The 61315-nt window shown below is 30.2% G+C and overlaps 4 protein-coding genes across 5 annotated transcripts; 1 reads left to right on the top strand and 3 right to left on the bottom strand.

Moving 5' to 3' along the window:
- Positions 1–10160: 10160 nt before the first annotated feature.
- On the bottom strand, positions 10161–11669 carry LOC118045452 (F-box/kelch-repeat protein At1g23390). The gene has a single exon (XM_035054096.2). It carries the CDS (start codon positions 11572–11574, stop codon positions 10351–10353), a length of 1224 nt encoding a protein of 407 aa, XP_034909987.1. The 5' UTR covers positions 11575–11669; the 3' UTR covers positions 10161–10350.
- A 22089-nt stretch (positions 11670–33758) lies between these two features.
- Positions 33759–40147, bottom strand: LOC118045451 (uncharacterized). 2 transcript variants are annotated; one of them, XM_035054094.2, is made up of 9 exons: positions 39851–40147; positions 39020–39382; positions 38592–38625; positions 38133–38363; positions 35889–35978; positions 35137–35202; positions 34941–35032; positions 34806–34853; positions 33759–34264 (listed from the first exon to the last, which is right to left on the bottom strand). In XM_035054094.2, exons 2-9 carry the CDS (start codon positions 39334–39336, stop codon positions 34147–34149), a joined length of 996 nt encoding a protein of 331 aa, XP_034909985.1. In that variant the 5' UTR covers positions 39337–39382; positions 39851–40147; the 3' UTR covers positions 33759–34146. The 2 variants fall into 2 exon arrangements, with proteins under 2 accessions (XP_034909985.1, XP_034909984.1); XM_035054093.2 differs by having other exon boundaries at positions 39020–39371; positions 39851–40140.
- A 507-nt stretch (positions 40148–40654) lies between these two features.
- On the bottom strand, positions 40655–46971 carry LOC118045450 (CRS2-associated factor 2, chloroplastic). Its single transcript, XM_035054092.2, has 6 exons — positions 46218–46971; positions 45997–46124; positions 45650–45875; positions 45002–45129; positions 43918–44065; positions 40655–41153 (listed from the first exon to the last, which is right to left on the bottom strand). The coding sequence occupies exons 1-6, from the start codon at positions 46861–46863 to the stop codon at positions 40753–40755; spliced, it is 1677 nt and encodes a 558-aa protein (XP_034909983.1). The 5' UTR covers positions 46864–46971; the 3' UTR covers positions 40655–40752.
- A 7474-nt stretch (positions 46972–54445) lies between these two features.
- LOC118045449 (axial regulator YABBY 4) lies at positions 54446–56110 on the top strand. Its single transcript, XM_035054091.1, has 7 exons — positions 54446–54526; positions 54626–54763; positions 54951–55086; positions 55188–55236; positions 55329–55404; positions 55587–55679; positions 56033–56110. The coding sequence occupies exons 1-7, from the start codon at positions 54446–54448 to the stop codon at positions 56108–56110; spliced, it is 651 nt and encodes a 216-aa protein (XP_034909982.1).
- The last annotated feature ends 5205 nt before the right edge of the window (positions 56111–61315 follow it).

Genomic DNA, 61315 nt, shown 5'->3' with positions numbered 1-61315 from the left:
TCGCACTTAACAGCTTAAATTTTTAGGTTAAATTAGTTTTTTAACATGATATCAGAGTCTTGATGACCAAGTGGTCACGGGTTTAAATCTTACCATCCCTATTTATTTAATAAAAATTAAATACAAAGTAATATAAGTTTGTGCAAGTTTCAAGTCCAAAGAGTTGTTATTTAAGAGGATGCATTAAAAACAAAATAAATTATATCATAAAATCTCATTTAATATTTTAAATTTTTAGATTAAATTAATTTTTTTAAAAAACACCTTTAAATTAAAAAAGTCACAAGTGTTTTGCAGTAGAGATGATCAGAAAAGGAGGATAATTTGTCTCCAAGAGGAGGACCTGGGGATTTGCAGATACATAGGACCTGCATTTGAAAAAAAAACAATTAATTATGTGGAGTGGAGACAAGATTGGGAAATTAAAGCATGCTTACTGTTAAAGCTGCTAGGAAGGATTTTTATTTTTTATTTTTATTTTTAAAGGAGAAGCAATGCCTTGATGTGCTCCAGTGAGGAACCCTAAGCCCAAGAGCATGTTTGTTTACGTTGTTGCGTCTGTGTTTTGCTTAAAACGCAGATGCAACAATGTTTGGTAACAAAAAAAAACATAAAATACTATTCATGGGTCCCACCAAAATTCACGGTTGAAACGCTAAAAAATAAAAGCAGGTTCTACCTGCTTCTTCTGCTGCACCAAGCAGCATTGCTCTGCACTGTTCACTAAAGTGAACAGTGTGGAGGGATGTTGTTCACTTTAGTGAAAAGTACACTCGCACTGTTCACTAAAGTGAATAGTGTTTTTTTTAAAATCTTTTTTTAAAAAAAAATCAGTTAATTTTTTTTTTCAAAAAATAATAATTTAAAAAAAAATTAATTTAAGGTGAATTAAATTTATTTGTACTGTAATCTTAATTTTATTTCTGATAATATTTTATCTAATTTTATTGCACGCTCAAAAAATCATGAAAACTATAGTTCTTGTCGGATGAATTTTATATGTAATAGAATTATAGAAAGTTTAATGGAACAATAATTTTTTATATATATAAAACATGATTTATTTCACGATGTAATAGCAATAGTTAAATCTACAATATTTAAATTAAAAATCATAAATATTAATATATATTTTTTAAAATTATTTTATAATCTCAATTTCACAAGCATTCTTAACCAAACACATTAAACTACTTTTTGTTCAACCTCAATTTCAACCACAGTTTTAACCAAACACCTATTTTTTCAAAATCAACCTCAACTAAAAGTACTTTTTATAAAATAACTTTTTTCAAACCACAATCACAACCGCTACCGCAATACCAAACACACTCCGTTAGGCACTGCAGCTGTGGCTGCGGCTGATAATAAAAGCAAGACTAAGGTGTTTGGTAATCTCAAATCACATTTTAATTTGGCATGGGACCCACTCAAAACTGAGGTTGGACCTCAGTTTGTGAAAAGTAATTCACACCTGCTTTTCACTCCATGCTCTCCTCTCACCGACAGTTTTTTCATGTAACAAAAAACAGCTAACAACTTTCCCCTCTGTTTGATTAAAGTAAAATCCATAAAGCCATCCTAGCACAAGCTGTGTTCAAGCACTTCTTGGGTGAAATGGACTGGCCTTTCATGGGAAAGATTGAACCTTGTGAAGTGGAATCAGCTCCAAAAATTCTGCTATCTGTAAGAATAAAAGAGGTGTTGGTGTTTGAATCACAGTTGATAAGGTAGTTGTCTGTAGAAGTGAAAGAGGTGGAGAAAGAGACGAGAGAGAGCAGTGTCAGGGAGAGCAAAAGAAGTGTTTTGGTTTCCATTGAAGCAGGTTTTTTGAGGTTTCATCAAGAGAGATTAATGAAATTGTAAATTTACCTGTGAATAATATTTTTTTTTTTTTTTTAAAATTAATTTAAAATGAATTAAATTTACTCGTACTGTAATCTCAATTTTATTCCTGATAATATTTAATTTTATTGCACGCTTAAAAAATCATGAAAACTATAGTTCTTGTTGAATGATTTTTGTACGTAATAAAATTGTAATTTGTTTTAAAAAAAATTGTGTTTTACTCGAAAAACTAGTATTTAATATTATTTAATAACACTACATAAATTAGAAAGATATCCCATGATGATGTAGTATTTGTGGAATTTGATCGCAATTCCAATAATAAAGATATTATAATTTTTATTATTAATAACACTACATAAATTTAGAAAATTCAGTTTTTGTTGTTGCGTGCTTAAGAAACCATAGAAAATATAGTCCTTGTTAGATATATTTCGTATATAATGACATTGCACATAGTTTAATGGAATAATAAAAAAATATTTGATATCAATATTATTTATTTCATGATGTAATAACAATAGTTAAATCTACAATATTTAAATTTAAAATAATTAATATTAATATATATATATATTTTTTAATTATTTTATAACCTCAATTTGAAAAAATATTTTTTTAACCAAACACATTAAACTACTTTTTGTTCAACCTCAATTTCAACCACAGTTTTAACCAAACATATATTTTTTCAAACCAACCTCAACTAAAAATACTTTTTATAAAATAATTTTTTTTAAAACCATAATCATAACAGCAACCGCAATACCAAACACACCAAATCATGGGGAATTTCAAGAACTATACCTGAGGTCTAAAGCCCTAACTCTTGACCCTAAGGCATTTTGCTCGCTTGGGAAAAGGAGCGGTAGCCATTATACCTTTGCGTGTTCTCTTCAACCATTTTATTCCATAAAATTATATATATATATAAAAAAAAAACTATTATTCTCTTCTCCATGCTGTCAAAGAATCATTTTTTTCTTTATTTAGATCTCTCAAAAACATTGTATTTCCTATAAAAAATTAAATTCACGCGCCTTTTTTTTTGTTCATCTGCTTTTAATAATCCAATAAATATAATAAAAAATATATAGATTGATAAAGCATTTAGTGCATTTTAATTTGCTCATGGGTTCAGAATAAGATCAAACCCATGGGCTCAAAATCACATAAAAACAAGGGCATAGCGTAAATTGAGTGAACCCCTCTGGACAAATTGTCAAGTGAGAATTGATTCACTGGCCCAACATGAGTCCTATCTAAAATGATTTGGGGCTTGCCTTTTGGGATTTTTCTTGCATAAAAGAGGAGTAAAACAAACTTTTATATATATATATATATATATATATATATATATATATATATATATATATATATATATATATATATATATATATATATCGGAGTGTTGAGGTCAGTTTACATATATTTTTACTAAATTTTCAAGTGTTTACATGTCAACTGAAATTTTCCATACAAAAATATGATAAATCACTGGTTTTTTACACTAAAAAACTTGACTCCAAGAAAATATAGCTAGTAATATTTGAATCCTAACTTAAAAATATATATATACATAGCCAGAGTGTTTTAGTTAGTTTACACATACCTCAATTAAATTTTCAAGTTCTTGTGCCTGCGTCAACCGAAATTTCCCACACAAGACCATGATAAATCATTGGGTTTTTACATTAGAAAACATGACTCTAAAAAAAATATAACTAGTCCTAAACTTAAAAAAACATATATTTTAAGTCCAATACTTTTACCACTTAATTTTGATCCAATTTAAATTGATCATTCAAATTATTAGAAATTTAATTGATAAAATGAATTTGATAAAATCAATATTTAACTTAATTGAAAACTCGGAAAGCTGTCAATTCTAGATTTTTTTTTTTTTTTTTAAATGAATCCATGAGTTCGGGCGGTTTAACAAACATGATTCAAAGTATCCAGCAGGCTATTCACAATTGGTGGTTGTAGGTTTACTGGTTTAGGTGGACCAAACAAATAGTAGAAAAAACCTTTTTGGTTTTGTGGGTCCGTTTCCAGGTCATAATTGCCATGGTAGACCACCACCCCACCTATGCTTTTGCTTCTCTCATTCGCTTACGCGGATCTTTTTTTTTTCTTTCAAATGCTATTCTCCTACCCAATCCAAGGATATGATTAGGTTAGCCACATTTTTTAAGGTTATCCTTTCGACATCTCCTAGTGATTTATTTATAGTTGAAAGTTAAGGAATTGTTTAGTATTATTTTCGATGCATTTTTTAAAAACCAAATAGAGATTTTTTTTTTTGCTTTTGCTTTAAAAAAAATGTTAGTTTTATTATCATTATTATTATTATTATTATTATTATTATTATTATTATTTGATAAAAAAAAATCAACCCATCTGTTTCTAAATATATAAACAAAATACATAAGGGTACAAAAAAGGAAGGAAGAAGGGCAGCAAAATTATCCTGAACCCAAGAAAGGAAGCCCATAAAGCCCACAAGGTAACAGCTCCTAGTTTGCATGTATTGACTTCCGATGACCCAACTATCGATGAAGGCTTCGTAAAATAACTAGCCTATTAGCCAGTGCAATGGCGTGGGGAGGAGAAAAGTTTTTTTTCAAGCACCAAAAAAAAGTATTGAATGATGTGTTCAAAATCAGTTGTGTATTGAACATGTTTTATCTAACTAGGTTTTTGATATGCATATCCTAACTAGGTTTTTTTTAAGTATTTGACTAATATTTTAATAACTTTAAAAATTTAAATTGCTGAAAAGTAATGATTAATATTCTAGTATATATATATTGAATCTATCAATAGACTAATATTTAGGTAGCAGGAGTTAACTAGAAATTCATAAAATTATTTTGGATATTCATCAATTTTAAATGAGAGTATTTTTCATCACAATATATAAGTTATTGAAAACACTTTCACCTATAATCAAGGCACAATATATAAGTATAAATCTTTGTTCTAAGTTATATATGGACCACTGGCTAGGAATTCATCAACATCTTTAATCTACATTCAAATCACATAATACATCTTACTTCATGTAATATGCACTAGCAGTAATAATATATTTCTAGTCACATCTAGTTTTCTATCCTAACATTTCATATAAAAACACTCCAGCTAAATCTTCTAATACCCTAAATTGAATGACTAGATAATGACTTCTTAACATTTCACCACACCGCACATGACACAACTAGATAATTATCCATCTCATTGTAACACAAATTAAAAATTAGATACTTGTGCATAATAAAATATTAAAAACAAATGTCAGGAAAGCGAATCATCCACATAATTCATGCAAAAATATATTATAATTATAACTCTATGAGTTTCATTTTAATTGAATTGTAAATATTTTCAAATGTTTCTTTGAGATTTGAGATTTAAATAAAGAATATAGTTCATATATTTTTATCAAAACTCTGATTTTTCATTTAAAATAAAAAGAACTTAATAAAATAAAAAATTGATGTGTCGATGCTATGGTAGCATCAAAATTAAAGTAAATCATTAAAATAAATAACTAAACATCCAAATAGTAAAATTTTAAAATTATTGAATAAAAACACACGAAGACGATTTAAATATCTAAATATATTCTTTTTTTTTTATTTGCAATGACCTTTAATGGAAGTATCTTTCAAATAATTTCTTAGATGTAGTAAACTAATTTTCATGAACATAATTACAAAAAAGCATAGTTTTATGAACAAAAGAAAAAATAAACGTGAAAAATACTATATCATTTGAAAAATGAATCCATGCTATCCTTGTCAGTTATTAACCTTGCACATTTTCCTTTATGTATTTAAAATTTAAAGATTTATTTTTGGACAATATAATATAGAGTTACATAATATTTTAGGTTTTTAAATAAAAATTATAACAACTTGAATAATTCACATTTTAACAAACTATTTTCTAGATAGCCATGGTAACAAGATTAAGATAACTCGACAAAATTACTTATTTAAAACCCGACCCAAATCGATAGTTTGATTTATGACCCAAGTGATATAGGGCCTGGGTCGGGCTGGATTCCAACAAAAATAGAGGAGGATTGACCTAGTAAAAAAATAAGATCGACTTGCAACCTTATCATCCTTGGAAAAACATACTCAAAACACTTTAACCTCTTTCTTCTTCTTCAAAACATTGTGATTCTTATATGTTTATAAAACAAAAATAGGTTGACTTTGGTCAACTAACTTTACCCGTTTCAACCATTTAACTCTTAACTTGAGACTTGTCCTGGATCGATCTCCAAATCATGTTTAAAAGCTATGCAATAGATAACTTTTAAAATTCATGACACGATTCATTTCATCAAAAGAACCATACATGAAAAAATTAAGAAGTCCAACCCTTAATAAATCAAATATTGAAGGATGAAATCAACAAAAAAAACTCAATTGCATGAAAGGATTTAAAATAAAAAATAGAAATTAAAAGAATGAGTATGAAAATCAAAACAAAAAATAAATTAGTAAGCAAGAACAATTATTTTTATTAGAAGTTTAAGTTGAAAAAAAAATAGCAATAGAAAAAAAAAACATAAAATATAAGGACCAAATTAGAAAAAAAAACATTATATACTTTGATTAAAGGATGAAATTGAAAACCAACAAAACCTTGACAAAAAGACCAAGGAGAAAATAAAAAATTAAAAGAAGACTGACCAAATTGAAAAAAAAATATCATATATATAACAAATTAGAATTAAGAACTAAATTGAAAATAAAAATTTCTTCACGAAAAGGCCAAAGAAAAAAAAAAAAAATCTAAACAATAAGGATCAAATTGGAAAAAATATAATATGCCAAATTGGAATTGAAGGATTAAACTGAAAATAAATAATAATTCTATATAAGGGTAAAAAAATTAAAAATCAAAAGAATAAGAACTAAAATTGGAAATAGCAGACAAAAAAAAAAACTTGCTTTTTTGTTTTTTATGATGAGGAGGGGGAAAAAAAATGGAATGGGAAAGCCAATCAATTACAAACCATCACACCGATGACATGCATCATAGTTGGTGGAAGAGAACATGGTGGTTCATCCAATGACACTGTTGAAGAAATTATTTGGTCATTGGAAGATGCTGCACATACTATTCAAAGGATACGGCGCTTCTCACGTGTTAACAATTTTATTAATTAAATTATTATTTTAAAACAAGAAAACAAATTACCCTCTATATATTTATGAGATTGACCATAAAACTTATTTGAAAGTATCAGAAAGCCTTGAGTCTATGGTTAATTTCTTCATTATTACAAGGGTAAAGTTGATCAATTTCTTCTTGATTGCAAGGGCAAAGTTGACCTTTTACTGTTCTTAAAAAACAAAAACACTATAATACCATTTATCATGAAATCAGGTGTAACTAGTGGCTGTGTAAAAAATCCAAAATATTTCTAACATAAGGCTTATGATTTTTTTTCATCATTTCATTGTGAATAATAATAAAAATATATAGTTATAAAGAGTTTTTGAGTTTTTTTTTTTATTTTGATTTTTTTATATATACGGAGGAGGCTGCATAATACCATCTTAGCTAGTTTAAATTATTAAAAGGATAAGAATAAAAAATTAAACTGTAATAAAATATTTTGAAATCGTTTTTGTTAAAACACCTGTGCATCGGGACATGCATAGAAGTTGACGAAGTCTTTTGTTCAAAGGATTCTTTATTATTATCATTATTATCGCTAGGATCTATCAAAAGGAGTGATGAAATTTTAAAGTCCTCGTCTCTATAGCAGTCAAGGGATTTAATGTAATTAATTGACAAATTAGTTCGACTAAAATTCGAATGCCACGTGTGAATATTTTTAATTTGATTTGGTTTTGAATTAAAAAATAATCAAATCAAGTTGATTTATTTTAAAATTCAAACATAAATAAAATAAAAATAAATTTAAATCAATCAATTTTAATCTAGTTTAATCTAATTAGAGTGGGAAGAAAATAAATTTTAGTAATTTTTTTAATTTGATTTGACTTTATTTTTTTGGTTTTGATATTGAGCTAAACTGATTTTTTTAATTGTTTTTAATTAATTTTTTTTATAATTTGGTTTTTTCGGTTAAGTTTTTTTTTAATTTAATCAGTTTTTTTTACTAGTCTCAATTCTAATTTGACTTGATTTATTTGGTTTTAATATTGAACCAAACTGATTTTTTAAATTGTTTTAATTATTTTTTTATAATTTGATTTTTTAGTTAAGTTTTTCTTTTAATTTTTTTAATTTAATATTTTTTTTTTTACTTGTCTTTGGTCACCAGTTTGAAAGCACGATGAAAAGTGTGTGTGATGGTATGGTAGTGGTTGTTTTTTAAAGTGTTTTTCATTTTAAAACACATTAAAATAATTTTTTTTTATTTTTTAAAAATTATTTTTAATATCAACACATCAAAATAATATAAAATATAAAAAATATTAATTTAAAATAAAAAAATCATAAAATATTTTAAATTTTTTCAACAACGTTTTCAAAATACAAAACCGAACACACCTGAAATTTTGAACAGTTAACAGAAAGGGCAAAATCGTTATTGAAATTAATGATGTCTCCTTCAAAAGGACCCATCACCAATGGATGTGGCTACCATGGACCACTGCTTGGCTTGGACATTTTTCTTCAGAACGGGCCTGGATTTATGGTGGGTGGGACATGGACACGTCGGAAAATGTTGGGAGCATCATGATGGTTTTAATTTAAATGGTAGGGTTCCAGGCCATATATACGGCCGATTTTATGTATGCGATCCATATAGCTCAAAGAAAAAGATTTAATATGAATTGATGTGTGAAAATGTTGGTAGCATCATGATGGTTTTAGTTTAAATGGTAGGGTTGCAGGCCATATATACAGCCGATTTTATGTATTCGATCCATATAGCTCAGAGAAAAAGATTTAATATGAATTGATGTGTGAATGTTTCTTTTATAAAAAAAGATATCACTCTTAGAAAAATATAAGATTAGAAAGTACAAGTAAAAATAAAAATAAAAATAAAAATAAAATTCCTTGACCATGATATCAATCCCATGGACTTGATACACAATGTAAGTTTAACAACATAAAATAATGAGATAACCATCTAATAGGTCATCTAGTGGTAAAAGTTTGTAACAAAAAGATTTTTTTTTTTTTTTTTTTTTGTGATTCTAAGTTTGAGCCATGTGATTGTTAATATGATGGTTACTGAAGGCTTACATGGTTATTAATTTTAAAGTTTGTGAAAATAATTGAGGTATGTATAAACTGACTCGGATATCCGAGTAAATTTTTTTTTGAAAAACATGAGAACGTGAGATTGTACAACTTGATTTGCACATCACATCCATATTCAGTATTTTTAACAACATATCTTGAAAAAAAAAATATAAGAAAATAATTGAATCTCTTTTAGCAATACACACACACCGGTATGCTACTACACACACCCCTGTATCGGGAATATTGTATTATTAAAATTAAAATACAACGACTTAAAGTTTACATCATTACCAAAAAAAAAAAATCATTGACTTGCAAGACATTTGAAGAGTTCTTAGTTTCAGCAAGACATTTGAAGAGTTCCTAGTTTCAGAAAATCATAATTTAGGGTATAAAAGTGCATTCTACTCATCAAATATTCTAAAATTCATTCCATGTAAAATATTTTAAACATATCCTTAATCTATTCTTAGCTTGACTAACCACAATACCGAACAAAAAAAAACAAGAGAAAGAGTTGCCAGTTCTTTTAATTGCGTTTTTTATTGTGATTTTAATTCATACTCTAATTAGAAAAAAGTCAAAATATAGTTGGTGGATGGATCATTGCTTGATTTTAGATTTCTAAAATATAATTAGACCCGTCGTTAGGGATATTGTCGGGTAAACTTCTTCGACTTGATTCTAGGAACCTAACAAACCACTTCCTGTATTTGCCAACCCACATAAAACCGCTCACCAACTGCTTCAACTTTACAAGGCTTGTAAATTAATTTAATTATCCAATAGCACTATCTATTATTATAATCTATGATATATAATGTTCGTAATAATACTATTGAACAACCTATTAAATTTCTCCACCACCAAAAGCAAAACAAATTGAAGGGTAAAAGTTTAGAACCAATATGTTTGGTTTTTATAGTTCTCAGGTTTAAGTAATGTGATTGCTAATATTGATGGCCATTAAAGATTTATTTAGTCGTTAACTTTAAGACTTGTAAAAATTAGTTGAAATGTGCACAAGCTGATTTAAACAATTCACATGAATAAAATAAAAAATAAATAAATTTAATTACATTAATTTTCAATTTAAAAATATTACACACTAAATTAGATAAAAGACATTTAATAAATAAAAAAAGAAGAGTATATTAAAGAAACACTACACCATAAAAAAAATGGAAATGACAAATCAATGACCCTACATCTTATCCAGATCGAATCCGTTACTCTCGTCAAGAATCACCCCGTCTCCTTCACCTGAAATTTTCTGCTCTCACGTAGAGCCTTATCCAGATCATCCAAACCCACCATTGAACAGCCCAACACTGTTCCCTGGGTTACCTTACATCTGTCAACATCAATCCCTGACATATTCTTCACGCTAGTCCAGCTACACGCGCCACTGGCATCTCCGCTAATCTCACACATGATGATAGCCCCTCCAACACTGCTTATGTATATGTATACAAGATCATCCATCAAACTCACACCTATAGAGGATGGCGTCGGAATACCAAAGCATGTCATAATCTCAGCATCATCTTCACTGCTAACAACCTTCATTCTCTCTACCAGCTGCTTTGGCATCTCTCCAATCTCTCTGAAAACCTCTAATGACTCCCCATCCACCTCCCACAGTTTTATGCTTTTGATATCATCTCCAATTATACCAACAAAAATCAGACGATCATGTTTGGCAAATCCAATGAAGCAGTGGGAAATAGTACTTGTTGTCTGAGGGCGCAGACGGTAGGGTCCTTGCCATGCCTTGATGCTGGGATCGAAGGAGTAAGCCACCCCCGTGCTTTTCTCCACAACATACATCTTGTTTTTGTTGGAGTTCACTGCAATGGAGAGCCAGGTGGAGGAAGCTGATTCCCTGAGTATCGTAGGCATGGACTCGCACATTTCCCACTTGCAAGTCTCCAGGTCATACATTTCGACTGCTAAAGGGTCGTCCTCGAAGTCGCAGGTTCCACCGGCGATGATGACACGTTTGCCAACCATGGCCACAATGGGGTCGATTCTCCATATGTGTGGGGCCTTGATGTGGTGCCAGGTTAGGTGGAGAGGGTCATAAGACAAAGAAAAGCTGGAAGGTGAAAGCATGTAGAGGAGAGTGGAGTGAGATGATCGGAGGGCTGAGATGAACTTGATAGATGGCTCATGGATTTCGATCCAAACGTGTGAACGTGGGTCGTAAGCGTGTGCTGTTGTTGAGTGAGGAAACCTCGTGTTCTGGGTGTAGATTAGGAGCCATGGTTTGATTCTGTTGGGGCAACGACGACGACCACCACCACCTCCCTGCAGAGAAGTGGAAACTGCAAGTTTCCAGGATTTGGACACGTAAGTGGCAGGGACGAGATCTACGAGAGGGACGTGATTGAATATTGACTCCAAGATGTCTCCATGGATTTGATTTGAATCTTCTGGTGTCAGTAAATTATCCCCGGTGACCGCCATCGATCTCTTTCGAGTATGATAATTAACTACCGATAATATTATATTATTGGTGGCGCCGGAGTGCTTGCGGAGTAACAAGTTTTTGGACTTGGAAACCGTGGTTTTTAGTGTTTATATAGGGGCGAAAAGGTGCGAATTGCAGTTGATATGGCATTAATTATTCTTCAATATAAAAATGAAAAACAAAATCCATCAATTCATATATTTTTTTTCAATTAAAAAAATTAAAACCTTAAGTCAATCCTAATTAATGGTTTAAGTTCCAAATAAAAGTGAAGTAGGGCAACAAACTCATAATTTGAAGCTATTTTTTTCTAAGTAATTTTTTATGGACTATATATTTTTTTAGAATTACTCTTTTTTTTTAGTCTTCTCCACATTTTTTTTGGAACAAAAAAATTATTAATAGTAAAAAAATTATCATTGATGATTTTAAAAAAATATATTGATAATTGAAAAATATTAAAAGTCCAAAAAAATTAAATTTATCAAACTTTTTCATTCAATCCTTTCAAAACTGATTTTATTATTAAAACTGAAGAAATATGTATATAATTTACAAAACTTTTTGAAACCATCAACTTTTTTTCCAAAAATTCTTACAAAAATATAAAGCCAAAAACTATAAATATATCGATGTTGGTCTTGTATAAGCAGGAATAAAGCCCAATATCAAAAAAAGTCTAAACATTTCTATCTTTGCAATCTTTAGAGATGTCATATTCCACAATTTTCAAAATTCATTATTAAGCTCTATATTATCTAGTTTATATAATGGTTATGTCTTAATTGACTGCTGCCTAAATCTTACAATCTCTCTAAAAAACAAAAAATATACTACAAAGTATAATCCTACAAATAAAAACTCATAATTACAATATGATTGAAGGATCAATTCTAGTAGCTTTGATCTTTAAAATTCATTACAAAGCTATGTTCTCTGTCTTTGCCATCAAACATAAATTTCAATCCCAGAAAAGTGAAACCTTACTTTTACAAACAAACATTTCAAAATCAAACACAGTTGTACTTAGAGTCATCCAATGAAAAGATATAACCTTACCAAAAGACTAGATCCTTGAATGAGCAACCTAACATGAACCTCAACTACCCTTACAACCAAATGTCTGACTTAAACAAATAACCTAATACAATGATGGCAAGGTTAAACTAACATTCCACAGACATTCAACCAGTTCTAGATTCTCAGATGAATTCTCTTTATTCAGTACTCTTAATTTAGGAAGAATCTTTAAGATCCTTTTTATCATAAATATACCTTACTATACAAACCCATCTAGAAAATCAACATATGATATTTTTAGTACCAGTTTCTAAAATGCAAATTGTACTATAAATATACCAAACTTTTATATACAAACTAGAAAATGATTGATACCAACCTTTCAAGCTTTCTCTGCTATAATATAGAATATCCAAAATAAACTAAATGCTTTTTTGAAAAGAATTTATCATCAATAAAAAAAATATTTTGTTGATGATTTTTATAGTAACCATAACTCTGAAAAGTGATTTTGTCTTTTTAAAATTTTTCTAAAACAAAGACAAGAAATACAAAAAAAGTTATTATAATTTTGTTATATTACATAAAATACAAATTATGTTTTTTTTTATTGGTTTGAATTATATTATACTTTTAAAAATCATATTGCATACCCTTTATAAAAGATGTATGTTATATTACAACAAAGAACAAAACGCTTATATGGAAACTAGTAAATGGTTCTCCCATTGAATTTGAACATTATCTTTTGAGAAACCTCAAAATCCCTCTTAAAAACCAAACAATTGAAGTTGTTCCTTACAAAGCTGCTCCACACCACCAATACCAAACACATTAAACAACAAAACAACTTCACCAACACAAACCTTAACATTATAAAAAAACAACTAACTATAATAAAAAAAACATATCAAGAAGTCTTTATTTTTTCTTGTTGAAACTACAAAACCTTTTAAAAAAGCTAAAAAACTAAGTTTTGAAATCATACCAAGTCACTAAAGCTAGTCGAATTCAAATTCAAAATAACAGAAAAGATTTCTTAAAACTATCAAAGACCATTTCAATCACTTTGAAGCTTCTTCTTCCATCTTAATTGCTCCTGACACATCCCAAATTAGTAACCACCCTCAGATCTCCATAAGCCATATAAACACAATTGAACATGATAAAAACTAAAGTTCTACTAAAGAAGAAGCCTTTCGAGAAGAAATTCCTAAAATAAACAAACTTGGTTAGAGAAATCTCACACCTAGAATAACTCATGTTGCACCACCAGACATAGGAATCTAAAATGAGCAAGGCATTATTAACCAACATAAGTTCAATTCCTTTTCTATTTATGAATAGAAAATAGATAGAATGATAGAATACAACATCCCAAAACACTTAAATGACCATGATTGGCAATGCTTACAAAACCTAGATTGAAACCTCATACAAAGCCGGAATTGAACTTTTAATTATAGGATTTTCTAGTCAATTAAAAGGATGGTAGGATTATCATCTCACTAATACTCAACAATAAAAAAATTCTATAATCCATTCAAATCTATGAAGACCAAACATCAATCCTTAACCCATCTAGTAGCATTATCTAAGATGCAGTATCAACCTTGATACTAACTATTTCTCTACATTTCATAGAAGATCCATCCTTTCTAAAGGATAAAAATGTCAAACTTCTTTCAAACATTAGGTGTAAAAACTTAGTGACTTGAAATGGTACAAAACACCTTTCTCACTCATGTTATGCTTTAAGAAGACTCTAATCAACCTTTCTAAAAAGAAAAGAAAATTCTTGTTAGATTACCTAACCTTTTAAGAGAGAGAGAGAGTTGAAAACAAAATTAAAGATATCTCTGGCAACAAAACTATCCCCTATAACCAACTAATATATAGAGAACTTTTTAGTTTTGCCTAAAAGAAAGGTCTCAAAATATGTCAAAATCTTAAACTCTAAAAACACCTTAAGTGGAAAATGAAACGAACCAGACAAGAGTTAAGAAGTTTTTGTCATCAGTTTGAGTTATCCATTAAAAAACCAACTTGTGGTGGTACCAGTACCAAACCTTACTTAAAACATTCTAAATCACTTCACAAACAATCCAAACCTTATTACAAAGTCTTTAATAAAAAAACCCATAAGAAATTCCAAATCCAAGCCTAGATTTTACCTCAAATCCATTACTTGTTACAATTATAGCCAAAGAGGTCATATTTTCAGATTTTACAGTGTAAATACCAAATTCCATGAACTTTAATTAGAAGAAGAAGTTATTTATCATATCCAATCTTTTTTAATTGAAGCCTCTGAAACTGAAACAACCCTTTTAAACACTTCTAAAGAACCCCTATAAACTAATGAGTTAGCAAACATCTAGTTTTGATTCAAAAGACTCTTTTGACCACATTTCAAGACAAATCAATGTCCTTACCAGAGACAAGAATTCTTGATTATATCAAAAAGAGTCTTTCAATGATTTTTCATATAAATACTATCATTTTATTTGATATAAGTGCATATTTAGATTCTATCAAAGAAATAATAGTTTCAAAATGATGTTTACAAAGTACTTGTTTTTCCATTCCTAGAAAAACTAAAAATTATAAATCTTAATTTAATCAAAGCATGTTCTATTTATACTCATCAAATAAACACTTTGATTTCTGAAAGAACACTCAGCTTATGCACAGTGGCGGAGCCAGAAAATTTTAAATGAGGGGACAAATTACTAACAAATACTTGATATTATATACTATATATACATGTGTTATATATAGAGAAATTAATTTGAAATACATGTACTAACTCATGTCAAGTAAAATTAATTTAAGAATATTTTTAAAATAAAAAAAACATATATTATAATTATTTTTTCGAGTTTTTATATTTTAAAACTGTTTGATAATGACTTTATTCTTATTTTTATTAAAGATATTCTTTCTAAATATATACAATTAAACTTTCATTTATCTATTTCTAAATCTTTCAGGGACTAGTGAAATTATTGGCAACAATTCTTTGTTGACTTGTTGTTTTATACAAGCGGGTTAAATATAAATATTAATATATTTTTTTAAATTTTTTTTATTGTGTCTCAAATTTTTTGAGTTGGTGAGTACATCATTTTTAATTACTAGTAAGTTGATCACCATCATTTTTCATGTGAAATTCATAACAAAATACATATTAATTTATCAAAACTCATTTCAATTCATATTCATATGCATATAATATTTATTCATGTACATATTAATTTAACAAATCTATAAATTATAATAAACTCTAACATTTTTAATAACTAATTATTAAGGAATAAAACTAAAATTAGACAATGGAATAAATAGAAAAAATGAAAGAAACTCACCTAAAACATAAACTTACTTAACTAATTAATAGTTTAGGATTTGAAGAAAAATTTTATAAAAAAAAAGAGAGAGGGAGGAACAATAATTAAAAAAAAAAAGCTTGGATCAATTAGTAATTAATAAAAAAAATTAAACTTGTTAAGTTATTATATATATAAAGACTAAGGGGGCAATTGTCCCCTTAATCCCTATTGTGGCTCTGCCACTGCTTATGCATCTCGACTAAGATGTTTTTTTTTTTTATATATAAAAAATAGAACAACAATTACAAAACCTTGTTTTACAAAAAAAAAAAATTTAGATTTCCAAACAAAAATAGAATAAAAATTTTGTTCTAATTTACCAAATGCTTTTTGAAAAAGAAAACAACATGTGGTTGATCTTCCATATGATAATAGTTTTAATGAAAAATAAATACCTATAAAAGCCAGACATATCATGTGCAACTTTTTATGTCAATAAAAATTTTGAAATAGAAAGAGGCACATCATGACTCATCATAAATTACAAATTTTTTGAATAAATCTTTGAAATGGATTAGGTATCTAATTCCAAACATGAAAGATTTATTGTAAAAAATACATTTTGCATTTATATTTTTAAATTTGATATGAAACTACATTTATAGTTCATCAAAGAGATCATTATAAAACTGCATTTATAGTTCTTTTTGGCCAATACTAATGGTATGTAATGTCATTTGGATTGAAAAATGCTCTCTCATAATTTCAAAGAATCATGAATGATATTTTTAATCCATATTCAAGATTTTGCATAATTTACATTGATGATCTTATTTTTTTCAAACTGTTTAGAACAACATTTTAAACATTTACAAACGTTCTTCTATCTTGCAAAGAAAAATGGATTAGTTGTTTAAAAAACTATGATTTCTCTTTTTTAAACTCGTATTTTTTTTTTGGTCACTATATTTTTCAAGGCATAATTAGAACTATAGAGAGATGCCTCACCTTTGCTAGTAAATTTCTTGACAAAAACTAGCTTTAAAGATTTTTAGAGAGTTTTAACTTTGTCTTAAATTTCTATCCAAACATTATCCATTAAGCAAAATCATCACATAATAGGTTAAGAAAAAAATCATGCAACATGGTCTGATGAACATTCTAAAATTGTTAAAAAAAATAATTAAAAAAAAGGTACAAAACCCCCCTACTTATACATAATAGTCCTTTAGCTCCCAAAATAGTTGAAACAAATGCTTTAGAGTTAGGTTATGGTAGTATCCTTGCATATTCTTCAATTTACATCTACATATTGGAATGATTGTCAAAAAAATTATTCAACCATAAAAAAAATTCTTTCGATTGTCATGTGCATTAAAAAATTTCAAAGTGATTTACTAAACTAAAAGTTTCTTTTGCGTATTGATTGTAAATCAGATAAAGAGGTTTTATAAAAATATGTTCAAAACATTGCATAAAAATAGATTTTTGCCTAATGGCAAGCTATACTTAGTATTCTTGATTTTGATATAGAATTTATAAAATGAGATATGATTAGTACTTAAAAGTGCATTTTTATCAAGGTTTTATATCATCATTTTGCACTTGAAGTATCAATAACTCCTTAACTAGAGCATATTTTATAATAACAAGTCTGATAATATAATATAGCTTTAATTTATAGTAAATGCTCATTTTAAATGTAGACATATTTCACAATTCAAAGGATTGATTGATGTGATTAACACTATTGAAAGTGAAAAGGCTAAGCTTAGAAAAGAGATGCTGATTCAATTCAAATTGGAAACACTATTCAGTCATTGGATCATATTTGGAGCTGTACATCTTGGATTTTAATTTTTTATATATATGGCTAGAAACCTAAGAAATAGGCCTACAATGTTCATGAAGAGTGAAAGGTCCAAATCTGTCGTTTTCAAATTCAAAGCTTGGCCATAAAAGAGAAGTCAGAATCTGTCCAGCAATCCAGCCCAAACACTTCTCAGAATGTTACCCATAGTTGGAGTTCTAAAAGCAAAAATGACATCAAATTACATAGGTGGAAAGATAAGACAATTTCCAAAAACTTTCATGAAGACCACCTGCTCAAATTCTGATGTTAGCAATGACATTTCATCCAGCCAAAAGCTTGAGGGTTATCCACCACGTCTACAAGAAGCACAACTTAGCCCAAATGCTTGAGTGTTGCTGTCCACCAAGTCCACTAAATCGATAGCTGACCACTACATCAATAATCAATTACCAAATGAATTGTTCTGAATTTTAGCCTATAAAAGGAGACATTTGCCATTCATTTAGGCATCTTGGTTCTTAGATCAAAATCTTGCTCTTGCTCTCTTTCTTTGTATTTTGTAATGTTAAAGTTTTATTCCATGTTATATATTTCTTAATCTCTTGTTTATGCTTTTTATTTCCTTTACTATACTTATATAATTATGTTTTTATCTTGTTTATTTATATTCTTCTTCTTCTTCTTTTTCATAAAGTTTAGCTAAGTTTATCATGTCAAGGTGAAAAGGTTTCACTAATGGTGTTAAAATAAGTATAATATAAACTCAATATGGACTTAAATGCTTATATTCAAAAAAATTTGATATTAACATATCTTATCTTTTTATTTTATCAATCTTTCATACCTTGCTTGTTAAATAATTAATCTAGATTTGTGTTGTATAACACTTGGTACATCAAATGCTTGATCTTTCATAGTCTTCGGTCGACATCATTGTTATGAGAGGAACTTGATTTGTTGTCAACATAAGTTAGCATGAATACCTGATAAAATTTATAAGTATGGTGTTACATAAATAAGATGATTAATATGATCATGTTGATAATTTATAAAGAGTTTATACTTTACTTATTTATAATACTATTAGTGAACCATCTAACCTTGACAACTGTTTTTATCATTGTTTAATTTTCACATTAATCTTACATCTCAAAGTCCTTTTTAACTCACCATCACCATCATCATCATCGTTGTTGTTGATGTTGTTGTTGTTGTTTTTGTTTTTGTTTTTATTAATATTTATAATTTATATAGTAAACCCCATTGTGGTTCAATCCTGGTATTGCTGGGTTATTTATTACTTTGACACTCATGCACTTGAGAGAAGACATCAACTCTTTAATCGTGTTAAGATACCAATTTTATACCTAATTTTCCAATCAGAGAATTTCTTCAAAATAGATTTTGATGCCATCAAAATCTAAAGACAAGGGCAAAGCCCCACAACAAAAACTAGAATCTCTAAAACACCTACATCCTTCAAAACTCTTTTATTTAGGAATTTATTCTACAAAACCAATCAAATCATGAATTGATATGATTACCAAAGAACAAGAAACAAATCATTCTTTTCAGGTACAAACTTGGGTAGATTCCATTTCAAATTCTTCAGAATTACTTATGGTTCTATATACTATACACCAAAAATCCTCTTAAGAAACAAAAAAAGGGAGGACCAGACTAAAAAAGGCATGAATAAATAAGGGATAGAAACAAAAGAATAAAGAATAGAGAGAGAGAGAGAGAGAGAGAGAGAGCGCTAAGCCCTTGAAGGACAAGCTAATAGTAGAAAATAAAGAAGAAGGGAGAAGAAAAGTCACTCACTACCTCTTCATTTTCTCTCAAGAAAAAAACAAGGAGAACCACATGCAATCCATCCACCATATAAGAGGAAACTAAGAAGCTAAGGGAAGATTTAGACATCAAAAGACAAGATAAGAGAAGAAGAAAGCTAATAAGGAGCTGGCAGCAGCAAGGGAACAGAAGAAGAAGAACCAAAACATTTGAGGGAGAACGGGTTCCAAGGAGTAGAAAACATAACTAGGACAAATCTAAGACCTTCTTAGAGAAATTTCAAACATTTTGTGTAAGTTGCATATAAGAAAACAACAGCCCTAGGTTAAGTTCTTGAGAAAATGTTTGGGTAAGTTAAGGTGAGGATAAGTGTGGGAGAGAGGTAGAGAAAGACTAAGTGATATTCTTGATCCAATTAAAGGACAAAGAAACTAGGGGAAGGTCTGCATACCTTTAACCAAATATGAATAAAGAGGGAGGATAAATATTTTGATCCTAATTAAGCATGCATATTGAGAGACAATGTTGAATTTCATAAAATTATGATATGTTGATACTTGAAAACATACGAACAATCTTGTTACATATATTCTTGTGAAGCTAAATCTGTAAATGAACTACGTGCTTATGTGTGAATGTTAATGTGAGAAAAGGATTAAATTCTGTGAGTAATAATGGATGCAGAAAGGAAAAGAAACGCATGAAAAATGATGGTTTGTTTGCCAAACTAAACACCCAAACCGAGAAAAATCTGGGTTGTCATGTTAATTAACTTGCGCCCAATAATTGATATAGATAGAGGCATAATTTAGAGTATCTCCCTTCATAGAAGTTGTAGTATGAGATATTAGCTTTCCAACGAGTCCAACCTTGCTTAATTTGGAGCTCTAAATCTCCATATATAGGTAACAATCTGAGGGGAGGTCGAGCTGCCACTCCTGCCGGCAGATTCAGCCAAATTGACAAAATAATGAAATTTAGCCATGTTAAGAATATAATTCATTTTCCCTCCCTTTGTAAATTGTGTAACATCATATCCTGACTTCCAAAAAGAAATAAACCACATTTGAAATTGAATTAGTTGTGTTTTTTATGACTGTTAATGAACCGAAATCCTAAAGGATAATAATGGGAAGGTAAATGGAAAAATAATGGAACTAGAGAATCAAATGTTTTCACCATTTATATTACTATGTTATGAAATGTGATTGAGAATAGAATAATGATGGGTACTTGTGGATTCAAGAGGAATCGCGGGAGGAATACAAAAACAATAAGGGAACGCAAGTCGAGCTTTTATAGCAAGTAGGTAATCTACACTTATATCTTTCTTAGTTAATACGATTCTAGTTATCTATTTAGATTAAAAATGTTGTGCCTATAAATGAGACAAAAAAGAGAAAAGATGAAATGACATGAATGAGAACCAAAAAACCAGATTTGATTTATGAGTTCATTCATAGAGAATGAACAAAAATAATGAGTTTTCATGGATAATTGGATAATCATCCCTTGAATTTGATTAGTCGATCTCAAATACAGGAGGCTATGATGTTAGCCATGTTGGCTAACATCGGCATGACCAATACGGAGGAGGAGAAATATTGGACTTGATTAACTATTTGGGTTAAGAATAGTGAATGATATTGATGATTGATGTCGGTATCTATAAACTCATGGAACTTGATTAGCTTTCCTAAGGTGAAAGCTAATGATGTCAAGAATTCTTGACATCGGCATACCCGATGATATCCCAAACTAATATGAAACACTAATTAACTATTTTGGTTCAGAAATAATTAACGACATCAATGGGTTACATTGGTGTCGACATTCCCACGAACTTGATTAGTCGATCCCGGAATGAACAACTAAAGATACTAATATGATTCATTAGTATCGACAATGATCTTTTCGGATTGGGAAGAAATGGGACGATGATGTGCTCCTAATGAAATTTAGGATATTTATGAAATGAAAAATGATGGGTGATACCCGAAAGAATAAATAAGGACATAATTATAGAAGACAAATTAATAATTCAAAGAGCCATTGTTGTGTATGGATTAGTATATGATTAAATATATATGCACGTATTGTGTAAATTTTCCTTTTTTATTTTATTATATTCTTATTTTATTTATTCTAAAAATTATATATTACATTTCCTTCTCACTCACGTCAGGAGTATTATTTAGGTCCTTTAGTTTTTCTTTTGCATGAATTAGGAATGTAAGAATTACCTAGGTATTTTGTTCTTTAGTTACCATGTAACTTGGAACGAAATAATGTCATCCTTGTAATTTTGTATTTGGAATTCAAATGTTTGTATGCTTCTCTTATTTGTTAAATTATGTATGTTAAATGTGAAAGAAATTGAGTAGATAAAATGTCATATTTATGTTCTTGAATATATTGTTGAGTTAGACTTGTTGTGATTGCGATATGATTGAGATGTGAGCATAAAATGTGTACAAGATGGTACACGATAGCTTGAGCCTTCCTAGTAAAGGGGAGACTCTGCTGAAATTTCGGTAAACCTTAAATAATGGGAAAAAAATTGCCCATAAATTCGGTAGTATAATTATGTTATTTAATCCTAGAAATGAGAATGTTACACCCTAAACCCACATATTTTATATGTATTATCCAAAAAATCCTTCACAATTTTAATTGGAATTAAACTCTTCACAAAGAAATTCCTTTTCAATCAGTTTCCAAGCCACATTACTTAACCTTTACCGCTCCTATACCTATTGGAATTACCAATAGGCATGGTTTAATACTTTTCTTCTCCAAAACTTTAAGGATAGTCATTCTTGGCTATTCTACTTCAACAACTGCATAAACACTTTAAAATTATCAAACTGGTTTCGCCAATGGTTGGACAATTTTGGTTCTTCATATGATATTTTTCAACCTCATCCTATGGTAAAAATAGTTCCACATTCTTCACACAAAATTACAAAGCCATAGAAAGAAAAAAAATATTTCCATCATTTCTCATTTTCTATTCAAAATTATTTGTTCCTTGGGTCTAATCATGATATCTTGATTACAACACTCAGCATAGATCCCCTATTCTCGTCAAAAGATTCAAAGTCAAATGGTGAGACCTTTTTCCAACAAAATTTAAGAGTTCTAAACTTGTAGTCTTATAATGGTTAACAGGAATTCAAAAGGCTGAGATTAAGGACTTAAACCCTTAATCTAAGTTCTTAGCCCAAAAATCTCATGCTTCAACCCTACTCACTACAACAAAATCCAAACAAGAATATTTTGAAATCATAAAGTAGCTCTTACAAAGTTACTTGAAATCAAATGACTTTATTTTATCTTCATCTTTAAAATCCATAATCAGTTTAAAAGATGAAAAATAAAGATGATTGTTTTGGAATTCTCTCTCCTATACAATAACCCTAGGGACTTATGCTTATGTACATATGTTTGTGTAAAAAAAAAAGTGGCTCAAGCCAAAACTATTCATGGCTCATTTTTAATTTTGTTCTCTTTTTATCAAGCCTATCTTCTCAGTCCTTTATAGTAGGTCCATCTGGGCTCATCTTCTCCTGGCCTTTCATACTCTCAGGCCAAAAAGTTTTGTTGGCACAATAAGACAAGTTCTCCTCCACTGGCAAATACAACAAAAATTATACAATGGTGGGAGACAAGGCAAACAACTACATTAGACAACATATTAAAAGCCTAATAATTACAAGACTTTGTAAAATTTCAAATTTTCTATCATTTCCCTCTATAAATAGGCGACTATCTCTCTATTCAAGGCAAGCTATTTTCTCTAGACAACTCTTAAGCAGTGAAAACCAATATCTCTAAGGAAAAACCCTTATTTTCTCCATCTTTGTATTACATATATCCAAATCCATAAGTCTTGTATTTACCTTAATACAATTTTATGGAAGATTTCTTCAAATTTCAAGCTTTGTTTTTTTTTTTTTCTAGATAATTTGTTTTATATTTTTGCATTTCCAAGTATGCTATATATATTTGTTAGAGGATCCTAACATTGTTGGACTTACATTTACTTTCACATCATAAATTATGCATGTGTATATATATTAGTAAAATATTGTGTATCAAGACTTATTGAACCGTGAATTAGTATAATGTAATGATGTTTTTGCCCTCCATGATATACGGTTCATTGGACATTATCGCATTGACCAAGGTTAAATTGTTCTTTTCACTTTTTTAGCATAATAAAAAGATATAATTACCTTTTAAAAAAGCCTTGCATCAAGGAGCTTCTTGATCTTTTTAATTTTTTTCAAAATAGTTAAATGACTAAATTATCTTTAAAAGCAAAAATACTAAACTTATTGATAAGGGCTTTTTTGGTCTTTTTCATTATTATTTTTCCTTATTATCACATGGATTGAAGGGTGATTTGGTAATTTAATAAATATAAATATTATTAAAAAAGTGGTTAACGTATGTAATTGAGCCTACGAGCTTTGGCAGCACGTGTGGCATTGCTCATTAGCTAAACACTAGTTTTCAGGGGCGGCGTTGAAAAGTGCTCGGCGTCCCTTTCATGCCTAGGCAACATGTGTGGTTAACATACCACCTTTTTTTTTTCCCTTCCCCCCCTTCAATTCCACACCAAATCATCCAATTTTTCAAACTAGCCCTTCAATTTTATTTTCTTTTTAATTTTGTTGTTTTTCTATTGATTACCATTTGTTTTATTTTAAATGATTTATAAAATTAGAATATTTTTTCAATCTCATCTATTTTCAAATTTTTCATCTATTAAACTTGGTTTCCATTTTTTTTGACTATCTTTTTTTTTTAAATCATTTTCTTGATTTATTTTAATTTTTAATTTCATCCCTCATTCTATTATTTCATTTAATATTAATAGTAGATTTGGTTCTCGTTTGATTGTTACTTTTCTTTTTTTGTGTTTTAATACTTGTTCTTGATTTATTTTATTTTCTAATTTTATCTTCATTCTCTTTATTGCTATTTATTTTTTTTTTTTGTTTTGTTTTTTTTTTTGGATGTATGAGAACTTTGTTTCCTGATTTTTTTGGGTTTGCTTTCCATGGGGTAACCTGGTTTTATGACCAGGTTCATCAGTTTAAAAAATAAGCTTGCCTTGACTTCGATCTGTTTTTAGTTTTGTTTTTCAATTGTTTGTTTTTCAATTTTATCCTATAAAATTATATTATTGGGCTAGTAGCTTCATGAGTTTTTCCATTTTTATTTTTTTATGGGTTATCCTGATCTTATATCTCAAGTTACAAGTTAGTCTAGCTAACCGGGATTGACTTGAATTTTTTTTATTAATTTTTTTCACTTTTTCCTTTCATTATTTTGTTGATCTAAAAATTGACCTCCATTATTTGATTCAATTTCTTTTACAAGAGGTTATCTCACCTTTTTTAAATCAAGTTTGGTATATTGACTAGAGTTAGTTTTTTTGTTTTTTTTTAACTCTTCCTTCAAGATTGGATTTGTTGGTAATTTGACTTTAATAATTTTTTAGGTTACCCCATTTTCATTTAATTTTTTTTTGTTATTAAATAAAATCATTGAAAACTGTTAAAAATATTTATAGGATATTTTTTTATAATATTAACAAGCATTTATTTTTTTGATTGGTAATTGTAGTTCTGTTTTTTTTTTTTCAATAATCATATTATTAAATTAATCAAATTTATTTAATTTATTTGAATCAATTCTGTTGTTCTTATAGAAATGTTATCATGGCTTGAGTAATTTTTTTATATATATTAAGAAAAATTTGAACCGGATCGGAACACTCATGTATACATAACAACCGAGTATGAACGCGACCTCAAATGCAATTTATAATGAAAATAGGGCTCAATGGTGCTGTTGCCACGTGCACTTGCACGTCTATGTCATGGCCCTCGTGGGTTGAAAGGCTGGAAGAGAGAGAGAGAGACGCAATGCAATTTGAATGGATGGTGAGAGACAGAATGTTGTATTTTCCTTTCCGGTTTCATGGAGAAGCAAACATTTATGGTGTGATTTTAATTAGATGCAGAAATCTGAAAAGCTTACTTCAAAACTTAAGGATGATTAAAATTAAATAGAAAAAAAAAAACACTAAAAGCCATAAACCTTTCATTATGGCATTTGAGAGGAATTAATGTGGATTCTTAATGTGTGTTTTTTTTTTTTTTTTTTACTTGGTTTACTTACTTTAATTATTGATATATATATTTTTTAATTTCATCACTACTTCATGTTGTGTTAATTAATGACTAAGTTTGATGATTTTTTTCATGCTCATTTCCTTCAAGTTTTCACTGTCTTAAAAAATACCTCGACTTGATTCTTGATTTTTATAGAATTTTTTATAAAAAATTAAATATAAAATGATCAAAATTGAAATATGAGGTAAAAATGATATCCTTTTAATCAATGAGAAAATATTCTTCTTTTATGGTAATATTGTTTTCTTCCAGTCCAACTATCAAGCTGTTTTTTTTTTCAATTAAACCCTTCTACATTGCATTAATTAGTGATTAGACTCGATGATCTGGTTCGTGTTGTTTTATTTTGGATTATTGTAATTTTAAAAAATATCTTGATATTGAGTTAATTCTTAATTTTGTAAAAAATAATTTAGTTTTGTTATTTACAAAAAGTAAAAAAAATTAAGGGACCAAAATTAAACTCATGACAACCCCCCACTTGTTTTATATATAAAAATGGTGTCAATGCCTTTCAATTTTAATATTTTGTTCAAATTCATTATTGATCCTTTTATTTTGAAATTTATACATTCTAGTTCATGAATTTATTTTATTTATATTTTAGTCATTGAATTTGAGAAAAGAGAAAAAAAAAATCACTTGATTACAACTAGTGGAAGAAGACGTTGTTGGTTGGCCACATTTCAATAACAAAAAAATTGATTTTGATGTTAATAAGAAAAGTTTTATTAAGGTCTTTATATATTAGAGTTGTAAGAGAATTTTTTTCATAATTGGAGTTGCATTGTTTGACCATTTTAGAGGGATTTTTTTAGGAGGTTCTAGGCTTATTTATTAAGTTTTTTAGATGAAAATAAGTTTTTAAATGATTTTTTTACGCAGAAATAGCACCACCATGCGTCTGAATTTTTTTGCCCTTTTATTTTAAGTTTATCTCATTAAAAATTACATGACTAAATATATATTATATGCATATTTCTTTATTAACTTTTTAATTTAATTAAAAATAATATTTGATTTTTTTTTTGAAATACCATTAAAATTTTATTTCTTATTTGAATAAGATTATATTTTTTTTTCTAAGCAAACATTCTTTTAAAACAACCTATTTTGTTTTTATAAAAAAAAATCAATAACTAGTATACAAGCACTTATCTTTATTATTATGTAATTAATTGAAAGATAATTAAAAAAAAAAAAACAAAGTAATTAAACCAAGTCAAATTCATGATTTAGAGCTTGTGTTTTTATGAATGAACCGGAGTTGACATACATCTATCTAATATATTTTAATATATAAAAATAAAAACATAAATGAGTGAATTTTAATTAATTTATTTTTTAAATTATTTTCTTCGTTGAATGCATATTTTTTTCTGTATCTACGCTCAACAACTGTATCAACGAAACTTCTTTTACACGTTAATAGTAGAGCAGGCGGCAAATCACAAGCAACCTCTATAGCTTTTTAAATATATCTGAGTTAACTACCATAAAACTTTGTCGTGTAAAGCACTCATGCCTGGGGATTTTTAATATATCCATATTTATACTCCTCTCCACAATAAATATTTATATTCTATTTTGTTGTCAAATGTATAGCAATTATTAATGAATATTTAATAAGAAAAAAATTAAAAAAAAAACATAAAATTTAACATGATTTAACAATGTATTTATATATTCGTGAGTGAAGAGCTTTAATTTTTTACTATATCAAAAATATAATTATAAAATATATATTTATAATAGATCATTAACCACCTACGAAATTCTTTTTGTCTAACAAATCATAACTATTCCAATGAGTATTAATAATTTTTTCTAATATTTTTTTAACATATTGTAGGGTCTTACACATGTCTATGAACTACAAACTATAACATATTTATTATTTTCTATAAAAAGAAATTGAATATAACCGATAAATTGAGTTTTGTATCCAAGTAATGCTTATTAGTGAACACAAAATAAAAAAAATATATATATACTTATTTGAGTGGTGTGCAGTCAATAATGGAATTATAAATATTATTCATATATATATAAACATATAGTGTATGTGTTTTAAATGAAAAACTATAAATATTTTATCTTATCATGTAAAATATGTGTGTGTATTTGTTTATGGTACTAATGTATATTTTGAATCATGTTTGGGTAAAGATCGGGTTGAGTTAATAATATTCATACCTTATTAGATAAAAAAAAAATAAGATATTTATATCATAAATATAAAAATTGGCTTGATCTGGTGTTCAATTTGAAATCTAAATTGATTTGAATTAAAAAAAAATCACTTTGACTAACTTAATCAAAAACTTGAATTAACATGATAACCTCGTCGATCTAGGCTTGATCTAGTTAATCTTGACTCTAACCCTAATTATGATCCTATTGATTTTTGTTTTTGATGGATTTGAATGGATATCTTCTATATTAATTATTATCCAGTTGCAAAGAAAATTGTTATTGTTATAATAAAATAAAACGCATAAGGAGAAATTATTAAATTATTTTAATTACATGATGTAGTCATGCCAAGTAGGAACAAATCTAAAGCTTATGAAAATTACAAAATCTCCTTTATTCTTCGAAGCTTCTCAAATAAGCTCTAATTTAACGGGTCAGTCTAAAATGAAAATATTACAATTTGGTCCTTTTAAACGGTGTATTCTAGATTTGTCCCTGAAACAAAGGCACATGCATGTATGCATGCATGTGTGTGGATTTTCTTGAATGTTAATGACATGATATTTGGAGCTCTTTTACTTGCTCTCGGTTCAGTTCTTTTACTTCTCAATTCAGAAGTTGTTTGTACCAATCTTGCCCTCGCCCAAAAATCCCTGGCCCACAACTCTAAGATATCAAAGAGGCTTGCTTCCATCCAAATTTTAAGAACTTTCGGTTGATATTTATGCATATAATATTTAAAACATGATAACGATCATTTTTTAAAAATATATTAAAATAAAATTCATCAATTCAATTACATAAATTATATCAAATTCTAACTCAATGCAACAAGTCAGTAGTCAAAGTTAGACTAGTTTCAAGAACAATATTTTTTATAGTTTGAGGATTCCATGGCCTTGTCCCTAAATGCAATGCAACTATTCTTTTTTTTTTTTTTTTTTGGTCTGAGCATGGGCTATGGGCTATGTTGTTAGGTGCAAAACTCTAAAATGAAAGAGCTTTTAATATTTTAAGCAAAGTTTATGCATTTTCTTTTAGCTTAGATGAGAATATCATCAATTCCTTCTCCTATTATTAGTCATGAAAAATATTATTTTGTTAGATAAGGGGCTTTGAGGTTTTTAAATTTTAATATACAATTACATATCCCCCATAACCTCGACAATTACATCTTTAACCTTGAAAGAAACAAAATATAAGCTTAACGTTTGAGGGTATTTTTATACTTTCATATGAGTATTTTATGTAATTACTGAGTTTGTGGAAAATATTTTGGTATTTTCATTTTTTTTTTTATCTTTTTAATGCTTAAAGTTGCTAGAGTGTACTCGGCACACCCTAGCATGTGGGTGGCGTCTATGCCATTAAAGCAATGCGTTTGACACCACCCGATGGACTTAACATTGTTAGGTGCAAAACTCTAAGATTAAAGAGCTTTTAATACTTTACGCAAAGTTCATGCATTTTCTTTTAGCTTAGATGAGAATATCATCAATTCCTTCTATTATTAGTCAAGAAAAAATATTTTTTTGTTGGATAAAGAGGTTTTGGGGTTTTTAAATTTTAATGTACAGTTACATATCCCCCATAACCTTGGCAATTGCATCTTTGACCTTGAAAGAGACAAAATATAAGCTTAACATTTGAGAGTAATGTTATACTTTCATATGATTATTTTGTGTAATTGCCGGGTTCGTGGGAAATATTTTAATATTTTTATTTTTTTTTGAATTTTTTAATACTTAAAGTTGTTGGAGTGTGCTCGACACACCCCAGTGCGTGGGTGGTGTCTGCGCCATTAAGGCAATACGCTTGACGCCACCCGATGGACTTAACATTGTTAGGTGCAAAACTCTAACATGAAAGAGCTTTTAATACTTTAGACAAAGTTTATGCATTTTCTTTTAGCTTACATGAGAATATCATCAATTCCTTCTCCTATTATTAGTCAAGAAAAATATTGTTTTGTTGGATAAGGGGGCTTTGGGGTTTTTAAATTTTAATATACAATTACATATCCCCCATGACCTCAGCAATTACATCTTTAACCTTGGAAGAGACAAAATATAAGCTTAACATTTAAGGGTGTTTTTATACTTTCATATAAGTATTTTGTGTAATTGTCGGGTTCGTGGGAAATATTTTTTTTTTAATTTTTTAATGCTTAAAGTTGCTAGAGCGCACTTGGCACACCCTAACACATGGGTGGCGTCTGCACCATTAAGGCAATGTGCTTGACGCCACTCGATGGACTTAACGTTGTTAGGTGCAAAACTCTAATATGAAAGAGCTTTTAATACTTTAGGCAAAGTTCATGCATTTTCTTTTAGCTTAGATGAGAATATCATCAATTCCTTCTCCTATTATTAGTCAAGAAATATATTGTTTTGTTGGATAAGGGGGCTTTGGGGTTTTTAAATTTTAATGTATAATTACATATCCCCCATGACCTCGGCAATTACATCTTTAACCTTGAAAGAGACAAAATATAAATGTAACATTTGAGGGTATTTTTATACTTTCATATGAGTATTTTGTGTAATTGTCGGGTTTGTGGGAAATATTTTAGTATTTTCATATTTGTTTTTTAATTTTTTAATGCTTAAAGTTGCTGGAGCGTGCTTGGCACACCCCAGTGCGTGGGTGGCATTTGTGCCATTAAAGCAATGCGCTTGACACCACCCGATGGACTTAACTGGCCTTCCGTCGTCCTCCTAAATGTGTCGTCATATCCTCTTCCATATAGAGTGACATGTGACAGCTTACAGTGGTTGAATTGTTACCAATGGTGATTTGATTTTTTTCTTATTTTCTCTCTCCTAACAGGTAATATATATTATTGTCCTCTTTGTATTTTACTTCTCAATTTCAGTCCTCGTTCTATTAATTTCTTATTTTGTTTCCTTTTCATTTATAGAAGTTTTTATTCTTTTCAATTTAGTCCTTCAATTACAATTTTTCATATATTTTATTTTTCATTTATGTCCTCATTTTTTGAATTTATAATTTTTTACTTGGCACTTTTGTTGAAGTTTTTTTTCTTTCAATTTCATCTTTCAATCAATTTTTTTGTTGTTTTAAGTTTGACTATCATTCTTTTGATTTTTATTTTATTTTATTAAAGCTATTTCTCAATTCAATTAAACCCTTTAATTGAAAACTTGTATCTTTCTAATTAATGTTTTTTCTCACTCTCATCTTTCTCCCGGTCTTGACACAACCATAATGAACTAACTTGATTTGGTCATTTATTTCTTCCATTTTCCTTTTATTATTTTTTCCTTGGTGGGGCCTTATTTGGGTTTGAATATATTAAATCTTAGACTAAATTAAAGAGTTATCAATGAATCAAAGACCAAATAAAAAGAAATGTCTAATGCCTAGGTTCCTCATAGCTCAAATGACAACCTTCTAACGATGTCATTGGAATCTTCTTGGCAAAGGCTCTTCTCATCTAGGGTGGCGCATGTTGACGGCTTAACCACAACGTGGTAATGGTAGATTATATTTCCTTTTCTTTTCTTTTTTGTATCATCTCCTCTTGATTTCTTTATTTGACCGGAAAAAAAAAAAAAACCCATTGTTGTTCAAACTCAAAAATGATTGTGTGCAATAACATAATATTTTTAACTGCTGAGATAACATGTTAAAATGAGTATTCTTGTCATTTGTTTTTCGCTTTTCTCATGTTATAAGTTTAAATGTGTTTAATATAAAAAACTATATATTTTATAATTAAGGTGGTCCTTACTTCGTGCAGCTTGTGTATTTGTATAGGCTTAGGCTTTAATAACTTTAAAGCTTAACCGGCAGTTAAGTGTGTCTACCACTTTTAATGACACTGAGAGCATGAGAGGATGCAAGAAAATATATGAACACCACATTTTTGTACCGAAGAAATAATTTTCTACATATATAAAGAAAATTATTGTTAATTTAACTAAAATTAATCTTAAAAAGAGTAATTAATTACACAAAAAAATATTAATTTTGAGATTTAAAATAAAAATAAGAAGCCATGTCACACGGTGCATATAAGCATTGGATGTTTTGAGAGGCTACATAGTTGAAAGTAAAAAATAGTTCCTAGGCAATGTACCGACCAGGCTTTTCTTCTAAGTTCAAAAGGAAGGGTATTTGTGTGTAATTTTTGTAAGGTAGGTAGTGTCGATATGATGTCAGAAAGTCGTGTCTCCGGTTATTTGGAAGTAATTCGGTGTGCCGCATTAAAATAGTGCTAATATTTAAAGAAAAGCAAGAAAAATTCACGAGTCGATCATTTATTTAAATGAATTCAATAATTTTAGTTAATTTAATAAAATAATTAGAAAAACAAATGATAATAAAAAATTTTAAAAAGGTCAATGGCCAATAAAAAATAATGAACATTTACTAATATTATAAAAAGATACCATTTACATATTCTAAAAAGATCTGAACAATTTTATGCGATAACAAAATAAAAATTAAATAAAAATAAAATAACAGGAAAAAATAAAAAGATATTCAAAACATAATTATTAGTAAATCAAATGTTTAAGGATGAATTGAAAAAAATCAATTTAAAAAAAAAAACTTAACTCAAGTCAACATACCAAATTTATGGCTCAGTTATTAGATCGAAACAACTATATACAGAAGAAATGAAACAAAACAATGGAGGCCAACCTCAAGCAAATTAAATGATAAAAGACAATTGAAAAAAAAAATCAATTAAAAATTTGTAAAATAAACTCTAGTTAAACCAGGTTCACTTAACAAATTTACAACATCAGAAATATGATCGAGATAACCTAAAAAAAAAAAAAAAAAAAAATCATAAAGAGAACGGCGTGACACTTCTAACAACATCATAGAAGGTGGCTTTTGAGCAGCAAGAGGCGCCATACATGCCATCCAAAGAGCATAGGCACCAGCAACTTTTGTTTTTTTAATTATTTATATATTTGCTAAAATACTAATTTACCACATTCATTTTTCTTGTAACTAAAAAGCCATAATAAAATTACAAAGATACCCTTAAATGTCTGTTTTAATTTATTTTGCTTTTAAGAGCAATTAAATCATTTTATTGTGTTAAAAAAATATGTACAAACCATATTGTCACTAATCAACCATTTTGTCACTAATCAATTTAGTAATGTTCAATGGATCCCATGAAAAAAATGATATTACCTCCAATTTATCACTAATCAATTTGATAATGCTATCACCCCTAAAAATAAGCTTTGATTTTAAAAATAAAAAATAAAAATATAAAACTTATGCCATAATATTTTCCTGATGACTCACGTTCTTGTTTAGGGATGTAAATGAGAAGGGAGACTAATAGCACAATAGGAAAAAAATTCAAACAAGTATGATGAAAAAGGTCAAACAAACCATTCTCAAGTCACATCTCTCTTTTTAGGACTCGAGTCAATTAAAATAATATAGTTTGAATTTGTTTTTTTTTTTTTTAATCAAAATAATATCATTTTATAAAATCAAGATATATATTAAACATATACACGATCCTGTGCACAAACAAAATAGCATTAACACAAAAACGTCATGAGAGGGTATTGGAAATCATTAAACAAGATGCATATGAGATTGTAATGAAAATCACATAAGCGTGAGGGAAGGGCACCAAATTCATAGGTGATTTGGGGCACATGAAAGAGGAACAATGTGCCATGCGAACCCGCCTAAGAGGAGAAAAAAAAAGTATTGAAAAACTCAAATCGAGCTAGTTGATTACAAAAGCATTAAAATAGGTTTACTGAGTGCAAAAATCCCTAAAAAATGTCATAACATGCTGCACCTTAAAAGAAAAAGAAAACAAAAAATGATAGGATTATGATGAATTCGGAAAGGAAAAGATATCTACATGGCAGCAGTAAATTAGTGGCGTAGTGCCATATCGTTTCCTTGATGAATTCATCCAAGCACGTTTTGTTTAGTACATCTCTTTCAAGAGATGGGAAAAAATGGTGGGTGCTTGACAATTTTTACATTTTTTTTCTCTCTAAAAAATCTTACTATTTTGAGCAAAAAACAAAAAACCCCGTACCGATGCTGGATGCTATGTTGTCGAATCCACAACTTCTCGTTCAAAAACAACAAGTATACTATGTACCAAGCGAGGAGCCTGATTGATTCCTCCAAAAAAAAACCCATTGTGTGCTAATAGCAGCAATGATAATACCGTCCTAATTCTCACTTCAAACCTTGATAGGAATCTGGAAATGATCTTGACAGCCAAATGTGCTTCAGCTTAATTATCAAAGCAAAGATGCCGTAGCATGGAACATGCATCAACCCCACGGCCATGTACCTGTACAAGTCAATAGCAGCAGCAAGGATGGGTTAGTTCATCAGCATCAATGTTATACGCTCGCAGAACCAAGCAAATCTTTAATTGTTAGTCACAACAGTCAGCTCTGGACCTGCAGAAATGAGAGTGCTGCTGCGCTAACCTTCCGGAAACCTGCAACTCGAGTTATCTAAGTAAACCTAAAACAGTTCTGCGAGTAAAATACCATGATTTCCCATTGGCCAACAATCACAATAGCTCGCCTACTTGAAACTAAGTCAACTAGAGCCAATGAACCTGTAGGTTCATATGACTTAAAAGTTAAAAAAGGATGATTATTCTTTTTATCTCAAATACCAAAATTGTCGCTTCCAGTTGCTAGTTAAGAAGTTTAAAGTCCAAGAAATCATATCCCCAAACGAAATCTCTTAGTTTGTCAAGGCATCATGGGTAAATTATTCGGAGAAACAGCATCTTAAACTAGCTTGTATCAGGTTAGATGGTGGATGTATAAACTTTCCCATATGGTAATAACAAAAATGATGAGTACATTATTACATACCATAAGGGGGCAAATGGTGATGACAAATCAAGAAAAGGGTAAGGCCACCTGTAAGAAAGCTATAGTCATCATGCAGAAAAACAAAAAGGATCATATGTGAATAACTAAAAAAGGCAAAATGACACAAGGCCTTACCACATCGAAACACAAGCATGGATGATCCACTGAGAAATGACAAATATGGATGTCCATAAAACAAAATATGCGATCCGAAACATGGGAAACCGCTGGAAGAAAAGGATAATTGTGAATTTGTAATTGGCCATTAAGGAATTAGATTTTTGATCAAAAAAAATATAAAAACCAACAATGTTACAAAGGACAGGGTTACCATGCAATTCAAGACTGTGTCACCGAGGAGAAAAAAAGCATTGACTGAGTGCATGCAAACATTCAGCTGCAGTTACAAAAGTAGAAAATTTTCAAATGTAAGGAAAATATACTTGTTTTACAATACAGTGCAATGAATTGCAGCATATATTTCCTCAACACATGCTTTGATTATGGAGCGCACTTGACTAGCTTAATATCTATAATCAAGACTTCAAATTTTATAAAAACTGCAACACGGGACTCATGTTATGTTAATTTCTTGAACATGTAGAAAACTAAAAACAACTTAGTAGTTTAGAAAAAAATAAACAATTAAAGAATTTTTTAACATGTATCAAGAAAATTGTTGTTATGCCAGAACACTTCTATTCCCATTGTTCGGAGACAAAAATCAAGGGAACGTCAGAAAACTATCAGAATTTGAAAAAAAAAAAAAACATAAATTCTTAGAATTCATAAGAAAAGTAAATCATGTGCATTTAGAAAGGTTCACTTCTATTGGCCCTGTTCTTCTATGCATATACAAGCACAAAAGCAAAAGTCGGGTGGTGTTGCAGTAAGTTTTCCAACAAAGAAATGAAAAGCAGATTAATTTTCAGCCAATGAAGAAAATTAACTTGCCATCTTAGGTTATTTTTCATATCACACATACTTGTTCCCTCCCCTTCTTCGCCCAAACCTCCCACCCTGCCACCATATGTACAGCTCTAACAGAAGCAAAAAACCAAGTTGAGTGGTATGGATACTTACAAAATCAAGACTGAAATCTTCGGCTGATAGAAATGGATAAATAATGAACCAGAACACACAATCAGTGAGCACAACAGCACCTGCACACATCTGTTCATAGATAGAAAAGAAAAGAATAAGCAAGGCATTTCATCAGCTTACCTTTCATGCATGAGGCAACACCATTTAAAATGTATTTAAGACACTTACAGAAGCAGGCAGTAAATTAAAAAATTAGTCAAAAGAAAATGGGAAAATAATGGAGCACTAAAGTTGCATTAGAGCAAACATAATAACCATCCAGAATAAAGATAAGAGTAAACATAATAAACATCCAGAATAAAGACAAAAAGGGTATGATTATGTGCACAACTTAATCCAAACCGGTGGATTTCTGACCTGTGAGCAGGGTTAACAGATCATAGGCACTTAATCATCAGCGCGCACCATCAAGGGTATATATCTTTGCATAATTCAAATCAGAGAGACTTATGGGTTCACCAAATACCAAGTACTTGTGTTATATATCCACAAATGAATCTTAGTATAACTTTTACTGTTTACAGACATGAGTTCCTGGTTCTTATAAGTCTAAACTAAGCCTAGCAATTCTAAAAAATAATCAACCGGAAGCAAAGTAATCCTATTCTAACTTCTCTTTGCCTTGGAGAAAATATAATTAGCTATGAAACTTCTAGTATGGATAAACACCTTACAGATTAAGATCCCGTTTGTTTGCTGGAAAGTAGTTTCCTTTTAGAAAGTGAATTCCTGAAAAGTGAATTCCAGGAAAGTGAATTATTTTCCGATGTTTGGTATTGTAATGAAAAATAAGTTGGAAAACACTTTCCAGTGTTTGGTTATGTCATGGAAAATGAGCTGGACAATAAATTATTAATGTTTTATTTTTCTCAAGTTTATTAAAATAATGAGGAAAAAATCTTACAAATTAAAAAGTTGAATGAGAATGAAATTGAAAAAAAAATTAATTTCATAAATTATCTCAAATAAAATCAATAATAATAAAAATAATTGAGATCAAATCTAAAAAAAAAAATGAAAGATGAAGAAATTAAAATAATAATAATAATTAACATTTCATAAATTATTTCAAATAAAATAAATAACAATCAAAGAAATGAGGACCAAATTTGATAAATAAAAAATTTCAATAAAAAAATAATAAGCGAAAAGCAAATAAAAATTATAAAAATGAAGACCAAAGTTAATATAAAAATTAAATTTTAAGAGATGAAATTGAAAAATAAATATTCAAAACAAAATATATATAACAATCAAAAGTTTGAGGGCTAAATTTGATATAATCAACAAATAATATGACATTTCTAAATTTTTCACAACTTCCGGAAAATGTTTTCCGCCCAAATTTTCTTGGAAAACACTTTCCTGGAAACCAAGCCAAATTTTCTTTTGATTGGAAAGTATTTTCCGTTGACCAATTTTTCTAATACCAAAAACACAGAAAAATTTGTAAAGTAGTTTCCCAGAAATCACTTTTCGGGAAACAAACATAGCCTAAGATTACTCATGGTTGAAAAAAGTTGTCTATTGGCTGGTTGTAGGTATGGAAGTACAGCACCACCCACAGCATTCCTACCAAATTTCCTTTCCTAATATCCACCATCAATAATTGGATCTCTCCACTTGAAGAGATGGATCAAGTTCAATGGTGGCCAGTATGCCTCTTCTGCATGTGCGTCAAGCATGTCAATAAAACAACATTTATTATTTCCCTTCTATCTATTTTTGTGAGAAATTACTCACCATTCTTTCACAAAATGACTGCGCAAGTGCTGTCACTTGATTACCAGAGCATTCTAGACCAAGAAATATAAATGGTCTGAAAGCTATCTTTGTGAATTTTCAACAACATGGTCTTTTCCCAACAATCTCAAAATCCCTTAAGCCATACACTTTCTATCTTTCCATAGTTCTGTTGAACAAGTGTCAGAACCTGACCCTTTTGGTGATGCTTTAGATCTTGATAAACAACTCATAAAGATCACCATACAATACTACCCTCTCCCTCTCCCTCTCCCTCTCCATACATGCATACATACATATATATATATATATATATCCTCATTTTCAAGTTGAGACTTTCAACAGAAACATATAAAGAGAATCAAGGCAAATTACCTCCTCATAGAAGAATAAAAGAAACACGAGAGCCAAAAAAATAGAGAATCACATGTTCATTGTTCAATTGAAACTAAGGAAGCTGATTGTTAAACAAGAACTTACCTGAAAAGCAATTTGAAAAACATAGCCCCACGAACTTGCAATTTGGCGAGTGCGAGGTTCATGGCTGGTATCTAAACTTTTGTCTAAGGTGGATATATTCACAATTTCTTCTCCAGGTGTTGGAGCTATGTAAGTGCCTCGTTCTGCATCTAAAGTCTCATGATTCACCTGATCACCACCCAATACACAGCGATAGTAGCAGCACCCATAAATGGAAACAGAAGATCCCATCTGCAAATTGAATTTCAGAGCATCAGTAAATTATGCAAACTGAGATCGATCAAATTAATCTTCAAGTAGCCACCCTTTATCCAAAACCTAATGAATTTTGGGAAACATTATATATAAATGGCTCTTATACAGTTATACTGACACTCGTATGTTTCTTCAGGGTTAAGTGAAAAGAAACTATTCCTTGGACATTATCAAAATGTATAAACAGATCTACAAGAGAAATACCGCAAAATAGATTGTCACCAAAGCAAATGTCCACCTGCACAGTGAAAGGAAGAAGAGAAAGGAAAAAAATCAGATATGCAATGAGAAATAATGACAACTTCTTTTCTTTTTCTTAGTTGCTTATAAGGATAAACAGCAACACCATTGTTGCCACAACTGCTTGTAAATCTAGGGAGGCTTTCAACCCCACCTAAAGGAAAAGACTCACAGAGTTGGATAACCATTAGAGCATGTTCTAGCAGATAATTTGAAATCCATATGTTCAACCTGTGCTCCATACAATTAACAGAACACTTAAACAACATTCTGTACAGATAACCATCATACCCGCATTTTAGAGAAATCTTCAAAATGATTTCCCTATTCAACTTGTGTTGAAATATCTTTGAGTATAATTAAGATGAATGCTATAAAGGTCAGTGACTTACTGAGTATAAAAGTAAAAAATGCCCCCTCCATCAGTGACCACATTTGCTGTGATCAATGATAAAAGAACAAAAAAAGCGATAATCCTAAACGCAAGCAGCCAAGCCGGATGGATTGTTTTCACACAAGTATTCCAAGCTTCATCTTTGTACAAAAACCCCGGTCTTTCTTGCTGATTTTCTCTCCTCTCCGATTCCTTAGACCCTTCATTTTTCCATATTAGAATTGCTGCTAAAACCATAGATATTAAAATAAAGAGAGCGCAAAGGAAGAATCTCCAGTTCAACCAGTAACCCGGTAAGGTTGTATCAGCAGTCATGATTGGCTGCCAAGTATGCGTATGCTTCGAGGATCCTGATAAGAAACTAAACAAATTACTCAAGCTAGCTCCACTGATCATCATATTTTACGACTAGATTCAGTATTGAAAATTAAAGCAAATTAGACGAAGCTGTAAGTTCCAACTTCCAAGATATTAAGATAAGACTTCACATTTGGCTAAACAGGTAAATCACAAAAAAAAAAAAAAATTCTAAACCCATCCATTGCAAGAAAACCATCGACGTAAAAAAAAAAAAAAAAAAGGGACCAGAAGAATCAAATGAAGGGGGATAAATTTCCTAAAATATTTTTGTGGGGATTTCAAATGTAGATGAAATAAAGACTCCAAGCAAGGAATAAAATAAAATAAAAACTCCCAGCAAGCAAGGAATGAAGGATGCTACTACAATATATGAAAAGAAAAAAAAAAAAAAAAAACAAAGAGAGATTCTTTGCTTTATATGCAATTTAGTTTTATTAGATCAGAAGAGACAAGCGTCTTTGAAACTTACAGATGAGGGATAGAATCAAGAAGATGCTTAATTTGCTTATTTCTCCTCCTTATCCTCCTCCTATTCTCTATCTGCACACTTTCTGTAAGGACATGAGATAAACAGCAGCAACGTAAAAGAAAATCAGTTGGTAGTTTTTGCTTTGCAACTAGTCTCCTGTCTTTTCAATGGTCAGGGGGTGGGCCAGCGTATATGGACAATCGCAAGGCGGTGATCGGAAGAGACAAGATTTTGATTGATTTATTTTTTTTCTCGCTCTAATAATAAACAAAATATTCTAGAGGAAAGAAACCCGGCACATTTAAGTTGTGATTTTAGTAAATTATGTTTTAGTCCCTAAAATCTGAAGCTAATTATAACTTAGCTCGTTTATTTAAAACTCCTACAACTCATGAGAGGATTTATCATGAAAAATATTCATAAATCCCAGTATCATGCGAGAAAGGGCAGTGCAATCCTTGATATATTGAATAATTTCTAAGCTTAGGGACTAATGTATAATTTACTCTTCTAATTGTAGACGGATCCGCCACCGGACCTCCGGGAACGAGTAGGTAAGGGAAGGTACTAGTTTGACACGTTTTCTTTTTTCTTGTTCTCGTGGAAATAATACAACCACAGATAAATACAGCCATAAGAATCCTTTTTGGCATTGAACTCCATTTTTTTTATATAGTTTAATAAATATTCTTCATCATAAATAATTTATATTCCTTCTTTTTTAACTTTAAATTCGGGGGCAGCGGAACATTTATTAAGAGCAAAAAGGATAGGCTACAAATACACACAAGAGAGATATTCCGATGAGGAGGAGGACAGCACTAGCCATGCATTAGCATTTGCCTTGCGAGCAAGAAACTAGAAAGGTTGATAAGCACACCAGACAGATACTTGTTCCATTTTCATTTTTTATCGAGCTTCTCTGCTATCAGATCAATGGATAATGACCCCGGAGGAGCTGAGGTTTCTAGCTCTTCAAAGGATTCGCTATCATAGTATTCATCATCACTATACATGTCATCTTCAGAAAAAATTTCACTATGAGAATCATCTTCAAATGTTGAGATTGAGTTGCTGCTACCATCTTCACTAGACATAACTAATGCAGGGTAGGAGTGTTCTGTGGCCTGCGAAATACCCTCAAACTCCTCTACTTTTGTCAAAAGAGCATCAGGACCAAGATCAATCTCATCTAGCAAAATTGCCTTGTTTGACTCAAGTGCATGCTTCCACAGGAGCATCATTTTAGGGCTTGAGCTCACTATTTTGGCATCAGAGTTATCACAATCATCATCAGACTTGCCTGAAAATAACAGTGAAATAAACAAAAAGGAGATTTAGAGCTGTAACATTGTGAAATTAGCTCCTAGTCATGTAGGATTACTATCATTAAGTTCAGGGGAACAAATAGACAACGGCAAATTAGCCAGATTATCAAGCAACAACGTCAATCCATTGTTGTGGCGCATTTCAAAGATACAAAAAAGTTGAAAACGACCTCCTAAAATGTGGAGAAGAAACAAAATACCATGTGAATCCAGATTCCAATGTTCACCACCAGTTTGTGGGTAGTCAACCAATTCTATGGTTGCTCGATAATTAAATGCACGTCTGATCATTATTTGCAACTGGGGAGGGGTAAAAACGGGGAACAAAACAGATTGCAAAAAGAGGAGAGAAACTGCATAAGTGGGCTCCTCCTCCCTCAATAATATGATGCTTTCAGGAACGCAGTTTCTAGGAAACTGCTTTCTGACAACAATTGATTTGGACCTTTTTGAATTTTTCAATAACAATTGCCTGCCAGATCAAGTGGGACAGAGCTTTTCCTGTAATTAACCAAGTTCTAATGGCCATAAGAATTTTCCTAGATATTGCACACCTTAAAATCATCCTAGCATTCAATTACTGTTCATGAGATTCACTATCTTAAGACATGGCTGTGATAAGTCCCAACTTCCATGTACCAATTATCTGAAAAGCTACCATTACAGCATTTTGTTCTCCTATCTAACAATTGCACAGCCAACAGAATCAGTTGAGAGTTACACTGTGAGATAGGACCATGAACCATGTCAAAATCAAGGCTTCCAATTTCAGTCAATATGCAAATCACATGTTCCAAAACTACTACTTGGGAAGATGAAAGTTGATTAAGGCTTCCAATTTTAGTCTAAACTAGCCAACTTATTCGCGCTACGCTGCTGCAGGTAGGATTAAAAGTTAACTTTTAATGCAAAAAAAGGAATGGACAAGCATTGTTAATGTGTTTTCTAGCATCATGAAAAAATTTAATTGTGAATCAAAAAGTTGATGTGTATTTTTAATAAAACAAATAAAAAATTATATGCATTTCTTTTTTTTAAACAAAAACATTTAAGATGGCAATGATGAATTGGAAGCCAAAAAAATAAGGTCAAGCACTTGGCCTGCAAGTTAGGCCCATATGCTTTGCCTTCTTCTTTTTATTTGATAGGGTGGATGATTGTCCAACTTATTTTTTTATTTTAAAAAAAAAAAAAAAAAAAAAAATAGACAAAATGTCATCTGCTATGGTTTGTGAATTCAACATTTATTTTTATTTTATTTATAAATGTTTTGGTTCCAAAGTTTTTGTTAGTGGTTTCCTATTAGACTTCTTTAACGTAAAAAAAATGACATGTCTCTTTGCTAGAGGGGAAGGGAAGGTAACTACGACAGTACAAAGTATGAAAATTAGACCTAACATTGAGGTACCATGACACCTAGAGTCTATGTTGTACGTCTGCCTCTAAATACAGACCCATTAGAATTAGCAATATAAGCCCAAGTCATAGATATTTGTAATGTCCACAAAAACTTTAGCCCAACCTTGTATATTCAACTTGCTCAGGTCCAAAAAAAAAATTTGAATGAATTGAGTTTACAATTTGTAAAATATCAGACGTTTGGTTGAAAAGAATTATGTACCCAAACCCGACCCAAGTATATCCATGAACAACCCTACCCAAATCAGCCTAATCGATCAAAAAACAAAACAAAACTGAATAAAAAACATTTCTTGAGCCACGATCTATCTTTTGGCAATATAAGTGATAAAAAAACACTTGAATGAAACTCCTCTTGTCAAATAGAATCCATTGACACTAAGAACGGCTTTTTAGATGCTAAAATGTGGCCAACCAACAATTTCTCAATCCTCCACCATTTTCCTATAACTCTTCCTCTCCTCTCTCAAACTCATAGACTGAAATGTAACTAAAATAAATTTTTGGATCAAAACTTAAAATCCTAAAACTAAAGGAACCAAAAAAAATTAAATGTAGACTATGGACTAAAACGTATTTTTATGCAAATTTGAGATCGACCACGCAAGTTTTACTGTGTTTAGTTTGGTTTTTTTTCTTTTAATTATGTCTTTATGCTATAAATTCAAATAATATCTAATGAAGTTTGCCTATAATCAAGCTCTGAAATCTATAAAAACAAACCCTTAAATTGAATATAATAAGGTAAGAAACTCTCAACTATCAAAACACCAAAAAATATCACTTTTGAAATCCACGGTGAATTGTGAGAGAAGCCACAATTCTTTAGTTTTTTTTTTGTTGTTAGGTTGGTCTCTTTTCTTTTATTTGTGTCCTTTTGTTACAAATTTAAACCATATCCAATCAAGTTTTGCAAATAATCAAGCTCTGAAATTTGGAAAAAAAAAAAAAAAACCCAAATTCTTAAGTATATGATAAGAGAAGAAATTCTTGAGTCATGGAACACTATAAACAGCACATGCAAGGATGCAATTGAGTAAAAAACGTTTGGTGACCAAAAAAAAAATTCCCTGTTCAAATCCACATAAATGTGAGAGAAGCCACAGATCAAAACACCACAAGATTTTATTTTTTATTTTTTGTAATATGTAAATCACATGTTCCAAAACCCTAGAATCAGAATAAAAATTGATTAAGGCTGAGAAATTACTGTTGCAAAGTCTAGTATCCTTGTTCGAGTTAATAGGCAATATCAATAGTTGTCTTCTAAAGTCATGCAAATGCAATGTGGCTACTCCTAGTCTCCTCTCTAACACATACCTGAATCATCAGAACCACTTGCAATATCTAATTCAGCAGGAAATGAAATGGAAGGTCTAGCTTCTGGATACATTGATTTCCAGTCCTGTCCCCTCCACATCAGTATCTGCTCATCGTCAAAAGACAACAGCACACAAGGGACCAAATCCTGTCAAGAGATGAAACGGGTTTAGGAAACTTCAACCACATTATCCAGAGGCCAGAATAACTAGGACATGCTGAAGAGTAAGGAAATCAAACATGAGCAATCGATGTTCAATATTCAACATATTTTTCTACACTTGCACAGCATGCTGTAAATTCATTGATGCTCTAATAAGTGCCCTACATCCATATGACCATGTCCATGTCTTTAAGAGGTTTGCCAACTCCATTAGAACAACAAGATTTGAAAAACAAATTCCATGCCACTAATTTATCAACTACAAACAAGCATAATGGATGAGGAAAAGCTTTCATGCAATGAGCAACTCCAACCAATGAGAAGATTGTCAGCTTTGCAACCCTGATTCAAGGTCATCGGTGGGCTCTGCTCATTTTAAATTTGCTTAGATCTTTATCCCATGAACAATCATTGCTTTGCCAAAATGAGTGGCATGGGTAGGCTGAAGCTTTCATACAGGTTCTATTCTCTACGACTAACAATGAGGTTAAGACCGAATATTAATCCTACTGAAAAAAAGAAAAGAAAATAAAAGGTCCTCGTTATGAAATTTTGCAAAGTAATTCACAAAACTTGGTTCAATTATTGAGGGCTATCACATGATCTTACAAACTTCACAGCTATCACACAATGGTTCACAACGATTTTAATGCTTGGCAACTTTTTTCTTTCAAAGCAGAAAGAGATGCTTCCAATGAAAAGCTAAGAAAACAGGCATATCAAAGAAAATATGATCCTGTTTTAATTCATAGCCAAATTAATCAGCCAACGATTCATATTAGATTCCCCTTTACATATGATTTGTTTGCAGGAGGTTTCCATGTAAATGTCCTCTTTCCAGTTTTTATCTTCTTTTTTTTTCAGTGCATACATCTTGTCCCTAACTTTATACGCAACAATGTTTTTGCTTTCATTGATTACCTTAAGCTTAGCACCCAACTTCTTGTAATCACTAGGTTCCATCCCTTTGCAGTCAACCTTCACCAATGGACTTCCTTCAAAAGCAGTCCTAACATCTCTTACCAATGTAATGTACACTCCATTTTTTGCTGCAATTTGCATAACAAAGTAAGATATTTGTAACAACTACTTGCGAGTGAAAAAAAAAATTGTAGGAGGAAGGGAGGTGGTATTGAGTTTCAGTGATGGACACATCAACTTTGTCTATAAAAGGTGCATGCATATTAGTATACTCCTCACAACAGAAAAAGTTAAGTGTTTATGAGGTATCTGCAAATGTAGGGTATCTTGAGAAAACCATATGCCTCAGAAGAGAAATCAGAACACAAAAAAAAAAAAAAAATCTAAGAGAAAGTAACATAATAATAACTTTTTTTGATAAAAAAAAAAAAACATAATAATAACTTTTACTTCTAAAAATCCTACATTAAGAAGGCAAAAATTCATATATGTATGGGAAGTGGAGTGCCATAGTCATCATTGCACCATTGCTTTCAAACAAGAATAAATTTATAGTGCCATTTTACACATTCAGAAACTAATTACTTATAACAAGGGCAACAAATTAGCTAGGACATTCCAATATAAAAGATGAAATGGGTTATTTACCTAATTTACATATCGGCAGAAGATTCTTCCCTTTCTTCCGAAATTCATCTGCTTCAGCTTTTGTCAATCCTTCAGGAGCTTCTTGAATAAGTTTTGGGTAGACCGGAGCAGCTGGTTTCCAGAGCATTACCGGGTATTGCGGACGAGTTCGGTAGTTGTAATTTCTGCCACGAAAAAGATAAACTACGCCACCAACTCGGTGGATGATCTTTCCTCCAGTTTTTTCCTAGCATCAGAATAAAACAAAATGCATAATATCAGGCACTAATGACTTGCAAAGTTCATAGCAATATGCTTAAACTGATATTACATAGCATAACAACACTGACACTAAAAAACATAAGTACCTCCAAATGCCGGCAAACATTATCCATATCTACAGTGGGAACACCCTTACAACGAACTTTACAAACCCGCCTTCGCTTCCAATGTGAGTGTACTAACTCCAACATATTATGAGTCAATCCATCCCTCCCTGGGTGCCCGCCCACCAATACAAATCAATCAATCCAAACGCAATACAGAGAAAGAAATGCTATGAATATCATGTTTTAAGAAAGAAACTCACCGAGATTAACCTGTCTATTATCAGACAAATGAGGCTTAATAAGCATTTTAATCTCCCATGTCTTCAAAGGTTCCCCGAGTATCTCCTCCCTGGATTTCCCTTCCTCTGGAAACTTCCCGAACGGGTAAGGGCCGGGCATTTCCACATACTTGACCCCTTTTTTACCTGCTGGAGGCGGATTAAACGAATCGAAAACCGGAATCTTCTTCTTGCTGGTTTTCAAGGGGGGTTTGCCAGTCCAAGGTCGCGGCATTGTTGGTGGCGCAAAGGGCAAGAAAGCCGGCTCCCGGATGGCCAGTGGCTTCACTTTAGGAGTCTCTGAGTAGCTGAATTGGAACTCGAATGGAGCCCCTGGGAGAAGATAGGATACACCGGAGTCACCAACAAGGACAGAGCGGTCACCGTCTGACGCGATGACCCCACCACCATCTTTAACGGGCTTGTAGTACTTGGTTCGAAGATGGGGGATTTTGAATGCAGGGTTGGCAGAATTTTTGGATTTTTTGAGAGGAGGGGGGTATTTGGGGATGGGAATGGGAGGTGGAGGAGGAGGAGAAGGAGAAGAGGAAGCAGTTGGGTCCTTGCCTAGTGGAAGCGACGAGAAGAGGTTGAGACCTGGCGTTGGCAATGAAGCCACAATCGCCATGGATTATCTCTTCAAGAGATTAGATTACAGAGAAATGGAGAGGTTTTTCTTCGGTTTTGTTATCTGTTGCTGCGACCTGCAGAGTGGAAGATAGAAAGCGAGCCAAGATATTATTATATCAAGATTTTATATACTTAAAAAATTCGTTTAAAACTTGGGCCTTTCATTTTATTTTTTCCAATTAATTATTGTTTTTTTCATTTAAAGAAGAATAAAATGAATAAAAGAGAAATAGATGAGGCTGCGATTAAAAAAATTTAAGAAAAAAATAAGCCAGACATTACTAAAGGTTTTCCAGCTTGGTATTGTTATGAATTCCTGACTATTGCATGAGAACATATGCATCTTCCAAGTTTTTTCCCCTTCTAAAAAGCTTCTCTCATTCTTTTTTTATATAGTATAATAATGATAATGTATTATATTAACTCGAGTTAATTTGATAAAATTATAATACCAGTTATAAGACTATAATAGCCTCCATATAAAGCAAATCAAAACAAACTTAAAACATAATTCTCAATCAATATAATATCAAAAAATAAAATTAAAAAAAAACAAAAAAAAAACCTTAATCAACTTAAATTAACATATCAAACTCATTATTTAGGTTATAAAATTAGAATAACTTTATAAAAAGTAAATCAAAATAAATTATAAAATTTAATTTATGATAAATTCAATGTTAAATGATAAATTTTAAAAAAAATTAATAATAATAAAAACAATAAAAAATTAATTTTTTTGAACAACTCAACAAATTACCAATCAACCAAATTTTTACCATGTGATGCTGGTCAATTTTCCTTATATTTTGATCAAAACTCAATCCAATCCTAGATCAACCAGCTGAATTAGATTGAAGCTTTAAAACGGTGCATAAGATCACTTCAAATTTATGTTTAGTGTAATGACTAATAGTGGGTAAAATAAATTTTCATATTTGTGTTTTCATCGACATTTCATTTGTACCCCCTGTGATTTATGATTTCTTAATTTTACTTATATAATTTTTTGAAATTTTCAATCTTGTCCCTTATTACTGAAAAATTAAACAAAAAAAATACTTTTATTCATATTTTTATTTTAGTTTCTTTCTTTCCTCTCAAGTTTTTGCATATGATAACTCATAAAAACACTTGGAACCTAAAAAGAATTCAAAAACCAAATTATACTGGATTGAATTTAATTCAATTCAATTTCAAATAAAATTAATTAAATTCAATTATATTGTTTGAAATACCAGTAAAATTGAATTGAATTAAAAATATTTATTATCTTGCTCTTAATTCAAAAATCATTTTCTTTGTTCAAAAAATATTTAGTTTTGTTAATGTAAAAATAGAATCCATAAATTATTTTATTGAATTTATATAATATTAATTGTATAGTAATTAAGTTCTCCCTGTAATGAACTTATGCTTTCAATTTGATGTACCATTATAAAAATATTGTGTTTTTATTTTAATGTTAGTGGACAAAAACTTGAAACTACTATCATTGAAAACTAAACTTAGACCTGTTTGTTTTTGTATTTTAAAAGTATTTTTTAAAAAAAATTAATTTTTTCTTTACTTCAAATTAATATTATTATGGTGTTTTTAAATTATTTTAATGTGTTAATCTTAAAAATATTTTTTAAAACATAAAAATATAAATTATTTTATTGTATTTTTAGTAAAAAAAATAATTTAAAAAATAACTATTATTATACTCTCAAACACCTACTAAAAAAATTTTGATTTTGAACTCATTAAACACATAAGTATGAGGAATTCATGACCGTTGTGTATAATTTGAGATAGTAACCACAATTGTAATAATAATAATTATTTTAAGTGTTTTTATTTAAAAATATATTAAAATAATATTTTTTTTAAAAAATATATTTTTTTAAAAATATATTTTTTATATTTACATGTTAAAAAATTCAAAATTATAAAAAAATTTAATTTAAAACAAAAAATTATTTTTATCTTTTAAAAAAAAAATCTAAACGAGTCTTGTTCACATAAAAAAGACTAACATTTTAAACACGTGAAAAGCCAGGTTATTTTGCCCTACATCCGATGGATGCGCCATAATCGTTAAATTTTTAATGAATTATAGATTAATTGGTTTGATTTTAAATTTTTTTAATTTATTAAAAATTTATATAATTATTAATTTTAATATTGTTAGTTTGAATATTTATATTAATAAAATAAAATGAAAAAAAACCTCTGCATAAAACCACGTATATGAACGCTGTCATCAAATGGCAACCGCCCTGCTCTCGATCAATAAAAAACCATCAATGTCTATCTAAAAAATCGTTGTCCTGGAATACTGGCCTGCCTAAGAAAGTTGGGGTGTTTACTTTTTTACGCCAATAAGTAAAATAATAGTTAGTTTCCATTGGTTTTTTATTTGAAATTACTGTAGTTATAGATTAAAGAATTTCACATATAATTTGCTTTTATTTATTTTATATGATTCGAATTTATTGGAATTCAAATCAATATTCTCTTAAAATAATTTTAAATACAAGAATTAATTTAACTCTTTAAATTAAATTAAATTTTTAAAGATTCCAAATAACCTCTGGAAGGTATTTGAAACTAGAAGAGTAAAACCGAGAGCCTTTTAAACTAAACTAGATAAATAAAAATGTAACATTGATGAATTTACAGGGTAAAATAAAACTCTTTATGATGGGGATCAAGAGGTCCATCTTACATTAAGTTCTATTTGTTTTTACATTTTAAAAATATTTTTAAAAAAAATTAATTTTTTTATTTTTTTCTTTGTTTCAAATTAATATTTTTTATATTTTTAAATTATGTTGATGTGCTGATATCAAAAATAATTTTTTAAAAAAATAAAAAAATATTATTTTAATATTTTTCTAAGTGAAAACATTTTTAAAAAATAATCACAACAACACTCTCGAATAGGCATAGCTCAAGATTGACCACATCTTTCAGAAAAAAAAAAAAAAAAAAACCTGCATAAAAAAGTTATAAAGCCTACTTGTATTATATAATAATCATTAATAAAAAAAAAAAAAAAAGGAAAATGATGCTAAATATTCTTAAAAGTTTATAAAATTAATTGATTCTGGCTATCATGAAATAGAGTACGAAAACTGAAAGATATTAGAAGGAGAAAAGAATAAAAAGCAATCTTAAATAAAATAAAGAAGGCAATTTATACAATGTCACGACACCAAGGGCCAAAATAGGCAGCTTGGAGATGAGGTAAAACTTAGAAAGAAAGATCACGCATGATAACACCAATATGCAGAACCCAGAAATCAAAGCTGGTGTTGTTAAATTCGAAGGGGTCTTCTTGATGGGAATCTCGATCATCTGACAAATTTGTTTAACCCGGTCAATTAAGCATTGACCCAATTATAACCAAGAAAAGAAAAAAATAATAATTTGTGGGGCTTGAACTTGATTAAAATTTTATAGTTACCATTTTATTATTTTTATTTATTTATTCTTTATATAAGTTATAAAATTTTATACTTCTTGTGACATTGATTGTGTTCAGATTTAGAGCATGTTTAGCTTAGACATCTTGTAGTTTTTTTTCAAAGACACAACACTTTTTAAATACAAACTATACATTCAAAAGCTAAAAAAAATATACTTTTTACTAAAACAACACAAATTACCTCTCATCCAAACACACACTTAGTAAAATTGGTTGAGACACATTTGCTAACTAACAATAAAAAAAAATCACCATGATCAATTCATACTCTTTGATTTTGTTTGGTAATATGGTATAAATATTTTTTTATTAAAAATACATTAAAATAATTAAAAAAAATCAAAATTTAACAATGACCAATAAAAAAAAGCTTGACAATATTAAAAAACAATATTCTCTATTCTTAAAGGTCTCAATAATTTTATTTAATACAACAAAAAAAATTCAATGAAAACAAGATGACCATTTAAAAGAACAAAAATCTAAAACTCAATTACCAAAAAATAAAAGTTAAATGATCAATTGAAAAAATTTTTAAAAATGACTGAAAAACTTGACTATAGTTAATTAGCATGCTAAACTAGTAGTCCACTTGTGAGCTTGGAATAATTCCATAAAAAAAAAAAAACAATAGAGGTCAATTCCCAAGAAAACTAAACAATAAAAGACAAATCTAGAGAAGAAAAAAAAAACTAAGTCAACCAAGATTAACTAAATTAACTTGTGACTCGGGATATAAGATCAGGATAAGTTTATAGGAAAAAAAAAATGACAAGAATTATGAAGCAAAATCCCCAATCATTCAAAATTTAAAAACAAAACAAATAGTAAAAAAAAAATAACAAGGACTAGATCTTACATAAAATTCAAATGAAATAAAACAATGAAGGATGACATTGAAAAAAACAAAAATTAAGAAAACAATAAAAAATATATATAGCAATCAAAAGAATGAAAATTAAATTTGGTGTACAAATTAAAAAAAGTAGTATAATAAGTGATGAAATTGAAAAACAAAACAAATAAAGAAAATGATAAAAAAAGAGCAATTAAAAAAGTAAAGATCAAACATGATAAATGAAAAAAAATTGAAGAATGATGAATTCAAAAAACAATTTCAATTTTATAGATTATTTTAGATACAATAAATAAAAATTAAAAGAATATGCATCAAATCCAAATAAAAATAAAATTGAAGGATTACTTCAAGAAATGGGAAGGCTTGGCGTGAGAATTGAGAAGGAGAGAGAGAAAAAAATGAAAACAAAAAAAAGATTGTTGGCGCGAAACATATGGTTCATTCCATACTCGTGCCTCTCAAGTAATAAGGGGTTGTCGGGGAGATTCCAACACTACCTTTAAAGTTGAGAATTTTTAATAGTATTTATATTTATTAAAATATCAAATTACCTTGCAATGAACTAGATATAACAAAAAAACCATGATGAAAATACCAAAAAAAAAAAAAAAAAACCTTGAAAGCCAGTTCAACAAATTTTGTTTTTATGAGTATTTTATTCATTTTATTATTTTGAAAAATTAAAAAAAAAGAAAGAAAGAAGAAGACTAAAAGCCCCTACATTTCATTTCATTTTTTTGGATTTTAATGGTAATTAAATCATTTTACTATGCAAAAATGATCAAAGACCAATCTACGCCCACCATCCTATTTGATAATATCAATTGAACCACATGAAAAGATTATTTTGCCTCTTGATCTTGTATTGTAATTTCTTTTTAAATTTAAAGTATATTTGGTATTGTAAAACGTTTGATTTTTTAATATTTTTTATTTAAAAATATATTAAAATAATTTTTTTTTAAAAAAAATTATTTTTGAGATCAACATATCAAAATATTTCAAAACACAAAAAAAAAAGAAATTAATTTTTTTAAAAGCAATGTAAAAACAAATTGTGTGTTAATAGATTACATATTGTGTTAGGACATAGAGGAGGCTTATTGGCAAGATAAGCGTGCAAGGCAAGTAGGCCCAGGAAAATAGATAATAGGTCCCGCAAATCAAGTTTCTTTTCAGCAAGTCAAAGCAAAATAATCCAAAGCTTTTTGAAGAGAAATTTGTGTTATGATATTAAAAAATTATTCTTATTTTTATTTATATAATAGTTATTTAACTATCATTATAAATATATAATTAATGAATTTTTTTTTTAATCTAGATTCACCTTACTTTTTAGAATAGCTTTTTACCATAATTACATTATGTAATTAAAATGAGCTGAACATAATAGCAATTGCTTTTTAAATTGTTTTTTCACTTAAAAATATATTAAAAAAAAATATATTTTTTTATTTTTAAAAAATTATTTTTGAAATCAGCGCTTCAAAATGATTTAAAAACACATAAAAAAATATTAATTTAAAATATAAAAAAATAAAATAATTTTAAATTTTTTTCAAAATTATTTTTTAAAAACAAAAACAAACAGGCATAATCTACTATTGAAATCCAACAACATAATTCATGCCAATAAAAATTACTTTATTGTAGTGATATAATCTTTGATAATTATTAAGATATTTATAAAACTCATAAAAAAATAGTCTCAAGATAGTTTTTAAGATATTTTTTTATTATCAAATAATTAAAAAATATCCAAGTATTTTCCACAATGATTTTGCCCTACAAGGCAATTGATTAAACTTACTATTGATGGAGATGTAGCATACGGATACCTGTAAACTCTGTGTAATTAATACATAAATAAAACGTTAATCAGATTGGAATTAATATATCTGATGGAAGCTTCTATATTAATTTATATATATATATGGTTGAAAATATTAATATCGTAATGGCTGGATATTGCCGATATTGAAAAGTGGTTGTTTTGTCGAATATATATTTACTTGCAACACGCCTATATGTGGAAGCATGGAGAGGACATATTCAGTATAAGAAAAGGATCCTATAGTAACTCACCCATGGACTGCGATATTTCTGTATATCTTGAGGATGTTCTTACCTCATAATTTAAGAATTTGTGTCAATTAGCTTAATTTATCCTCTGTTTTTTTTTTTTTTTTTTCAATATATTTTTGCAAGCAGTCTGATAAAAGGGCCGGATTACCGGATGACAGCGATATCGACATGCTCGTCACAGGCTAGGAATGCCAGTGATAGCTGTGCAGCAATAACTCAACGCATCGTGACTTCATTTATTCGCCAAAAACAGAAGACTCAAGAACGATCGATCAATGTATTTGTGCAGGCAGTACAATTGTCGCATTCTTCTTCTATCTGCAACATTTTTCAAAATTATTTCTTCGAGCTCCAAAACCTCGAACCCCATCTGCTAGAGCTAACACATGCACAGGTCGCCAGCAAAAGGGAGTTTGAGTTATATTGTGGGATAAAAGGAAAGGAAGCTGGCAAAGTAGCAGGAACAGAGAGAGCACACAGAAGATGGGAGCGAACCCTTCTCCTTGTCAATTCTTACCTTCTCTGATCAGCAAGGCCAGATGCTAAGATGCCTCCTTTCCATTTCCATACACCCTTCTACAGGCCTACCCTCCTTCCTGTTATGGTAAAACAGCTTGATGCACTCTGTCTCTCTCTCATGAATGATAGAGGTGGAGTAAATGACAAAGAAAACAACGCATGAAACAAAGAGGCATAGTCAGTTCCATTTACTTTCCATCACAGAAATTTGGACCACTCTCTCTTAACCTCAGATGTTGAGGTTGAAGTTTCCAAGGGTTGTTTTTAGTAGCAGTAAACTAATCTGAAATCAAGAAAAGTATGATCAGATAGGAATTCTTTAAAGTAAACGATCAGACAGAAGTGCTAATTATCCTAATTAAGTAGGTCAACAGACAACATTGATTTATTGTAATATGTGGCAACAGCCTTATGGAAAGTACATTATGTACGCATAATGAGACTATGCACCTCATTACATTAATTGGCATAACTCATACGTTAAAAACATGTCTAAAGCCTATAAATTCTTCCAATCTATAAGAAGACCCACGTACGTACTTCTCTGTGCTTCTCCTCTCTCTCGCCCTCGCTCTCTCTCTCATGCACAGGGAGACACAGACAGCCACAAGCACCTAGCAAGCTAGTCACCTACTAATTAAAATGTCAACATTGAACCATCTCTTTGATCCTCCGGATCAGATTTGCTATGTACAGTGTGGTTTTTGTACCACCATTTTACTTGTAATGCGCTGCATCTGCATAGAGTTTCACTAAATATTAATATCCCGTGCACCTTTTAATCATCTTGTGTTTTCTCTCTCTCTCTCTCAAATGTTGTAGGTAAGTGTTCCATGCAGCAGCTCATCCACGGCGGTGACTGTGATATGTGGGCACTGCTCCAGCCTCCTCTCTGTCAACTTGACGAAAATCTCTTTTCTCCCTTTCAATCTCTTAACTTCTCTCAGCCATGATCATGAGGTATATATATTACTTCTCAATTCATCAGGTTCTATTAATTAACATATCCCAGCTGTTAGTGTTTTCTTCTCGACCTTCCCCTTTTTTATTTTTCCTGAGAATTTATTAGTAGCTAGCTTAATTTATTAGCATATTGAAGTTCTTTTATGTTCAGTGAATAAATCTTTGAACTTATTTTTCCCTCCAGCAAAAAGAACTGCTTAGTCCAGACGAAGTCAATGCTCAAAAAGGCTTAGACACGCAAAGTTCATTCACTGTAATCTCTTCTGACAATGATGAAGATATTGACAAAATTAATCCAGTGAATCGTGTCATTAATAAACGTAAGTTTAACAAATTTATCGAGCCATATTATAGTAAATTTCTTGTTAATTTCTTCTACTTAATTATTAGCTAATCAATTGAACTATTTATCTCTCTACAGCCCCGGAGAAAAGACAGAGAGCACCATCGGCTTATAACTGCTTCATCAAGTAAGCAATATTATTAAGATATTATATTAATTAGTACACGATCGATTTAGCCTTGATATATTACTATGTTCTTACAAATATATATTTAGCAGAGAAGAGATTAGAAGGCTTAAAACTGAAAATCCAAACATGGCTCACAAAGAAGCCTTCAGTACAGCTGCAAAAAATGTAAGTTAATTTTCTGGAGTAACCAATAATTAGCTAGCTAGGTAGATTTCTGAGACTCAATCATGCAAAGAACCAAATCGAGGGAAATGAAAACGAGCTAGTAAATTTCGTCAAATAACTCAACTGATTTAAAGTAACATATTGTATTTTAATTCAAATTGATCATGTTTAACTCTTTTCAGTGGGCCCATTGCCCCCATGTCCACTACAAAGATGATGGAGAGAGCATTGGCTTGGAAGAGGAGAACGGCACATGGTCCTCTGATGCAGCTGAGGTATATAGCTAGAGTAGCATTATACGTGGAATGTTTTTTCTTTCTAGGAACGAAAATATTGTGCAGAACATGCATGGCTCAGGGAAATTTTTATTAGGTTGCTAATAATTGTTAACACACACACACACACACACACACACAAGAGGAAAAACAGTTCAGTTTTTGAATCACTATTCCAAATCTAGTCACTTTCTAGCTAGCTAATTTCTCCATGTTACTACTGCATCTAAAATTTATGAAATAGCCTTTTGGGGTCATTTTGAACGCGCTGTAAAGACTTCTGTGACACTTGACTTTTGTAGTATTTTATGCCACTGAAGTGGATGCATGACTTTCTGTTTGAAACGTTTCAGGTCAACATAGAAAGCAAAGGTTTCCATGAAAGAAAGGTTCCAAGGCATTACATGTGGGCAAAGACACCCTTTGAATGATCGAGACTTGTATAAACTGGAAAAAGAATAAAATTGTTTCTCTTTTAGGGTTTGGGTTGGGTTTAGATCTCACGTCCATTTAAGGTAGATGCTCTCGGGAATGAGATTCACTGCTAGTTGTGAAAGACTGACTGACTATAAGAAACTCAAGGTTTTCAAGGGGTTTAATGATATTGGATCGATGCATGTTCTGTCGCAAGAACAGTACCAGTTCACTTGAATGTTGATCTAGCTTGCTCTCTGATAAGATTGACTAGCGAGTTTTTCTACAAATTTTCGACTAAACCCATCACTCCTGTACTCATCTGTCATCGCCAACCTCCTCGATCCTCTCTGGTTTGGATAGGGTCTGGTGGAGAAACCCTTTCCGTCGTTCCGATGCTCGGTGAAGAGATCACAAAATTACGTTTAAAATTAGTGCAGAGATTTGGCATAATAAGTTACGTTTAAAATTGTGAAATTAATTAAATTGAATATATTTTAAAATATAGAGATATGTCAAAATTAATTAGTGGTTAATAAACATGAATTATTTAAAATCTTTTTTTTTTTTGTTGAAATCGAGAATAGATATAATAAAAAAAGAAAGAATAAACAGTGCGAGCAGGGCTATAGCTTTAGCTACATAGATTGTAGCTAGGCATCAACCAACATACAATAAATGAATACAAGAAAACCTATAACCCTACTATCAGTCCAAGCAAAAACAAACCCACACTAAATCAGAAATTAAGCAGACCATGCCGAAATGCATTCATGATTCCTGTATAGATCGGCCCCAGTATACCAAAAGGAAGAGTTGAGATTCCTGATCCATCCTGCAGCAAAGCAAAACAAAAGCCATAGGATATCTTCCCATATTGGCTTTTGATCCTCAAATATCAAGTTGTTCCTAGCATTCCATATAGTCCAGACAATGTTAAACATAAAGCCCCCCCAAACAGTTCTTTCAAACTTACAGTGATTGCCCTGCAAAAGACCCAGCCATTGACATTGAAGGTCGTCAAGGCCATAAGGCATTACCCAACTCAAACCTCTCCAATCTACAATTTTGTTCCATAGTTTCCAAACCACTTGGCAATGCAAGAGGATGTGGGATATAGATTCTGAATGTTGCTCACAAAAAGGACACTTGTCCTCTTGAGGGCTTAGAACATGCCTCTTCACCAGGAACGCTCTTGTGCAAAGGCCTTCATTTAAGGCTAGCCATAAAGTCATTTCTGTTTTTGGAGGGCAAATGGATTTCCATACATTTGTGACATAAGTAGGAGAACCAGCATACCTGATTCTTTCAAGGGCAAGCATACAAGAATTGACAGTATAATCTCCGTCTTTCCCCCATTCCCAAATCAACCTGTCTTCTTTCAATCGATGAATAGCTGCAAGATTAAGATCAGACATTAAGCTTTGAACCATCAGGGTCTCACTAGCTTTGAGGGGCCTTCTCCATTTCAGATTCCAATACCAAGTATCCTCTAACCAGTATCCCATCTGACTAACAAACCCTGATTTGGAGGAGGATAGGTGGAAGAGGGTCGGGTAAGAATTAGCTAAGCAAAAGCCAGTCAACCAAGTATCTAACCAAAATTTAACATGATTACCATTACCCATTTTAAGAGTACAAGCAGCTCGAATAAGAGAGCTATCAAGATCCAAGCTAGTAATAGTAGAGCTGATTCCTCGCCAAATCCCTGAAAGTTTTTTCTTGAACGTGGGCATCCCATTTATAAACTGAGGTCTGTATTTTGCTTTAATAAAATCTGCCCAACTAGCTTTATCATTGCTTCCTAATTTCCAAATCCACTTGAAGAGGAGAGCTTTGTTCTTTGCTGAAATATTCCCAACGCCTAGACCACCCATTTTCTTTTCTTTTGTCACTGTATCCCAAGCAAGCCGATGAATTTTCCTGTTATCAACACTCCCACCCCACAAAAACCGAGCCTGCATGGATGTGATCTTGCGAGCCACTGTCTTTGGAATGCAGAAAATAGACATGTAATAGAGAGGAATGGCAGAGATTACACTTTTAATCAAAATTGTTCTCCCCGCCAGGGATAATAACCGCCCCTTCCAAGAGTTGAGTCGTCCTCTAATTTGAGAGAGAACAGGTTTCCATGTGGAAATCCTTTTGAGATTTGCACCTAGAGGAAGCCCCAAGTATTTGATAGGGAGAGTATCACATCTACACTTGAGAACACCAGAAATCCCTTCAGCATATATCTCATCCACCCCCACCCCCACCAAACTACTCTTATTTAAAATCTATTTTGCATTTAGAAATCATGTTAAGAAACATGTGGCGCTAAGGTTATGCTCATTTTTCTTAATGTTTTTGAATTTAAATTCTTTTAAATTCATCATATTGATATGAAAAGGGGGGGTATTTTTAAGGTCGTTTGAAAAAACAAATAGTTTTAATTAATATGTAAATTGACTATTTATTATTATTAATGACATGTATGTGTATATATATATTTCATGAACTTAAGAAAACTAAATTATTGGCATGCATTTAGTTATAAAGCAAAAATTAGATTTCTTATTCGAAAAAATTATGTGAGAAATCCAAAATTTCCCTTCAAGAGAACTAATATTCCATAAAAAATTCAAAATATCACCCAAAATTTCTCTAGAAAACCTCATCGAAGACAATTATAATTCAGTTTTCAGTTTTTATGGTGTTGCATATCTTATATACTCCTATCCCACCTCTCTCTCTATCTCTTTCAAAACCATCACCCTCTGCGACATACATTGTCTCAATTATTTTTTTTTTTTGCACGATTCTCTCTCTTCCTATTTCTCTCTCAAAGAATCACCACCCTATCATAAAGACATTCTCCGGCTAAGAAAAGGGTACTTTTTTTTATATTCCTTTTCTCTTTCCCTCTTAACAATTTCGTGATTATTTTAGTGTAGGTTTTGTGATTTATTACTTTGCGTAGATGTTGCCATTATTATGTTGATGTTTTTGTTTATTTTTATTTCTTACAAAAACTCTAAAAGTATTCTATTTTTTTTTTGTTGCATTTATTGAAAAAATCCGTTTGTCAAAAACAGTTTAAGTTAATTAATTTGTTGTTATTTAAAAATATATTTAACTTGTAATATTTTTTTTTTCTTACAGGTTACGTCTCTTGGACATGAGCCGAGCCTAATAGAGTTGTTTGTAGAGACGTACATGCAAAGTGAAGACTGCCAAAGTGGGTGCAATAGTTCGTCGACAGCCACGCTCAACACTTCGTGGTATGTTTGTTCAACCATTTTATTTCATAAGTTATTATTTTCTTAAATTGAATATGATGATTTATTTTTTATTTTTTAGGAGACATATAATAGCTGGTTGAGAGAGAGATACGGGGACGATTCTTCAACTCACCTAGATTTTAATCCGAATTCTTAGATGGAGGTAGGATCGTTTGGTGGACCCGATAAAAATCGGGTGTATGAAATCTTCAACACTACAGTTTAGAATTTGCAGGCAACCTATTGTGTTTCAATCGTTGGGAGCTCTGAATTAGTATCGAGCACCTAGTCTAAGGAGATTATGGCTTTGAAACAACACACGACTCATCTCACTGAGTAATATCAGCAACTCTCGGCGGATTATGAACAACTTTGCTAGATGGTGATGGACATGAGATCACAGATGGGTGGTACGTGTGAGTTTCTTTTTTGGTTGTATGGTCCCGGGAACGACTAGTCTCCTCCTCCTCCTCCTCTAGCGCCGCCACTGTTCTAGTTTAATTATTTTTTGTACAATTAAAATTGTAATGAATATTTGGATTTTATATTATTTAGTTTTTTTTTCATTTTTCAATTTATTTTATTAATTAGTTTTTTTACTATTATTCTATACAATTTTATATTATTTATTCTACACAATTTTTATTTTTTAAAATATTTTTAAATTATAACCGACGGATTTACAAATGGCATTATACCGTCGGTATGTTTCAGAAAGTTATGAAATATTTATTGTATATGCCACAATCACCGATGGAATAATTCCATCGGTGATTTACCAATGACAATACAGAGATAATTATTCCCTCGATGTATTACAGAGAGTTTAAAAAAAATTATTGCTTATGCCACTATCACCAATGGAAATATATTGATGAAATTATTCCGTCAACATATTTCCAGTAGGATTTTTTTTTGGAGTGCATTTTCCATTTATAAAACCTTCCGTTTTTAATTATTTTTTTACCGATAGAATTAATGATAGATCATCGAATTACCGGTGAATGTTATTCTGACGGACGTGTTCCGTCAGGAAATGAGTCGGTAAATTTTACACTGATGAAATGGTAATCTTACGCCGACGGAAAAATTCCATCGGTAAAACTATTAAATGTTGTAGTGAATAACATTGGCCTTTAGATTGTCGATGAAAATTTCATTGTTTCAACAGAGCTTGGTTTTCAAATATCCTGAATGGAAACTGCACGTCAATGCATGGTTTACAAGGTTTGTATTAACTTAAATATTTTTTATGTTAATTTGGACCATTTATTGTAATTACTGAAATTTTTTACTTCAAGGTGAAATTTGAATGGAAGAGAGTTGATAATAATGTTGCAATGAAGGTTTGGAAGAATCATGCTGCAATTAGGTAAGATCGAATTTAGGATATATTTTATTCCAAATATTAAAATTTTATTTTTCATTTACTAACAAATAATTAATTTATACCATATAGGTTGCGTGATTTTTGATATGAGACATAAAAGAAGGCAAAAAAAAATGTGAAAAAGAGAGAGCTTTCAAGCTGAAATAACGTAGCAGTTTGGAAGGATTTCACACTATCGTATGACTTAGAGGCTGTATGAGTATAATACACTCTCTCTCTCTCTCTCTCTCTCTCTACAACTTTCAAAATATCTATAAATAATTAATTAAAAAATTAAAAAATTAAAAATCTTTTGGGTAAAAGAAGCAAATAAATTAATTTAAAAAAATCATATAACCAACAACAATTTTTTCATCACTGATTGTAACTAATTTATAAATCAAGAATGAAAAATTCATTGCTCATTCACTACAACTGGCGTATTTGGCATTTAATCAGCAATGAAGTGCCAGTTGTTATTTGTAAATAATAGATTTTTTGTTATTCTTATATCAGCAACAATAAAATTCGTTGCTGATAAATCAACAATGGCGAATATGCATTTAATATTCTTTGTTGTTGATTCCGTT

This window comes from Populus alba, chromosome 10 (genome assembly GCF_005239225.2).
Source record: "Populus alba chromosome 10, ASM523922v2, whole genome shotgun sequence".
NCBI classification, from domain to species: domain Eukaryota; kingdom Viridiplantae; phylum Streptophyta; class Magnoliopsida; order Malpighiales; family Salicaceae; genus Populus; species Populus alba.
This window is presented reverse-complemented; position numbering and strand designations above follow the sequence as displayed.

What these genes read in the sequence shown, in the direction of transcription:
- LOC118045452 (XM_035054096.2), bottom strand. Translation starts at nt 11,574, where the DNA reads ATGGCGGTCACCGGGGATAATTTACTGACACCAGAAGATTCAAATCAA.
- LOC118045451 (XM_035054094.2), bottom strand. Translation starts at nt 39,336, where the DNA reads ATGACTGCTGATACAACCTTACCGGGTTACTGGTTGAACTGGAGATTC. An exon ending in TGGTGACAATCTATTTTGCG is followed by an intron (nt 38,364 to 38,591) that starts GTATTTCTCTTG and finishes TTCAATTTGCAG; the next exon opens with ATGGGATCTTCTGTTTCCAT. An exon ending in ACACAGTCTTGAATTGCATG is followed by an intron (nt 35,033 to 35,136) that starts GTAACCCTGTCC and finishes CTTTTCTTCCAG; the next exon opens with CGGTTTCCCATGTTTCGGAT.
- LOC118045450 (XM_035054092.2), bottom strand. Translation starts at nt 46,863, where the DNA reads ATGGCGATTGTGGCTTCATTGCCAACGCCAGGTCTCAACCTCTTCTCG. An exon ending in TAATAGACAGGTTAATCTCG is followed by an intron (nt 46,125 to 46,217) that starts GTGAGTTTCTTT and finishes GCGGGCACCCAG; the next exon opens with GGAGGGATGGATTGACTCAT. An exon ending in ATGTTTGCCGGCATTTGGAG is followed by an intron (nt 45,876 to 45,996) that starts GTACTTATGTTT and finishes TTCTGATGCTAG; the next exon opens with GAAAAAACTGGAGGAAAGAT.
- LOC118045449 (XM_035054091.1), top strand. Translation starts at nt 54,446, where the DNA reads ATGTCAACATTGAACCATCTCTTTGATCCTCCGGATCAGATTTGCTAT. An exon ending in TTTGTACCACCATTTTACTT is followed by an intron (nt 54,527 to 54,625) that starts GTAATGCGCTGC and finishes CAAATGTTGTAG; the next exon opens with GTAAGTGTTCCATGCAGCAG. An exon ending in GAATCGTGTCATTAATAAAC is followed by an intron (nt 55,087 to 55,187) that starts GTAAGTTTAACA and finishes ATCTCTCTACAG; the next exon opens with CCCCGGAGAAAAGACAGAGA.